Here is a 72,089-nt window from a genome sequence, read left to right on the forward strand (position 1 = left end):
CTAACTAGTAGATTTCTATTCAACAATTGCAAATTAACTTAAGCCTTAGATTATGGATTTGGTTTTGTGATGAATGGCTCTCAAGTTTTCCTTTCAGAGCATATGAAGTTATTTTTGTTCCATCAACATAATTATTTCAACTGTTTTGTAAAAAAATTAGTCAATCAACTATTTTTCCTTTGTTCTGTCACAAACATTTCTTAGTTCTTTCCCTTAAGAATTGAATAAGTTGACAAATTGTTTAGGAAAATCGATTAAAGACATCCCCTAAGAATAAGTGTATGGTAAATCCCATATTGAATTTAGTATAAATTCATTTGCTGGGAATTCTTAATTCTAAACATAGTGCCAGATTTACATATTGCTTTAATGATTTATGACAAAAGTCTACTTATTAGTGAATTTACAGAAACTTTATGCAAACTTATAGAACTCAAATGCAAAAGCACATAACTACATATTTTTTCTAAGGATGAATTTTGTTCCTTAAAGAGCAAGAGCCTTTTTGAAGCCTGTGGTTTATTTTTCTGTGTGTGTGTGTGTGTGTGTGTGTGTGTGTGTGTGTGTGTGTGTGAAACCTTCGAAAATATTGCCGGGTTACATATGGAATGACAAACCCTGTAGGACTGTTTGCGCACCCTGTGATTTCATATTAACTCCTTGCTGTTTTGTTTAACGAGTTAATTTTCCACCATGGCTTGATGTCTAGAATCCATTGCACATTTCCCTAGCATATTTCGCATGACACTGTGGCATGTTTATATTTATTATTTTCCCATTTATTAAAGTTTTTTCTTCATCAATTATTTTTTTCCTGGATTTTCTTAATTTTACAAATAGTTGTTTAGGAAAGTTCTGTGATAAAGAATACTGTGTGATGATCTAATGGGTAAGTAAACAATTTAGGATTGAGACCTTTAATTCTAGATGATAAGAGCCAAATTGACACAAGACATTCATGCATAGTGACCAAATAGCTATTAAGGAAATAATATTTCTATTTTTTAAGTTTAGTTATTTATTTTGAGAAACAGAGAGAGCAAGCATGTGAACAGGGAAGGAAGGGGTGGGGGGGGAGAGAGAGAGAGAGAGAGAGAGAGAGAGAGAGAGAGAGAAAGAGAATCCAAAGCAGGCTCTGCACTGTCAGCAGAGACCAACACGGGCTAATGAGATCATGACCTGTGCCAAAATCAAGAGTCAGAAAATTAATTAACTGAGCCACCCAAGAGTCTCCATTTTCACTGTTTAATGGGTGATTCTACTCCAATAAAATTTCCACTTTTTGGTAGGTTACTCATTTATTTTTATTTTTTTATTTAAAAGTTTTTTAAATGTTTATTTCTAAGCAAGAGAGAGAGACAGACAGACAGAGTGCGAGCTGGGGAGGGGCAGAGAGAGGAGACACAAAATATGAAGCAGGCTCCAGGCTCTGAACTGTCAGCACAGAGCCTGACTCAGGGCTCGAACTCGTGAAATCATGACCTGAGCTGAAGTCGGTCGCTCAACTGACTGAGCCACCCAGGCACCCCAGTATAGCAAGAAGTTTAGTTTAGAATTGCCAGGAACTGCTCTATTGTATGGTTCCCCCTTCCGTATGGTATGCCTTATGTTCTCGTGATGAAAGGTAACTCACCTATGCCAAGTTGCACTGGCCAGAAATCCTATGTATAATCATACCTGAGTGCAAGGAAACTAGAAAATGCAGACTGTATTCCAGTGTGGCTATCGAACAATGAAAAGCAAAAAGGATCAAGTTTCTATGATGATCACAGAACTACCAGTCTCAGACTCTGCCATAAGCTCAATCATCTGAACTTTCAGTTGTCCCCTGAAAAAATTGTAGCTTAAACTTTATCAGTATTTTGCTCCAGTGGTGATCAGTCAACACTGCATGGATTTCCACTTTTTGATGGTGATTCATTTTTCATGTACCTCTTTTCTATTCAGTGAAGGTGGTCTGTACATTAAGTCTTTGAACTTCTTGAGAATGCATTATGACCTAATTTAAGATTAGTTTTCATAAACACTTCCTTTATATAAGAGAAAAAAATGTATTCTTTAATTATGTGATACAGAAATGCACATTAGGTCAAGATTGTTAATGGGCATGCAGTAATATCTCTGTCATTTTTCTTGTTTGATTACACAATGAACAATAGAGAATAAAGTCTTCTGTTAAGTCAAGGATGACTCAATATCTCCCTATAACTTCATTAATTTTTGTGGTACATCTTTTGGGCTGTTTGTTAGGCACATACACCCTTAAAATTTCTGTATATTTCTGTCCATTTTTACATACTTCCTTGAGCCAAATATAGCTCTTTAAATTAAAGAACTATTTGTCTTCTGGGTATTTGCCTGAATTATCATTTCCCATTGTTTTTCTTTCCTAAATTTCATGAGGATGGGGCTGCATTTAGGAATATGCTGTGTTTTCTCCTGTTTCCTTTCTCCCTGTCACCACTAGGGCCTGGCCGAGGCTGACCAGCTTAAAATTTCTACCCCTCACCTTTTCATATTTGAGTACCCCCCCCCCTTCGTGTTTCGGACTCAGTTCAAGCTGCCTCTTGCTGGTGCCAAAGATTTCCTCCTTCTCCTCTTTTGGCCAAGAGTCCAAGCCTCTTTTCTGAGCACAGGTGAGTGGCCAGAGTAGCAGTGAGACAGGTTGTCCCTCAGTTTCCAGTTTTGCCTGTTCCATTTTGTGTTGTGAGGATTTCCTGAAATTTCTTGTGAATTGGTTTTACAAACAGATTTATCCCGAGTTTCTAAGTCTCTTTAAATTTTCACTTCCAAGGTGTCTGGTCCTTTTTCATGTCATAAACAGGGAATCTCTTTGGATTTTTCAGTACTTTTACTTCTCTGTGATAATAGCAAACTATATGCTACATTTAGAACAATGACTCCTACAGGGGTGCCTGGGTGGCTCAGTTGGTTAAGCTTCCAACTCTTGGTTTTGGCTCAGGTCATGATCTCATGGTTCGTGTGTTCAAACACCACATCAGGCTCTCTGCTGGGCAGTGTGGAGCCTGCTTGGGATTTTCTCTCTCTCTCCTCTCTCTGCTCTACCCCCCACCCAAATAAATACATAAAATAAACTTTAAAGAAAAGAATAATTACTGCTACATGTATGATACATAATTTTGTTTTATGTCAGTCTAAATATGTCTGGTCTGTGTCCTTACTAAATTCAGAAATAAACCTAGCATAGGTTTTGACATAGAATGGCATCGCATTTAATCTACATAACTCCAGCTGTATACCCATGGCCTCTACCACATATTGGGCCATCTTTTCTCTGTGCTTCAGCCACACTGGCCTGAAAATTGTCACACTTCCTTCCACCATTGTGACTTTGCACATCCCATACAGCAAAATTGTCACACTTCCTTCCACCACAGTGACTTTGCACATCCCATACAGCAAAATTGTCACACTTCCTTCCACCACAGTGACTTTGCACATCCCATACAGCAAAATTGTCACACTTCCTTCCACCACAATGACTTTGCACATCCCTTACAGCAAAATTGTCACACTTCCTTCCACCACAGTGACTTTGACATCCCATACAGCAAAATTGTCACACTTTCTTCTACCACAGTGACTTTGCACATCCCATACAGCTGTACCCTTTGCCTAGAAATGATTTCCCTTCCATGGCACACATTTCTCCAACCTCATTGTGGCTGATACTTTCTCAATAGAAACTTCTCTGACCTCCCTTCCATTATCAAATCACAACTATAATATCTCAGCACAATTGGAGAGATCTCAGAACAGCTGCTAATTCATGTTCATATGTGTGTATGTCTGTGTGCATTTGTTTATTTTGAATGAGTGTTGTGAAGGCATGGGCCCTGTGTGTAAGAGCGATGTGTATCTCCCTGACTCACTACAGTGCTAGTATGCAGTGAATTGTAAATAAGGATTAGTTTTGTAGGTGAAATTCTGTGTGAATCTACTTGAATGGCAAAGTGAGAGAATAGGCCTTGATAATATTTTCATTTTGAATGAACAGCATATTCGAAGATTGCTCTCTCAATGTGTTTGTTTCCAAGAGACTAGCTGTTAACACATATAACATCGCTACCTGAGTACAATTTTACACCAACCTCCCAGTCATTGAATTGAGAGTGGATTGGCCTTATTGTATCACTGTTATAGAACCAACTAATAATTCAGGAAAGACTAGATTATTTTCCCAATGACTACAGTTTCCCTGAACTAGCATAAGTTGTTTTGAGACTGTTTGTTTTAGTGTGCCATACTTTTATGATCAAAAGATAATCCCCCAAATAAACTTTTAACTAATTTTAGCCTGGAAGAAACCAAGATCTACCATGAAATATGTGACAGCAAAGGATATAAAACTAGAAAAAATGTTCGAGTTTTTCATTTGAAAATGGATGGGTGCATTAAATTTCAGATTTGAGCCTAGAGTAAATAAATACTGCACCTGTCCTCATGGAGAAACCAACTCTTTTTGATGACATTTAAAAAAAAAATATTAGTTTCCTCACAAAACTAGTATTTTTGGAAGAGTCGCTTAATGCGATGGTGTTTTTTGTTGATGGTGTTTGATTGTTTCTATTATCAAGAATCACACTGATGGTACAAAGACTTAAATACACCATTTCTTCAATGTCTAGAATATAGATGGGAGATGGTATACAAAAATGACTGGAAATGACTTTGGAGGACATAGTAAATGTGGAAATAAAGGTATAGTCATAGTCACAAGTTAACTATCATTTCAGTAGAGATGTTTTCTTTCCTATTAGTATCGCACAGTGAAATTTCAGAAAAAGAATTTAAAAGAGTTTAATTTGCACAAATAATCACATTAGCACAAAGAATATTAGCCATAAGTCTGTATGTTCAACATGAAAATGGCCCTGCAGAGTTTTAATTGAAGGGATTTATGCATTTTTGGTAGACTTAATGTTGTGTCTTCTTCAGCGATTCCATGTAGTATGGGTGGGGTGTGATTAGGTTGTAATAAGGCCAGTTCATACTGGTGTGCCTCGAGTGAGGTTCCAGAAGTATGACAGGTGTGGATGGGATATTATGGAAGAAAAATGTTGCAGTGGCGGGAAAGACAGACTGCATGTGGACACTTAGATCTAGGAGATACTTCTGAAATGAGCCTGTCATGTTTTTGCTTAAATTCATTTTGTTTTGCAGACACTAATGGGATATTAAATGGGATTTTTTTTCCCTTTCAGAATAGTGGTAAAAAACACTATTCACCAAGGATATAATGAGACCACATATCATAAAGAAATTAAAACCTTGGTTTCTCTGGTTTGATGCCTATGAACAGCATTTAAAATGCCAATAACTTTTGGCTCAATAATTCAAATAGTGGAACTTGAATGTGATGAAAATTTATATGCAGAGATGCTGATTGTAGCAATGTTATTAGTAGCAATATATTCAAAACAAGTGTTTATCCACGGATGAAGGACTAACTAAACTATGATGCATTAAAATAGTTGAACCTTATATACTTTCTAATTGAGATATATAACATTCTTACAATGCATGAAAGAACTTACATTAAGTGAAAAGCTGAAATATTACATGGAACTGTGAATACAAAACTGAAGAAAATAAATCATAGAAAAAATGAATAAGGTGTAAAAATAATATATTGTTTACAGAAGTACCATTTATTATATATGATTTGCTTCCATTCCTTGAACTTTTTAGTTTGTGTATATTTTCTGTAATGACTCTATTACCCTTATAATATGGAATATAAATTATACATTATTAAAATCAGAGTAGATATTTTAAATACTAAAGCTGGAAATATAAATATGCATGTTCTTTTTATTGAAGGTAGTCAAGGGAATAATTATAAGTTAAATCCATTTTATTATTAATAGAAACATTTGAAAATGCTCTATGTATTCATACTTTAAAAGACATAAAGTATGTAGAAATTAAATGGGATGGACATCTGTATCTGCCAGCAAAAACCTACTAATTTAGTTAATGCTTTAGAACTAAGCAGCAAGAGCTAACTGTACTTTATCTCAAAAGAAGTTTCTTTTAGCCAAAGTGCGTTTAAAGCTTTGAGATACCAGTTCTACAGCAGACATTTCCCAGCTATCTGAAGCCTCTCCAAAATTAAATGACATAAATAACATGTGTCATATCAGGTTTATGACAATTATTCAAGGAAAAATGCAAGTAAACCATAATGTGTGGAAATACCTTTCCATTTACCTTATTATAGCGTTTTGATAAAGTATACCATTAGGATAGGAAAAAGATGATGCAGAAGAAGTTTTCATAATTTTTTAGTCTTATTAACAAACACATAAAAGTAATGATTAAATACCAAACAATGTGGTGATGTTTACTTTTTCCGTTTTATTATATGTCTTTATCCCTCTGTGCATATTAAAAAGGAAAAAAGTAATTATCATCTCTCTTGGTGGCATACATCGCCGTATTTTTTCAGCTGTGCCATTTATTGAATTTAAGGAGTGCTCTCTATTTTTCCCTTCCCCAAATACTTTAATATTGAAAGTGTTTTAATAATTCCCATTTTGAGGGACAGCTGGGTGGCTCTGTCTGTTGAGTGTCCTACTTCAGCTCAGGTCATGATCTCGTGGTTTGTGAGTTTGAGCCCCACATCAGGCTTGCTGCTGTCAGCACAGACCACTTCGGATTCTGTGTCTCCCTCTCCCTCTGTCCCCTCCCACGCTCATGTGTGCCCTCTCTCTCTCTCTCTCTCTCAAAAATATATAAAAATTAAAAAAAAATTCCTATTTTGAGTTACACAAAAAGAGAAATATATATGTGTGTTAGTGTGTGTGTGTGTGTGTGTGTACCAGTACCAGTAATTTAAAAAAAAATTAACATGTATTGATATGAGAAAGAGAGAGAGAAAGAGGCAGAGCATAAGCAGGAGAGGGGCAAAGAGAGAGGGAGACACAGAATCCAAAGGAGGCTCCAGGCTCTGAGGTGTCAGCACAGAACCTGACGCAGGTTTGAACTCATGAACTGTGAGATCATGACCCGAGCCAAAGTCGGACGCTTAACCGACTGAGCCACCCAGATGCCCCGGTAATTTTTTTTTAATGTAACCTTTTTTTCCCCTTCAGAAAGATTGCTTTGAATTTGTGTTGTGAAATGGAAGCTAGAGAGTTTATATTGCTATCAATTTCTCATAGAATCTGACGCTGAGAGCTAAATGACATGATTTTGGATTTGTTATAGAAAAGCAGTGTATTTTACCGACCTTGTTAATATCCTTGCTGGTCAACAATTCTTTAACATTGTAGCCCTGAGCAGGTATTTTTAAACTTTATGCATCTCAGTTCCTTCTGTACTTTGGATAAATATAAATATAAATTACTACCTCAGAGAACTGATGTAAAGGAGACTGTGTGTGTGTGTGTGTGTGTGTGTGTGTGTGTATCTGTGTGTGTATACACACAGACACAGTTATGTGTGTGTGTGTGTATATATATATATATGTAATTATATGTATATATGTGTGTGTGTATACAGACAAAATTATATATATATACTATAATATATAATATATACTATATACGGTATATATATACACTATAATATATAATGTATATATAATACATATAATATATAGCAGATCCATACAGTATACAAAGAAGAGTAATAATTTATTCAATTATATTTTTTGTATAAATCAAAGAGAAGACCCATAACCTATCTTTATTTCTGACATTATATTGTTCATACATGGTATAAACAAAATGAAATTTTAAGAACCCAACCTGCACTATGTGAGGCAAAAGAAAACTGGTGAATGCATCAGAAAATTCAGCTCTCCAAAAGTTGAAAGTCACAGTATATATCACTCATATTATAATGTGGTTTCAACATCTACCTCAAAATATTTGGATTTGTAATACTCTGAAGAAACATAAAGGGTGTTGACCACCTTATCACTAGTGATAAAATATAATAAATACCTTGTTCCATGGGGCGCCTGGGTGGCGCAGTCGGTTAAGCGTCCGACTTCAGCCAGGTCACGATCTCGCAGTCCGTGGGTTCGAGCCCCGCGTCAGGCTCTGGGCTGATGGCTCAGAGCCTGGAGCCTGCTTCCGATTCTGTGTTTCCCTCTCTCTCTGCCCCTCCCCCGTTCATGCTCTGTCTCTCTCTGTCCCAAAAATAAATAAACGTTGAAAAAAAAATAAAAAATAAATAAATACCTTGTTCCAGAATACTGAATATATTGTAGTCTCTCCCCATGAGTTTCGGTGATACTGAATTTCCTATTATATTATAAACATTCTAACTTTTTTGGTAATCTACCATATGTACCAATATTAGTTGTACAAAATCCAGCCTTAAAGTTAAGGTTTACACCTTTCCAGTTTCTTACCTGTGAATTTCTTGCTGGACCTTTGGAACTTCAACAACATAACCCTAATAATGTGTGTGATTTCCCTAGGGAGTATTTCAAAATAGATCTGCCTTAGCTGGAAACACTTTTGATTGCAAATAACAGAAAGTACCTTGAACTAGATTAAGCAAATGGATTTTATTACAAGTGGACAGGGTTATGTTACAGTCTTCAGGGGCTGTAGCACTCTGTAGCTAGGTATTAACTCTCCTCATTTCTTAGCATATCACTGGTAGCATTGTCTCTTAGTAACCTGTCTTTCTAATGGTTATACCACCTTTCCATATACATAGGGGAAGAGGACCACAGAGTTTCCAAGTTTAGAATTCCTCAGTTGCAACACTATTGGAATCTAATTGTGAGAAATACTGTCAAAATTCCAGTGGAAAATGTTTAAATCAAAAAATTAAAACCCCCGTCAGTGAGGTGGAGAGCAAGTGGCATAAGGAAAACAATTCTTAGGGGTGCCTGGACGGCTCAGATGGTTAAGCGTCCAACTCTTGATTTTGACTCAGGTCGTGATCTCAACAGTTTGTGAGTTTGAACCCCACATCAGGCTCTGTACTGACAGTGTGGAGCCTGCTTGGGATTCTCGTTCCCTCTCTATGTGCCCCTCCCCCACTCGCTCGTGTGTGCTCTCTCTCAATATAAATACACTAAAAAAAAAATTAAAAAAACATTTCAGAATTTACTAGATCCCTCTTTTTGGTGAGAGGACAGTTTTCAAGGAAAGGAGGTTGTGTCATGCTGAAGAGCCACTCCAGTATATTTATGCTGAATTAACCTTAACTATTTGTCCATGAGTATTAATAAAAACAGCATATATACATATTGCACTGATTTTATTTTCTTTGTGAAGAGCCACTACAAAGACAAGACATTTAGGATAGAAAACCAGTTCCAACTTTTCTTATAAAAATTACCCTTATTAAAATATCATTGTCTTTTCTGTGATTCTCAGTCCTATCATTTCTCTATCTATCTATCTATCTATCTATCTATCTATCTATCTATCTACCTATCTATATCTCTATATCTCTAAATCTCTATATCTATACCTATATCATATATATCTGTATCTATATCTATATCTGTATCCGTATTTTGACTCAATGAGGTACAGTGAGAATACCAAATTAACCCTGTAAAGGCGGGGAGTATAAAGATGAAGCTTAAAGGATGCTGAGAATACTTAAATTTTTTTTTGCCACAGTTTTCTTAGGTCTGACTATCATTTGGGGGATAGCACTTTTTATTCAGCATTGTGTTTCACAACTACAGGGGTTTGATTTAACTTTTCACTTAGACACTCATTCTGTGAAAAATTAATTTTACTCTTTTAGGAGAAAAAATGTACTAAGTATTGTAAAATATCATTTTAAAATAGTTTTCTATTAACAAGGAGTCAAAAAATTCTGGTGAAGGACTGTTATCACAGTATAATGTCATACAGATACTGTAAGATGTTACAAATCAAATCAAATTCAGAGTACAAATCAAATTCAGAGAAAAGGGAAATCGTGCAAGGCTATAATGCTTAGAAAGGGAGGGGTGACCTTTCAAGCTGGGAGTTTGGATAGATAAGGATAATGTGGTATCCGAGTTGGGGAAAAGATTATCTGAAGACACACACAAAAAGCCCAGTGTGTATTCCTTTGAAGCAGATCCCTTTGACTCTAACACAGGTGCTTAGATACAAACTGAGGAAAGAAAAGCTGGAAATGTTAGTAAGGATTAGAGTGTGTGTAGGTATGTGGTTTTAAATGACAAAGATGTGGGAAGTTATCCTGTAAGAAATGGAAAGCCACTGAAAATTTGGGAGCAAGGGAGTGAAATCATAGGAGAGACACAGTAAAATTCATCTTTGTTCTTTGGCAAGTTGGGTTGAATCAGGGAAAGGGAAATGAGAAGAAACATTGTTGCAGAAAATTGGTTTATACATTTAACAAAGTTGTTTATTATTACTGCAATAGAGATGATAAGATTTTAGGTAAAAGATGGTGAAGTTTAGAGCACTATTGGATATTATTATGTCAAGGGACCAGAAGTTCTTAACCCAACCTGGGTGAGGTTCAGATTGCCCCAAGAATTTCCACAAGGAATATACACAGCAGAAAAATTAGAAGAGGAAAGTTTGCTTTTTACTGTTGTAAAGCTTGCGTCCTGATCTTCAGGATAAAGAACTTGATACGTTGGGCTGGGAAATAGGACCAAATCAGAGGAAAAAGAAAAATGTTTTCTTACTCCATAGCCCATCCTCATATATGGAAAGGTATCACATTCCCACCAGGTCTACAAAAAAAAAGGTCTATGAGAGAGAGATTGATTGACTCTCAGAGAGGGAGAATTCTTAGGCCATTGCACCCTTTAGTTCTCTTGAATGTAAAGGAAAGAAAAATCAGCAGAAAAGTCAGTGGTGAGCAGTAGAACTTGACCATATTAAGGCAGGAATTATGATTTGGGCCATGGAAAATTATCTGAATTCGCTTCGAATCAGTTCCTAGGAATGCATGGATGCAAGAGATATTCCTAAATACCTCTCTTGTCATCGTCCGTGGGTACAGGCCTATGCTGGGTAAAAGATAGGATTAGTAACACTCAAGATAACCTTGAGAGGTTGGTGTGTGCTGCGCACTGGTCTAATGATGGCTCATTCAGTTGTTATTGTTACCATTAGTTGCATGGGAAAATTGAGGAACTCAACAGTTAAAGAACTTTCCGTAGATCACAGAGATAGTGGAAGAGGCAGAATTCGAGGGCAGGCCTTCTAGCCCCACAATGCTCACTTAACCATGATGTTTTATTACATAACCAAGGACGTACTGGGGAAAAACACACCCCAAAACAAACTCTAAATCATCTAAGCAAAACTGAGTCAAACACGAGCTTCCACGGTCAAATGACTATCAAAGAAATTAATTATTCACACATACCTACATTCATGATGCTTATTATATGCCAGGCAGTTGTCTTTAAACTGAAGATAATACAGTGATTTAGACAAGGCAGTTCTTTATTCTGAAAGTGTTTATTCCCTAAGGGAGAAGTCCAAAAGTAAATAAGTTAACAAAGTTATTTCAGAGTGTTAAGTACTATGAATAAAATGAGAATTTTGTTGATTTATCTGAAAATATTTGTGGATCACCAGTTATGTTTTCAATGCACCTGGACAGTGGTAATACAACAGTGAACAAACAACCACAAAATCTAGCCCTCGAGTAGCTTAAAGTGTTGTGTGAGGAGGTCCACAGGGAACATGTAATAAATGTTACATGAGACATCAGTAATAAAATGTCAAAAAATAAAAGAGGGAGATTTTAGGAGAGATGGGAATGCAGTGAACGGTTGATATTTTAAATGGCATTGCCCATCAAGCCTGCACTAAAAACATAACATTTGCCTGGTAACCTGGAACGTTTGGAGCATTTTACGAATTTGTAGGAGTGATGTTATAGAGAGTACTGGAAACAGATACTGTTTTAGGTTGGGTAGTGAAGGGAAAACTTTTCAGAAGATAATGTTTGAACCGAAATTGAAGTGAAAACTCCTGGTAAGATCTGCAAGTAAAGTTTCTTCCCAGATTGATAAAGAACTAGCAAAAATAGGCAAGGCTTTGGGACATGACTGATACTAAGAATCTAGAGAAAATCTAGAGTGGTTGGATTTTACATAGGTAGGATGAATGTAGTTTTAGTTGGGGTCAGAGAGAGAGGCAAAGTCAGCTTTACGTAGGATTCTCCACGATACTGTAAAAATCGGTTTTATTTTTGGACAACGAGAAGTCATTGTCAGTGTTAAGCTGGGGGTTACAATCTGATTTGGTTTTGTTTTTAAAAACTCCGTTGCCTTAGAATAAGGATAAGATGGTGGTGCTTAAGACAAAGACTGTAGTTTTCAAGATTGTGAGTTTGGAGAGCATTAGGAGAACTCAGGTTATGTTTGGAGATAGTGGTCTTCATCACTTGTGGTTAATCACTAGTGGTCACTAGAGATGTTATCACTATTAATTATAAATCAAGGAGGTTATCACTAATAAGGCACACTGGGGGAGAACTTGGAGAAAAAGTTTAGATATATTGTATATGACCACTTTGAGATGATACAAATGGCTGTGTCAACTGGGAAGTTGTTATGGGAGTCAGGAGCCTTTAGAGGTCTGGTTGGAGAAATGTATCTAGAAGTTTTGGTCATATGGATAGAATTAAATCCATGGGATCTAATCAGGTCAACTATAGAAAGAGTGGTTACAGGAAAAGTTAATAGGTTAATGACTAAACCCTAAAAAAAATGATAAAAGGGAAGAAAGAAACAGTATTCCAAGGAAAGATTCTTCAATTTGCGCTGTTTCTCCCCCTTAAGTAGAAACAAGAAAATGCAAAAAGAGAAATGTCCTGAGAATATTTTACAAATTTCTTTTCCTTAAAAAGTGTTTTCAGCTGGAGCATCAGGGAGGCTCAGTCAGCTAAGATCCAAGTCTTGATTTCGGCTCAGGTCATGATCTCACAGTTCATGAGGTTGAGCCCCACATCTGGCTCTGTGCTGAGAGTGTGGAGCCTGATTCAGATTCTCTCTCTGCCCCACCCCAGCTCTCTCTCTCATGCACACACACTCTCTCTTTCAAAATAGACAACCTTAAAAAACAGAAAAGTATTTTCAGCTATAATATGAATACAGCTTTAAATGGCTCACAGTTAATGGCAGGCTTTATTCAAATGTAGGCTTACTAGATTCAATAGGTCAATGACATCATCAACCATCTACCTTATTTTTATGTCTTTGCTTGTTACTACCAATATTGGCTGTATCCTTAGGGTAGTAAAAAAAGATGGTTTGTCTGACAATAGCTGTAGCCATTCTATCTGTGATATCCAGATTCCATAATACTCAGGGAGAGAAAGCCCTTCTCTTTTGGTTTCCACTTAAGAGATAAGAAATTTGCCAGAAGTTACTCGACCTATTTCACTATGCATTTCATAAATCAGAGTTAATAACATAAACACGTTGGAACTAATCCCTGGCAGTAGGTAAGGTAATACACTGAAAACAAGTCCTATTTTAGGTGGGACTGCAGTCAGCCACCCTGAATACATTCTCATGTACAGGGGAGGATTCCTAAACAAAATCAGAGTTCTTTTTTTTTTTTTTTTTTTAAGTAGGTCCATGCCTAACGTGGGGCTTGAACTCATGACCCGGAGTTTAAGAAATGCATGCTCTACCAACTGAGCCACCCAGGCGCCCTCAAAATCAGAGTTCTAACAGGAAATAAGAGTGTGGAAAAGGATGCTGAGTAGGCAACTGGTAACATTCAATGCAAACGATTAGTCTACTGATGTTTGAAGGACAAGAAAAAAAGAAACATGTTAATAGGGGAAGAGCCACGAGGACATCGGGTAGAAAGTTTTAATTTGTCAGCATGTAATTAGCACTCCCAGATAAAAGCATATACCAATATCTTACGGTATTCTAGTTCATATAGATGCATGAGATTAGCATAATACAATGACAATAGACACTAATATGATTCACCATTTTCTCCCTACTTTGACTTTTATTTAAAGCTCATTGGGCAATCTTCTGGTTGTGATGTGGCTTTTCATATGAATGTATCTATAGAAAGGGAATATTCTTTCCAAAACAACAGTATTTTTATCTCTTATAAAACCTTCTGTTTTCTTCTACCTGTATTGATACTTGTGAGTTTGACTGCGTGTATTAACCCTCCTGTGATTGATGATATTTGTATTATTTTGGCAAAAGAGTTTTGGCACCCTTCTCAGGACCAGATCTTAGGCCCTGAACCAAATGCTCCCTGGAGGTCTTCATGAGGTACCACCGTCCTCCTGTTTGGTTGAGTTTTCTTTCTGTTTGTTTTCTGTTTTTTTTTTTTTTTTCTTAATGCTATAATTCACATGTACTTTAGAGATTTTGTATGGCAAAGCTTTTTCAATATTTTAATACATCAGTAAATCTTAGATTAGGACCCATGGGGAACCCTTTCACACTAAATTCTGCTTTCTAGTGAATTGTATTAACACAGATTTCTTCGTATCACATCTAAATAATTGTTCTAAGCTGAACCCTCTGTGAAAAAGATAACCACAACTTGAAAGATATATTTTCAATTGTTAAATCACTAATGAGTAGTAGAATCTGGAAGATAGATACAAGTGGGCGATTTTAGAACTGTTTTGTTACAGGAAAAAAAAACACTGGATGTATAAATAGGTCTAAATCGTCTTCTTTTACTGCTCTTTTTAGCTTTTGATGCACATGAGAAGAAATATGTAAGTGCTTACAGCCTTTTATTTCTTTCTTGTTCGCATCACTGCTTTAGAGGCAATACACCACATTATTTTTCAGATCAGTACACTCATGCATTCTTTTCACAGCATACACAACTTACTTTCCATCTTAATGAGAAAGGCATATCAAACACCAAGAAATACAGGTGTCACAGATACAATGACCTGACAGTCTTGGGTCATTATTTCTTTTCTCTCAACTATTTTATCTGCACTTTTTATATTCTCAAAATAGAGAGGAGCTATATCTAATATAAATGGATAAAACCCCTCTTCCTTTTTCCACCATAAAGCTTGTATACCAAAATTATTTGTTAGAATTGTCTAATTCTCTCTCCCCCTCTCTCTCTGTCTGTCTCTGTCTCTCTGTCACACACACACACACACACACACACACACACACACACACACACTATACATCTCTATATCTGGGGATTGCATCCAACTAGATATTATGCTTTTCAGTAACACTTCATCAATGAGAATGGCAATGATTAGAACTTCTGTGATTGACATGCTTGGATTCATTCTTTTAGTCATCCATGAAAAAGGCATGCTTATGATTGTTCATATGAATATCACAATTATCTTCATGCTCTAGTAAGCTGCCATGAATAAGAGAGCCTAGAATTACATAAGTCAGTAAACCTCTGTTTTCTTGGTAAAATGCCTTCATTTATGTGGACATTAAGTACGTGTGACCTATGTGATAGTTTCCAAAATAGAAATTGAGTTCGATTGTATTAGTCTGCTCCCCTGCCATAACAAAATGCCACAGACTGTGTGGCCTAAATAACAGAAATTCATTTTCTCACAGTTCTAGAGCCTAGAAGTCCAAGATCAAGGTACCATCTAGATTAACTTCTGCTGAGACCTCTCCTCCTGGCTTGTAAATGGTGGCTTCTCTCTTGGTGCTCACATGGCCTCTTCTTCTTTGTGTATGGACATCAGTCCTATTGGATTAGAGTCTCACTGTGCTCGCTTCGGCAGCACATATACTAAAATTGGATTAGAGTCTCACCTTTATGATATAATTATCTCCTTAAAGACCTTATCTCCGATTACATTCACATTGAAGATTAGTGCTTCAGCATATGAATTTGGGCAGTGGGGGCATTATTCAGTCCTTAATACCAATGTTTTACCAAAGCAATTGGGACCTGTTTAAAAGTGAGTAGTTGAATAGATGGAAACGTGCTCCTCAGGGTATGTTTCCTCTTACATAAAGCAGTATCTAGCTCTGAACTTAACCTGCAATATCTCTGCATCAAAGCCCTTTACACTGTCACCCGGAATCATCTCTTCTCTGTAATTTAGTATAATTTGCTTTAAGTGTTCCATGTGAAAAAACACAATAAGTCTACAGCAGTATGATGTGTCATCAAATGACAGTTTTTAGAATAGCACCCTAAAAAAATTCCCTAGCTGAACTGCCACGTAGCTCTAACTCTGGGCTCAATATCAGTAGTCCAGGTCTAATGGAAAGTGGTTTCTAAAATACTTCAATCTGTTATAAGATGGGAATTATTATCTTGATACTGTTTTTCTTGAAAGTTACATACTCCGTTTGAGTGCCAGAAAGTCTGGGGTTCTGATATAGACTTTCTGGTAGTTTCTTTCAACAGCAGTGGAATTCCTGGCATCTCAACCTTGTAATATTATGGAGAATATTGCAGAAAACACTGCATGCATAACTATTTTAAAAACACTAGCATGAGTTACTGATACCATGGAAATGTGAACTGAAAGATTTATTGGGGTGACAGAAAGGACAAGAGGAGAAATCATTCTAGCAGATACAAGGCTACACCTTAAAAAGAAGCTTATTTTCTTTTAAGGAACATATTGTTATTAAGTTACCTGTGGTTATGTGAGTAGAAAATATGTAGTGATCTGTATTGTGATGAATATAAAAATAAAAATGAAGATGTTGAAAAAATATATATCAGCCTATGAAAAGGACTGAATAAGAAAAACATGTATGAACACAAAATAAATGTAAAGGGTACTTGACAGAACTTAGTATGTATTCCTGACAAGAATAGAGAATTTCTGTTCTCTCAGTGAAATCAATAGGCTCTTTTACTTTGATGCAAAAGGAAATAGTAGTGAAATTAAGGGAAAAAAATATGTTTTAAAGGACTAACACTGAAATCAATTTTTTGATAGGGGTTAGAAACAAATAGTATTTACAGATAAATTTACGTAATTTAAGGGGAGCCTGGGTGGCTCAGTTGGTTGAGTGTCCGACTATTTCAGCTCAGGTCATGATCTTGTGGTGCGTGAGTTTGAGCCCTGTGTCGGGCTCTACACTGACACCCAGAGGCTTCTTGGGATTCTCTCTCTCTTCTTCTCTCGTTGCCCCTCCCCTGCTCTCTTTCTTAAAATAAATAAATTTAAAAAAAATTATATCATTTAAAAAACAACTAAAGGAACCAGTGTGGACTAAGTTTGTTGGATACAAAATTAATATTCATAAAATTATGGTCAATTAAAATAGTGAATGGACAAATATAATTCATAAAGTCCTTTTGGGGAGAATAGGGAGAAATAAAACTTTACTAAGGAATATATAGAGCATATAGGAAAAAAGGTAAAACCTTCCTAAATATTAATGATGAAAACTTGAATATATGGATACTAAGTTTTTAGATGTTTAGATGTCACTTAAAATTATCCAAATTGTAAGTATTGCAGATTTAATCTCTAAATTATAAGTGATTTCCATTAAGTGTCAATAAAAATTCTTATTAAAAAGAATAAACAGAAATTGTTAAGAAATACATATAAACCTTTGAATAGCAAAGAATTCTGTATTATAATTTAAAAATACATGATAATATTCTATAGTAATGAAAGATATTAATAATGGAGAATTGAGTAAGGGGCATGAAGGGTTTAGGAAACTATACTGTCTTTGCAAATATAAAATCATGCCCTAAGAGGTTTATTTGAAAATGTGTTATAATTCTTCAATAAGCTCAGTGAATAAGTACTGAAATAGAAATACTGTGGTGGCAAAAAAAAAAATAATAAGTCACAAGTTCTAGAATACAGAAGACATGATTACATAATAAGTATACCATCTAAACAAGTAAGGAGACAACAGAGTAGTAATTGTGTTAAGCAATTAATCACTTGGAATTAATTGGAGAAATATTCTCTTAACATGTCAAAATTAACTTTAAAAGAAATTTAAAATTCTAGTATATAAATGAGGCCATATCAACAGCATAATCAAATGTAGGTAATATTTTATTACGTTTTAGGATGTAGGAGATTTTCTAAGGAGAAAGTCAGGAATGGAGGTTGTAAGGAAAAGACAGTCATTATCAGAAGCATTTTGTCATTTTGTGTCCAAGCTTTGACAGTATTTCTTCTAATTTATCTGGTAATTTTAATTTCGCAATTTATCCTCAGTAAAAATATCCATCATATACTTATTTTATACTGAAATAGCTAAGCATTCTAGAATAGAGGAATAGATAAGTAAGTCATGAAACAGTAGACTGTTATACAGCCATCAAATTAGTAGTCTAAAAATATATTTCATAACAAAGCAAATATATAAAATTTGTATATGTGTACATAATATATATATACATATATACTATGTAATGTCAATAAATATATTTTTTGATAAATTATATGGCATAAAGCTTGTGTTTTACTTAATAGTGTATCATATTAAGTAAAACAGTTGCCCTATTTATATAACATATATACCTATAATTTTATAGACATATTGCATGTGTGTATGTACATAAAATTTTTGAATCAAACCTTTATTGAGTTGATGAATGTTTTATGAATAATGTTTATTCTTTTTGGTCAAATTTTCTATATATTTGTTATTTTTAAAAGAAAAGAACACAAAATGATGTGTTTACTTGAAAGAGATAGTATAAAACCTCAATCTGAGTCTTCTCCTCCTTTACTTCCTTTTATTATCCCCACAGCCTGTATTGTGGCTGGGTGACTGTCATCCCCTGCCAATCTAACACGCGCGTGCGCACACACACACACACACACACACACACTGGCAGGGTAAGGTGCTTTTTTGTCCAGTGGTTTGTAGGTTTCTAGTCTAGTGCTTTCTACCTCATTCATACCATACTGCACATGACTTGTGAAAGGTGCTATGTATAAGAATTTGAACAATGAGTGAGTGAAAGCAAAGTTACTTCCCATATGTCAATTACATAGAATCATCCTAGGATGTTTTTAAAAGGCAGAACAAACTTTGCAAAGAAATCAAAGCATGAGTAAATCCAAAGAGCAGAGAAGTATTCAGTGTTTAATGTAAATTCAGATCTCAAGCTCACTTTAATTAACTATCTATGGTTGAGTATCCATTATTAATCTTTAAAAATCAATAAAAGAACATCAGAAATAGCAGAGTGGCGCCCGGGTGGCTCAGTCAGTTAAGCATCTGACTCTGGGTTTTGGCTCAGGTCATGATCTCTTGGTTCTTGGGATGGAGTCCCACATCAGTCTCTGTCCTGACAGCAGGCAGCCTGCTTGGAATTGTCTTTCTCTCCCTCTCTCTCTCCCCCTTCCACTTCCTGCCGTATCTTTCTCTCTTTCTCAAAAATAAATAAATAAACCTAAAAGAAAAGAAATAGCAGAAAATGTGCTGGACAGGATGCAATAACTTAAGAAAAAATGGGAAGTTTAACCCTAGTTTTTATTAAAATTTTACAAATATAATATTGAAACACATTGTGAAACAGCAAGAAAAACCTGAAGCAATTGTTAGAGTCACATAAGTGTTTTCTAATAAATCCGTTTATTTTTTCATAAAATTATTAGACCACAACATCCAAAGGAGCATTCCTATCGTGGTACAGGATGTAGTGACAATTGCTATCCTATCTGTTACCCCTGACATGCCATTTGGGATTCATGGAAATCATCAACTAATTGTGTTTGAAATCCTTCTAGATGAGCATACAGACCCTGTTCTTTTTTTCTTTTCCTTTTTTTTTTTTTAAGCTGGCGTATAAAATATTTGCTATCTCTTAGGCTTATTGCATTTTTTCCAAAATCTTTTTAAAAAAAAATTTTAACGTTTATTATTGAGAGACAGACACAGAGCGTGAGCAGGGTAGGGGTAGAGAGAGGGGGAGACACGGAATCTGAAGTAGGCTCCAGGCTCTGAGCTGTCAGCACAGAGCCCGATGCGAGGCTGGAACTTACAAACTGTGAGATCATGACCTGAGCTGAAGTCGGACACCCAACCGACTGAGACACTCAGGTGCCCCTCCAAAACCTTTTTAATATCCTACACCTGACATTCCCCTGTGTTGGGTTGACAAGGTTAAATTAAACAGAAGTCTCACCTTCAGTGGCCTCAGCATCTGTTCAGGAGCCAAGGAAACAATTAGCTGAAATGTGTTTCAAAGAATATGTTATTATGATAAAGTGAAAGGGAAAAACAACATTTATTTTCTCCTTTCTTCATTCCTTCTCTTTTTTTAATCATTTGTCTGTATTCCACTTTGATTCTATTTTTAGTTTCTACTAACATTTAATTAACTATAGTGTCATGAACTATACTGTATTTTACAAGAAAGGAGACCCTCTATGCTGAGAGTGGGGGGAGGGAAACAAAGAAGTGATGTTTCAACTTTAAGGGAAAAAAATGAATCACAGAAGATCTCAAATGAAGATTTCTGAGATGCTGTTATATTCTGTTGTAATGGAAACCATTACATTCAAAGTTTAAAATGTTTTTGTTCTATAATCAAAACAAATCTTTCAATTAGGTATTATGATACTCTTTTTTTAACAGAAGTAATCCAGGATTCAAAGAAGTTATATTTGAAATTGTAATGAAATAAATTGTATTACTACTCGTGCATATCATGGGTAGTGAATGGCCGAGTCCAAAGTTTAGGATTTCCCCATGAAATCACAGCTGCTGTGAAAATCTATGCTGTTATACTTGGGAGGGGGACTTCTCATCATATCCTGGTGAAAAGATACTGAAATGTGAGCTAGACAATATTGCTGTGAGCTAACATGGTATCTAGTGGATTTAGCAGAGACTAAACACAGATCCATGTAAAAATGAAGAACGTGCAACTGAATCATATTTTTTTCTGTCCTAGTCAAAAACTGCATATGTGGATGTTTTTGTATTTACATTTAAAATGTTATATGTTTAGCTACACAAGTGTAATTTATTTTTTTTAGTTTTTAAAGTTTATTTATTTTCAGAGAGGGAAAGAGAGAGAGCTAGCGAGCACGGGAGGGACAGAGAGAGAGAGAGAGAGAGAGAGAGAGAGAATATCTCAACCAGGCTCAATGCTGTCAGTGCAGATCCCAACACACGGCTAGATCCCCCAGACCCACCCATGAGATCATGACCTGAGCTGAAATCAAGTGTTGGACATTTAACCGTCTAAGCCACCCAGGCACCTACACACATGTAATTTTAAAACATTTCAGGACCTTATTGACTTTCCTGTAAGTTATACATGAGCTGTTGCTAAGAAAAACAACAAATAAACAAAATCTAAGTCAGTCCTAAAAGGTTTTTTTTTTTTTTTTTTTTATTTAAAAAAAAATTTTTTTTTTCAACGTTTATTTATTTTTGGGACAGAGAGAGACAGAGCATGAACGGGGGAGGGGCAGAGAGAGAGAGGGAGACACAGAATCGGAAACAGGCTCCAGGCTCCGAGCCATCAGCCCAGAGCCTGACGCGGGGCTCGAACTCACGGACCGCGAGATCGTGACCTGGCTGAAGTCGGACGCTTAACCGACTGCGCCACCCAGGCGCCCCTAAAAGGTTTTAATAAATACCATGTCTAGTTAAAATAAGATGGAACTCATTGCAGTGATCAGTCTACCCATTGTATTGAGTTTAGGTCTAGGCATCACAGCTTGAACGGCATGAACAGTTTTGTCCAGTGGAGAACCAGAAGGATGTTTTGTGATCTGGAAACTGTCTCTGAGAAATGGTGGGGAGACTGAAACCATGGAACAGGAAGGAACAGTGTAATGGGGAAAAAGTGCACAGAGAGAAGAGACAAATCTTACATTTTGACAATGACTAAAAAATATTAGCCAATGGTTTTTAAGAACCTTATAATGCCCCCAGAGGTAAATATCATGCTCAGAGGGATTAAATAATTTTCCGGAGTGTCACAAAAAAAGTTAAATGACTTTTTTAATCTTACAAAAAGGTTTTTCAGATTGTGTATCTTTGGACTTTCAGACCACCCCTCTTTCCACCATACTGTTGTGGTTCTTGTGATACATTCTTCTTTTTTCCCTGAATATGTATATATACATATATGTGTGTGTATAGTCATATGATATAGATGAGGTAAAATAATTTCCTGCAAGTATATGCATATAATATATATATATTTGAAGTTGAATATATATGCATATATATATGTGTATATATGAGAAAGAGAGAGAGAACAGGGGAGAGAGGCGGGGGGGAAGAGAGAGAGAGGGAGGGGAAGGGAGAGAGGGAGAGGGGGAGAGAGAGAGAGAGAGAGAGAGAGAGAGAGAGAGAGAGAGAGAGAAAGAATATCTCAAGCAGGCTCCCCGTGTGGAGCCCAATACAGGACTTGATCCCACAATCCTGGGATCATGACCTGAGCTGAAATCAAGAGTTGGATACTCAACCAACTGAGCCACCCAGGTGGCCCATATAATTTACTATATTATACACATTAAGTATATAATGAAGTATAAAAATATATAATAGACTATATTATCCACCTTTATACACCGTAGTTTTTGTTCCTCAGGAGAACTCTGTATATATAAAGATGAAATATATCTGTTTATATATAGAGAGAGAGTAAGAGGGAGAGAAAAATTGTAAGGACCTGACTCATATGATTATCGTGGCTGAGTCCCGTGATCTGCTATCTATAAACTGGAGACCCATGAAAGCTAGTGATGTACTTTCAGTTTGAGTCCGAAGGCCTGACAACAGGAGTACCAATAGTGTATGTGATATTCTGAGAGCAAGGAGAGACTGTTGTCCCAGATTAAGCCATCAAAGAGAGATAATTTTCTCTTCCTCTGCTTTTTTACTTTCTTTAGGCTTTCAATGGATTGGATGGTGGTCCTAAGAATTAGAGAGACAACCTACTTAACTGCTTTACCCAGTGTATTGATTTAAATGCTAATCTCTTCTGGAAACATTTTCACAGATACACTCAGAAATACTATTTAACCAGATATCTGAGTATCTCATGGCCAAGTCAAGTTGACATGTAAAATTAACCATCACATTGTAGAATTTAATGAAATATATTTTATTATATTTATTTGTACCCATGAATTTGCTCATAGTCTGTGTGTCATTGACGAATCAAAATCATGTTGTATTTCTGCTCTGATGCAAACTCCCAAACCCTATCACTTCCAAGTTAGCTCCTGATATATGGACAGTATTTTTAATTAAATATTATCTGAATAGAACTGAGTATTTGCAAGCTAAGTAAGATTTTTGGCATGTACCTGTCCAGTTTGAATCTCATGTGTTATTCTAATTAATTCAGTCTTGTTTTGAGTGCAGGGTTCTTGCAATTTATACAAGTAATCCCTGTGGAGCCAAAAATATGGACAGTGTTCTTTGTTATGTATTTCCATTTAATGTGAGAAAGTGTCTTCCAATTTTAATCATTTTTATATTGCTGTCCATAATTACTTTGTTTTAATATTGGAAAAGGACATCGAAGATATACTCTGAATGGACTGTGTACCTGTAACATGTATATCATCTTTGTAAGGGTTCTGCAAAGAAGTATTTTCCTGGTACATTAAACATAATGTAGCTTGCCACATATCCACAGTAAGCTGAGGACCACAGGTACTGTGATGGCCATATGGATACTGCTTAAGCCCAGCATTTTCCACCACACAAGTCTTTATCCAAGTGTTCTCGTTCCACCTTATGCGCCCATTCCAGAACCTCTGTAATTCCGAATGTTTGAAACCAGGTCATGGTGAAGGTTCTCTTAGGATATTGCTTAATATTCTAAAGGGAAGATACATATTAGTCATATATACTAGAATACTAGAGATCGTCTGTGGCATTAATGTAATTGTGTATAGGGTTATTTTTACTGGACTACCCCCTCCTTTCTTTTTAAAAATATTTCTTTTAATTTAGGTTGTGAATATTTTTCACAGCTCTGGTTCCAAAGCAGACTATATTATTGCACTTTGAAATCAATCATTTAACACCTGCTCCAAAAGTAAATAAATGGTAATTGGCAGTTTTGTTATCATTCAAAACACCCACTTCCTAATTAATTCAGGGTGAGATTCTCAGTTATCATTGAATACTAACCCAAGTGCCAACAGCCTTAAAAATATGAGATTTTCAGCAGTTAATAGCATAGAGCATTCTGCCTTCATTGACAGTATTTGTGTTTATGTGTTATGGTTTTATATAAAGTTATGCAACATCCTATCATTCTTGGCACTCTTTTTTCATCCAGTGCAAGAAGAAAATGTTTCTTCCATTTGCTTTTCTTGAGAAATTCCCTTTCAGTGGGATAATTACACACTCCTCTGATTTCCAGTGATGAGAAAAACACTCAGGTTGACAGATGGTATTATTGGTTATTGAGAAAAGAATATAATAGAAATGTTCCATTCCTGCAGGATCCACTATTAGTTGGCCCATGGATTCAAAAATCTACACAAGATGAGTTAAAAGTGGAGGTAAAAAGAGTTCCTAGTCCAAATTATTTACTACTATTTTTATTTGAAAGCTGGGAGAATAATTTACATATGCATGCAATTCTACAATCAGTTTTATAAATTATTTTATATCCTTATACCCAGATAAGTTATTTGGATATTTTATAGTATTTATATAGAGCTTTATATCTTGACAGCATTTCCATATCTACTACCTCACTTAATTCTCATGAAATTCCTTACAGCTTTTGGTACTCCCATGCAACAAACTGGGCAAGTGTATGTAGGAGTGAACAATTCAGTCAATGTCACATAGCTGGAAACCTCAAGGGTTACCTGTACCTTTGATTGAGTCGCCTATACTTAAAAAAAGATAATGTGTATTTATTTTTGAGAGAGAGACAGAGTGAGAGCGGGGAAAGGACACACACACACACACACACACACACACACACACATACACACAGAATCTGGAACAGGCTTCAGGCTCTAAGCTGCCAGCACAGAGCCCCATGTGGGGCTCAAACCCACAAACTGTGAGGGCATGACCCCATCCAAATTCTGAGTCTCAACAAACTGAGCTACCCACTTGCCCTAATTGCCTGTACTTCTGATTGAGGGACTGCATATCAGGTTCTCAAGACCAACTCTTTAAGTTTGATAACTTGCTAGAATACCTCACAGAACTGAGGAAAGTGCTTTATTTATTGTTTCCAGTTTATTAAAAAGGATACAACTCACGAACAAAAAAATACATAGGGCAAGATATATAGGGCAAGCTGGGGTGGGGAGCTTCCATTCACTTTCATCCTAGAAGCTCTATGAATCTAGTTGTTTAGGGGGCTTTATGGAGATTTAATTACATAGACATATTGATTAAATCATTGGCCATTGGTGATCAACTCCATCTCTAGCCTTTTCCTTCTTCACAGAGGCTAATGAAGACATTGAGGCTTAGAAGAGGCAAGTATCTTATTCTTAGTTAACTAGCTAGACTCTTCAATAAATGGTACTGGATATTTATGTGCAACACACATATCTGTACCCTTCCTCAAAACTCCCCCCAAAATAACTCAAAATGGATCATAGACCAAAATATCAGAGCTGAAAATTATAAAATTCTTAGGAGGCAACATAGGAGTAAATCTTCATGAGCTTTTAGGTAGGCAAAGACTTCATAGACATGATACCAAAAGAAAAAAAAAAACAAAAGAAAAAAATAGGCAAATTGTGTTTCAGAAGAATAAAAATATTAATGCATCAAAGGACACTAACAGGAAAGTGAACAGACAACTGCTGGTATCAGAAAAAAATATTTTCAAATCAGGTGTATGAGAAGTATATGCAGGATGTAAAAATTCTTTAAACTCGGGGACGCCTGGGTGGCTTAGTCGGTTAAGCATTCAACTCTTGATTTCAGCTCAGTTCACGATCTCATGGTTCATGGGATTGATCCCTGTGTTGGGATCCATGCTGACAGTGTGGAGCCTGCTTGGGATTTTCTCTCTCTCTCTCTCTCTCTCTCTCTCTCTCTCTCTCTCTGTCTCTCCCCAGCTAGCATGCTCTCTGTCTCTCTCTCAGTCTCTCAAAATAAATAAATGAACTTAAATAAAAACAATAAAAATATTTCTTACAACTCAATAATATAAAAACAATCCTATTTAAACATGGACAAATAATCCAAAGATATTAAAATGTCCAAGAATCACATGAAAATATTCAATATCATTACTTGTTAAGGAAATTCAAATCGAAACCATAACAAGATACTACTTTTCACCCACTAGGAATGGCTGTTATCAAAAAAAGAAGGAAATAACAAGCATTGTGAGTATTTGGAAAAATTTGAATTCTCCTACATTGCTCATAGGAATGCAAAATAATACATCTGCTTTGGAAACAGTTACATAGCTCCTTGAAATGTGAAATACAGTGATACCTTATGACCAAGCAGTTCTAGTCTTATACATGTCTAATAGAAATGCAAATATATACACAAAAACTAGATCATAATTGTTTGTAACAGCATTATTGCTAATAGTGAAGAAGCAGAAACAGTCCAGATGCACCCAGATTGATGAATAGATCAACGAAATGTGTTATAGTCACACAATGGAATATTATTTGACACTGTAAAAAAAAGTACTGATGCATGCTACATAAAGGGTGAAACTTGAACACATGGTAAATCAGTCAATCACTCATTTGATTTATATGAAATATCTAAAGTAGGTAAATTTACAGTAACAAAATAAATAGTTTCTTAGTAACTACGGGTGGAGCATAAGCATAGGAGTGACTACTAATGAGGATGGGGGTTCATCTGGGTGATGAAAATGTTCTACAATTGTATTGTGCTGATTGCTTCACAGCTCTGAATATATTAAAACCTTAGAATTTTGCATTTTTTAAAAGCCATAGAATTTTACATTTTAAATGAGAGGATTGTATGTTTTGCAAACTGTATTTAATAAAATTTAATAAAGCGATCATGAAAATTATAGGATCTGAAGCCAAGTTTTCACTTCAGATAACCACATAAAATATGTGTGTAGAGGGACCACAAAATACCCATACTTATTATCAAAGGTAGAAACTTTCCCCTTGGCAAAATTAACTTTGCATTCGATATTTGAGCCTATTGGAGAAAAAACTCATGTGTTATGCCTACTATTATTCACTGAGAAACCCTGTTTGGCATCGATTTGATAGAAGGTTAAGATGTAGTTTGGTATTGATTCTTTTTTTTTTTTTTTTTTTTTTTTTTTTTTTTTAAATTTTTTTTTTTCAACGTTTATTTATCTTTGGGACAGAGAGAGACAGAGCATGAACGGGGGAGGGGCAGAGAGAGAGGGAGACACAGAATCGGAAACAGGCTCCAGGCTCCGAGCCATCAGCCCAGAGCCCGACGCGGGGCTCGAACTCGCGGACCGCGAGATCGTGACCTGGCTGAAGTCGGACGCTTAACCGACTGCGCCACCCAGGCGCCCCAGTTTGGTATTGATTCTGATTGAAGGTTAAAAGCCATTGACTCAAGGTATGTATATATTTAGGCACACACCCGTGTGTGAGCTGTATAGTTTATACAGAAGTTTAAACTGAATGAAAGCTCAATTTAATTCTTTGTTTTTTTTTGTTTTTTTTTAAGTTCATTTATTTATTTTTGAGAGAGAGAGAGAGAGAGAGAGAGAGGCAAAGAGAGGAGAGAGAGAACCCTGAGCAGGCTCTACACTGCCAGCATAAGCCCGACACAGGGCTGTAACCCACGGACAGTGAGATCATGACCTGAGCCAAAAGTCAAGAGGTGGAGACTTTAATCTATTGAGCTACCCAGGTGCCCCTCAGACATAATTCTTAAGAGCCTAATACCAATTGTTGTAGCCCTTTCATATGCAGCCCTCAGTTACAGGACAGGGGGAAAGTTTTCCTATTATAAATGCATTAACTTTTTTTCTTTTTAAGATTCTTAGATAAATCCAGATTCTTCCAGATTTTTGAAACCAAACAATAAGTTTCAATCCATATTTTGTGTTTAACCTGGAATTGTATCTTTTTTTAAATGTTTATTTATTTTTGAGAGAGCAACCGAGCGAGGAGCGAGGGACAGAGAGAGAGGGAGACACAGAATCCGAAGCAGGCTTCAGGCTCTGAGCTGTCAGCACAGAGCCTGATGGAGGGCTCGAACTCACGAACTGTGAGATCATGACCTGAGCCAAAGTTGGACGCTTAACCAATTGAGCCACCCATGCACCCCTACCTGGAATTACATTGTTTAGCTAAGTAAAAGTAACAGCAGTTTTCATTTTGGCTTCTTGATTGCTATGACAGTGCTCATGTTAATGAGTATATGTCTAGACCCTCAGGTGTTCACTCACAAGGATCTCCTCTTTCTCTTACTATGTTATTTAGACACAGTGCTTATTCATCAGTTTTGTTAGTTCAGAAGCCAGGGACCTCAGACAAACAATATGTAGCAGAATGTTTGTAGCTGTTTCCTTGCTTTCTGTTTAGAAATCATTGGAACCGTGGGAAGCAGGACTGTTAGTGAAATACAAGTTGGAAGATGCACATTGACATTCGCAACCTTGTCTTTGACTGCAGTTCTATCACTACCTTTTATTGATATTGGCCTCATGTTAACAAAGAAGGATCCAGTTGAGTGACTAGAGAGTGCTGATGCTATGCATTAGGCATGTAGCCCTTAAGGCAGAGAGATCTCAAGGTTACTTCCTCTGGCTAGATGCTCAGCCTTGTTTCAGGTGAAGGTGAGATCCCCAGGGGTTGGGTAGAATGTCTAACGTTGGAACTCTGGATTTGTGGGTTATTATCCTAAAGGAAACCTTTCCCCTAGTTTCAGTCTGTCTTGCACAAGTTTCCAAGTTGTTCATCCAATTTCTTCTTTAGCAGGGAAGGTGAAAGAAACTAAAGAAGGGAGGGAAAAGATGCTGATTTATTTTAGGCACTTAGCTCAATTTGCTTTTACTTGTTTGGGAAATTGCTTTTTCAATGCAGAAATATGTGTTGCAGTGAAGTAATTCCGTGGGTTTGATGACACTGCAATGTGTTTCTTCCCTGTATCTGTTATAAGTGTAAATGAAATGCGCGGACAGCAGGATTACCATTATTTACTTCCTTTTATTGCCTCTCTCTTTCTTACCTTCTAGATTACATGTGTGTTAACTGAAGTTACTGTTCACACTTATTTAACAGTATTGACTGAAATAACCCTGAATCTCCTTCAGTGAGGACTGATTTAGCTACAAATCACTGTTCCAGCTTTAAAATCATTAATCAGCCTTAGGCAAGATCCATTATGTGGGATTTCAGCATAGAAGAAATATTAACAGCTCCCTGGAAGAAACGTTACCTTCACATTGGCTGCGACTCCCTGCTGGAGGAGCAAATTACCCTCAAGTAATAATTATAATACATTAGTAGAGGTTTAATTTCCAATAAGTGCTGTCTGTTTAAGAAATGGCAGTCTCACCATGGCTCAGAGAACAATAGATCATGTTATCAGCAAGAATAAACCTACATGGAATTAAATGAACGATAATAAAAAATTCATTACAGTTTGAAAACTGTGGAAAAAGAGAAGCCGATGTGAGCTTCTCAGTTGCATTTTTATAGAAAAACTTCATGTTTATAGATCATCTCACTGGACGATACTAAGTATGGCTGGGAATTTTTCTTCTTTAGTTGACAGCACAATTTTTAATTTACTAGTTAACATCTAGTATGACAAGTGAGCGATAGCTTTGTTTGGAGGGACAGAGGCTATTGAAAAGACTAACACAACGTGAGGGAAAATTCATTCTTGAGCTAACTGTGCACAGTGATCTACTTTTTGCATCCAAATTAATATTTCAGTAAAATTTTCCAAAAGTATAAAAAATTGGAATTTTATAGGAGAAATTCTTGCGGAGAGAATTTAAACAGACAGGAGACTATTTCTATGAAGTTAGGTCTGTAAATGGTTCCTGTGAGGTTTTAACAATAATCTGTGTCCCAGGAAGCTATAAATCTTCATTTAAAATTTTGAATAGAACCTCTCTTGTATACAGAATTGGGGCTTGTATACCAAATTGGGGCTTAATTTTTTTTTAATGTTTATTTATTCTGAGAGAGAGAGCAAGTGGGGGGAAGGGAAGAGAGAGAGGGAGAGAGAGGGAGAGAGAGAATCTCAAGCAGGCTCAGTGCTGTTAGTGCCGAGCCTGACGTGGGACTCAATCTCATGAATCATGAGATCATGACCTAGCCGAAATCAAGAGTTGGATGCTTAACCTACTGAGCCCCCCAGGTGTCCCTAGAGATTTTTACAGTGTATGTTGCATTTCATATATTAATGTGAATTGTAAAACAAGCATACATATATTAAAGAGACTTGCTAACATTAAGTGAAGTGAGTTTTATTGGCCATGCTGTTTAAGTTTCACCAGACTCCCTGTTTCTTCCCAAATTATGAATTATCTAGGCAATGTCTATTAATATTGATGTAATAATAGGGATAGCTGAAATTTCTTGTGCTGAAGGAGTCTGTATTGTAAAGGCATTTTTATTTTAACAGCTGCACTCAGTTCTCATATTGAACAAGTTCTAGCACACTGCATAAACCAGATTATGTATGTGCCGGTGCATGAAAATTGTTCCTCAGGTTCAGTGAACTATTGATTTAAGGAATTCAAGGTGATTCCATTACTGGGTAAAGAGATTCATATTTTCTTAACACTGTAGAGTTTGTAGTTTGATTTATGTGTCCATGAATGTATATGTTTGGAGAATTTACCTTTTTTTCCTTCTGTTTTGCTGTTTGATGGATTTCATGTCATGCCATCAGATACGGAAACCGATATAAAAGAAAACTGTCCTAAGTAAGCTCTGCCCCCCCATTCTATAGTAAATAATGCATTAAGATTGATTTGTACAAAATTTATCAAAAACAAGTGAGAAAAATGCCTCCTCCTGATTCTATCTATAAATCAGATTAGAAACCCACCATACGAATTATCATCTATGTCAAAATCTGACACAATTCCAATGTTTCAAAACCTATTAGATTTAGAGACGTTTTTGAAAAACATACTGTGTGCCTTGAGTTATAGTTATCTTTGGAAGGAGGAGTGTACAGAATTATTTAGATAATTTAAAAAGTTGAAGTCAGTCTTTGGCTCTCAAACACCCACAGATTGACCCTTTTATTGTTAAATTTGCATGATCCCCCCCCAAATGACTCCCTAAATCCATTAAACTAAGGTGATGTGACAGATCACAATTTTGCAGCCCCTGTTTCAACCAGCATGTTATGACCCCCACTTAATTACCTCAGAAAATATGAGTTAGGCATGCAACTTATCAAAATGCTTTTTACACTATGAAAGTTTTTCCTTAGGTTAAAAGGAGATGAAGCACAATTAAAAATGAACTTTACTGCTTCATGCTCAATTTTAAACTATGCCATTCAGTAATAAGAAGGAAATATCTATGTGACATTTTATAAATAAATATGTATCATTTTATAAATAAATATATGTTATATATTTATATATGTTTATATATTATATAAATGTGTAATATATATTAAAAAACTATATGTATATATAGTATATATATGTGTATATATAGTGTGTGTATATATATATGTGTGTGTGTGTGTGTGTGTGTGTGTATATATATATATATAGTTTTTAACATAAGTAGATCCCTAAGGGCTTAACCACTTTGCCTAACAGTTATTGCTGTTGTAACACAGAGTAGTACAGAAATGTATAATTTCATAGCACTCCTGCATTAAAGTGTAATTTTAGATGTTGTCTATTTAGAAATAATTCAAGTGGTTTAATCATGGATTTCTCAGACACTTTTTACTTGAGTGCACAGCCCATAAGCATATATTTGCACGTGAGTAACAAAATATCAACCTCAAAAATTTTAAATTTATATTTTAAAAACGTAACGGATGTGAAGGAATCATGCTTCTCCTAGAGGAGTGTTAGAATACCATGGATCACAGAAGGTATGCAACATTTGGTGTATATTAAATGTATAGCGATGGGATCTCAATCTGAAACTCTACAAGAGTACAGAGGGTAAGGATTAGTGAGGGTCCATTCCAAAAAGTATAGAAAGAGATGAGATTTGAATAAGCATGTAGCTCATCAGTGAGAGGTGCCCTATTTAACTCCAAAAGTGGCTGTTGAAAGTGTGTTTTGGAGGAATAACTGAGTCAGCCAGTGTCCTAACACAGAATGTTCTCAAGGACTCACATTGTCATGTGGTCCAGTTATACTTGTTGAAATAATGGTAAACATAGAATTAAATAACTGGATTTCATTCTAGACCCTGCCATTTTCCATCTTTGTATCTTCAGGCAAGTCATTGAAGTCTCTGAGCTTGTTTCTTTACTTTTTACGTAGAATAATAATGCCTGACCTCACAGCTGTTATTTTCCTACATCAAAAGAGAAGAAACAGTGAATAATAACATGAATAATATCAAAAACAGTGGTGAATGATAATTACAGCAATAATGATCACCATCATTGAGTCAACATGCTAATGGCTATGCACACATTTCACTTATTACATTACGAAAACTATGGGAGATACTTAATGTTATCGTCTTTACAGCAGAGTTAAGGAAATAGATGAAGATGAAATGATTTGCCCAGGTCATTTGCTTAGTGAGTGAGGCAAGAGACATTCAGGTCTGTCCAAGTCCATAGTCTAAGCTGGTTGCTAAATGGTCTTTGTTGTTCTGTCCTCTCCCTGTTGGTTGGGGATTGTTTACATACTTTTAAGATAGACCTTATAGAACAATATTATTACCTGTTCACTGTCTACTCTTGAAGGAGCTTGCCTTCTAGTTCACTGTTCAGTCAAAATCAAGTGGAGTAAATGTTAGGTGGTGAATGCTTAGAACCTATGCAAACATGGGTTCTGGTATTGTATTGAACCTCTACATGCCAAATTCAGGAAAAAAAATATTTTGTTTTAAATGTAAATAGTTTATTTGACAGAAATGGTTATTCTTATTTTAATTTTATATGTTAAGTGGGTGGATCTTCATAATTTTACCTATATCATCATCTTAATACATTATCTTCCAGGCAGTAACATCTAGAAAATGTATTACCATCTGGAATAATTAGGTAATAGAGGGACAAATGATTATGCTTCATATATGTCCATGATTTTAAGTTATTATAATGATCAATTAAACAAAATTTGAGTTACATGATATATTCTATGGATGATTTTTTTATTGAAATATTTTGCTCAAGAGATCTGCCTTATGCCTAAAGTAATACAATCACTATGATTAGAAAAAGCCAATATTAGCAGCCAATATATTAAAAGAATTTAATGTGGTAGACAATCTACATATAGACTGACCCCTCAGTCACATATCTTTATTACTGTACTTGAGAATCTTGGAAAAGAAAAATCCAAGGTTTAATTTTTTTAGTGTTAAAACTGTCTGGGGTGAGAATATAACATTAAATTTCCTCAAAATTAATTTTATTTTAGAGGAAGAAAAGAAGCAGAAGGTGTTTTTGTCATATTTGAAATTCCTAATTTATTTTAAATAAATGAATGATTTTATTCTGGTAAGAATGTCCGTGCATAATAATTCCAATTCACCAATGTTCCGATTTTATTTACCAATAAACATATTCTAGTTTCCTAAAAGTATACATAGTGGTTTTGGTTAAAAGAATGATGACATCATTGTATTCATTTAGGGAATGAATTATTGCTATATGCTTTTATAATGCCTGGAGGCATATATTTTAAGACACTGTAGTTATGGATTTTCATTGTAACACATGGCTAGCTATTACTGTGAATATGCCTTGTGTGATTGCCCTATGGATAACCTCAAATATAATTCCATAAACTTGGAAGTTTAACAGAGAGATATATTGATTTCTTAATTTAATGGAAAATGTCCATGTAACATAAAATAATGGATTCATTTAATGTAGTTACATCTAAGAATACAGATCTCTAAAACTCATGCCTTACACGCACTTAAAGTGATTAATATTCAGAAAAGAGGTAGAGAGAACCTCCCAGTTTACACCACATGGTAAGGCTAAAAGAATTAGCTCTTAACATTTGGAATTCTTAACTACTGAAACTATGCACTTTTCTTGTCTTTTCCTTCTTCATTTGCAAATATCTAGTTCTAAACAAGTTCAGATATTAGAAAAATATGTTTTTTACTTTTGGATTACCTTCTTTTATTACTAAGCAATAAAAGTAGATGTTTTTAAGGTCACTGCAAAGTGCATTTTCTGGTTTAACTTTAGAGCTTTCTTTCAACACCACTTCGAATGGCATGTTTTGAGTGACTTCAGAGGATAGCACTAATGTTCTCATTATACGTCATCAATTCCTTCTTTATGAATCATTGCTACATGTGATCTATAAAAATGGGGAAGGAAGAGGATTAATTTGTTTTAATCTTTAAAAAACAAAGCAAAATACTTTTAATTTTACACAATGTTATCCTTTTATTAGTTATATAATATCATTAAGGTTATTACTTTTTGACAGGAACACTAACAGCTTTATTAAACTATTTGGTAACATTTCATTGCTAAAGGCAATCCCAAGAAAATGTGCATAAAATTTGCTTCTATCAACTTCTTTTTTAAAAAGTTTATTTATTTATTTTGAGGGAGACAGAGACAGTGTGGGTGGGGAGGGGCAGAGAGAGAGGGAGAGGGACAGAATCCTAAGTAGGCTCTGCACCATCAGCACAAAGCCAGATACTGGGCTCAAACCCAGGTGGCTGCGAGATCATGACCTGAAATGAAACCAAGAGTCGGAGGCTTAAGTGACTTAGCCACCCTGGCGCCCCACTTCTATCAACCTCTATGCACATGAAACATATTTAGTATTGTTTTTTGTACAATAAATGCTGTTCTGTTGAGGATTTTCTAAGCCAGATGTATCCATTAAGATTGGTTCAGGATTAAAGACTAACACCCAGTAGTTATGGCTCACAGAAGAAACAGTGATGCAGAGGTGTTTCTAGAAATGAAGGGAGAGTTTTACAGGAGACTCTGGGAGGAATGGGTCAGGCCCTACATCAGCAGGTGCTATTGGGGACCTCTTCATATTACTCTCTCTTCTTGTCTGTGGCTCCACTGAAGTTTCCAGAGTTTCTGATTTGCCTACCTTGGGACAGGGGTCTGAACATTTTCCTCAGGCATCTGTGGTTAGGGCGCATAGTCAGGAGTATCAGTAAAACCAATCCACAAATCAATATAAATATGTCACCCAATATAATTTATGTTTGCATCTGCCATCAGCATTCAACTCATATGCCATGTAGGGATTTTTTTGGTCATAGTTTCTATTTTTAGTCAGAATACAGAGCTACTTCAGAATTACTAAGATGGAAGAAACTTTTGATTCTCTAATCTCTAATCTACATCAAGATATCTGATAGGTTGCATAGGTGCACATATTATGGATGATTCTTGTCTCTCAATGATAGCGTAGTTGTTACTATTTATAGTTAAAAGGAAGTAAAATATACACCTACTACTAGTAGAATTTTTTGAAGGGGTTTTTTCCCTCCCTGCAAATATTAAATCTAACAAAGTACCCTCATGAATGCAACTAGCTATTATGGAACTTACAATGCTGTGGATGTTTATGTGGCCCACTTACCATCTAGAGTCTAGAAGTAGGTCTAAATTTGAAGACAGTTTGTATTACTTCTTTATATTTCTAGTACTTGGCAGAGTGCTTGACAATATGTTAGAATTCAATCCTTTGTTAAAAGGTTGATGTTCAGAATGTTTTTTTTATCTGGCTGGAATCATTGACTAGGATTGTTGTCTACTTAGTAAGCGTATTCTGGATGTCAAATCTATAAAAGGCCCTGTGGTAGGGATACAGTGATATGGGTATGGCCCATGCCCTTAAGTCTGGGGATGGAGAGATACAGACAAATCACAAATGGCTACAAAGAAGTGGAAAATCAGAGTTATGTGTTCTCTGATGAAAAGTTACATCATGATCTGAACATTCATTGCAGGGTCTTCATAGTCCATATCTAATGATTCCCGACAATGGTAATAATATTGCTTATAGTACTTTAATTTTCTGGTGACTTTTGCCTCAGTAAGGTTTACTTACTATTTCCCAGTCTTATTTATCCCCTATTATGGATATTGCACACCTTATGTTTCAACAACAAAAACAACCGTATTGGGGACATATTATGAGTGTGTGAATTGAGGGGGAATGACTACGAATTTAAAAGTTGGTATATAATATAATTTATGAAAATAGTGTTATCTCTAAATATATTTTATTCGCTGGTTGTGATATCTTATACTGCTTTGCTGCTTTCTATGTCCTTTAATGGATATGAAGATCCTGCTTTATAATAAAACAGTAAAATGTAAAATTTAGTAATATTATACTAATTTAGTCTTACTGTCCCTAAAGCACATAAAGTTTCTTGCTTGAGCTTTAGCATTAATATTGCTTAGTTACAAGGAAATGAACTTTTGATAGTCTACTGGTATTTACATATCTATGTTCAAGGAATCACAAAAATTTTTCTTTTATTTTGCTAATGCCTCTACAAGAGAAAACTAGCCAAAGCAGTTTTCTGCTACTTACACATAGTCTCATAAATCTGATATTATTGAATAAGGAGATACTGGTCTAAAGGATCTTAAATTTTTCTTTATTTTATATGAACTTGCTTACTCAAGTGCATTGTTTAGAAGCATCCCTTCAATAATCTTTTCGATATCAGTTTCACAGTGTGAGTATGGGATAACTCTTTTTACTTATTAACATTAATCTTTAAAAGGATCTTTATTTTGATAGCCAAATTATGGAAAGAGCCTAAATGTCCATCAACTGATGAATGGATAAAGAAATTGTGGTTTATATACACAATGGAATACTACGTGGCAATGAGAAAAAATGAAATATGGCCTTTTGTAGCAAAGTGGATGGAACTGGAGAGTGTAATGCTAAGTGAAATAAGCCATACAGAGAAAGACAGATACCATATGGTTTCACTCTTATGTGGATCCTGAGAAACTCAACAGGAACCCATGGGGGAGGGGAAGGAAAAAAAAAAAAGAGGTTAGAGTGGGAGAGAGCCAAAGCATAAGAGACTGTTAAAAACTGAGAACAAACTGAGGGTTGATGGGGGGTGGGAGGGAGGGGAGGGTGGGTGATGGGTATTGAGGAGGGCACCTTTTGGGATGAGCACTGGGTGTTGTATGGAAACCAATTTGTCAATAAATTTCATATACATAAAAAAAAAAAGGATCTTTATAGCAAGTGCTCAAGTTCATTGATGGAGAAGTGATGAAAGAACTCAGGAGACTGAGTTCATATTCACTTACATAAATAATTTCTAAAGGCACCATTAATAAGTACACTTAATTATCTGTGGTTTGGGGGCATCTGGTGAACTTAGGTAAATTAGATATGCAGGTAATCTACACATCTCATTTTTCCTTATAGTTAGAAGTAAGCTCCTTAGCAAAAACTCTGCAAGGCCTATTATTTGCAGTAAAACCCATTGCATCAAAAGTACATTAATATGAAATCTCTGTTAAAATGGCTCCTGGATACAAAATTTACCATTACTCAATGAAGAAATAAAAATGATACAAAGTTCATATTAATCAAGTAAGTAATAGTGCAGGAAGCATATTAACCAGGGGCAGCCTTTTTAAGACTGTAGTCTTTTACAAGCCAACAAGACAAAAATAAAATGTAAGTACTTTATATTCATTAAGTATTCCAGCAAGAACCTTTATTTTGCCAAAAATTGGAACTGTACTTAAAATTACCATAGGTGTGTGGGAACGATATAATTGTATTTGTTTAAAAAGAAATGGGGGCGCCTGGGTGGCGCAGTCGGTTAAGCGTCCGACTTCAGCCAGGTCACGATCTCGCGGTCCGTGAGTTCGAGCCCCGCGTCGGGCTCTGGGCTGATGGCTCAGAGCCTGGAGCCTGTTTCTGATTCTGTGTCTCCCTCTCTCTCTGCCCCTCCCCCGTTCATGCTCTGTCTCTCTCTGTCCCAAAAATAAATAAAAAATGTTGAAAAAAAATTTTTAATAAAAAGAAATGATTTTGTTTGTAGTGAAACCACTATGAAATGTTCTTAAGAAGGAATTATCCAATTGACAGAATAAAATCGAATTATGTGTTGCATAATTTACACTGTAAGTACAGTTATGATCACAGAAGAACTGGAGGCAGCACAGTAAGAGCTGGACTATTGATAATTGGCTTCTGGTACAAGGAGTCTATGAAATATGAAAGACTGGTTTATAAAGAAAGTTGTATTAGTCCAAGGAGGAAAGGGAAACAAAGTCCAGAGCCAGAAGTATGAAGATTTCAGCTATTTTGGAGAGAAATTGGTGGTAGGAGTGGGTTTTAGGCAGTGTTCAAAATGACATTAGGTATGGAATATGATGCAATGTTTTGGAATACCTTGAGAACTAGGGAAATAGATGTAGACTTTATTCATGAGTTTAAAATTGTGATTTTAGTAAGCAGCAACGGAATATGGCAAAATTCAGACCCCCACAGGTTGAAATTGGACAGTGCTCCAGTCATTTTCAATCTAATATGTCTGCCCTGCAGCATGTGATTGAGAAGATTTCCCTGTCTTTATTGACTAAAGATGGTTTTTGGTTATGATAACAGATAGACAATGATAGATAGCAAAACAAATTAAAAATCTAGGAAGTAATTGTCTAGCTTCACTTGTTGCAGAAAGAAGAGATGGGTCTTCTACATATATAACGTAAAAAATGTTTTAAGGAAGGTATAAGATAGAGGAAGCTTACTAGCTGAAACCTCTAAAGTGAACAGAGGCAGTCACTATGGCAAAATAGGCACAGAGCATACATTATGACTTTTTTTCCTACAAAAGGCCAGTATGTCCCCCAAAAAGAAAAATGGGGAAAGTGATACAGTATGTAACCAGTCACAGAGACCTATTGTTACTGACCAAACACTTTTTCTCTGCTTCCTTGACTCACTTTTAGCTTGCCTTTCTTTGTATGTCTTTCTGAGAACGTGGTCTCAGAGCTGAATTTTAGCCAGTGGAACGTGAGATGAGTAAGCACTATTTCTGAGCTTTGCCCATAAACATCTTCTTCTATTTAAGCACTTCTACACCTGAGGAAATTTTGCTCCCTAGGGCACATTTGGCAATAGCCAGGCTATATATGGATATCTATATCTATATCTAATCTATATCTATATATGGATATCTATATCTAATCTATATCTAATATATCTATATCTATATCTATATCTATATCTATATCTGTATATCTCCATAGAGGCTAAGGATGCTGCTAAGGGACAGTCCTCACAACGGAGGTGATCTCATCCAAATGCCAGGAGTCCTGAGGCTGCAAAACCCTGCTGTTTGCCCTATGGCTTCCTGTATATTCTACGTTTAGAACAAACCTGAAAACCAGATATTAAGAAGTTGGTGATAAAAAAGTAAATTTCTGTCATTATACTTCTTAAAATAATTTAATTGCAGTAGTAGCCCTAACTTAATTAAAAGAGAAATAGATTAATTTATATATATATATATATATATATATATATATATATATACATGCACAAAAGTATCACAAGGGACTATCACCAGTGAAAGGTGGCTGAAGAAAGAATTTTGAAAGAAAAAAAAATATGAACCTACAATGCAAAATAAAGATTTTACTGGATTTAAAACATTGATAATTTTAATTTTGATTGATATTTAGAGTATTGTAATGAGAAATGGATGGAAATAAGCACCCACATTACTGAGGTGAGTACAAATTAAAGTAAAAAGTCTATAGTTTATTTTAAAAATATGTCAAAACTTGAAAAGATATGGATTCTAGTTGGAATTCATATCAAGGAAAGATTTATGATCTATATCTTAGTAATAGTTATCATAGGGGATACCTGTAAAACACCACAGTTTCTGAAAATAAGATAGTTTAATAACCCTATGTGGAACTTATCATTGTGATGAAATATTGTCAGCCATTTAATATCATTGGTATTTAAAAATGGCCTATCATATTATATAGAAATATATACATGTCAACTGAAAAGGATTTATAACCCAGAAGGAAAGTGGTGGTTATGTCTAGGAGATAGAATAGTGAAGGCTTTTTTTTTTCTGTATTGTAAATGTAGGGTAAATTGTTACTTTGGTAACCATAAAATCTTATTCTAAAAAACAGCCCTTAAAAAGCTGCTGAGTCTACATCCTGCTCCAACTATGAAACCTCTGAAAAGTACTGTAGGACTTACCTTGCAACACTACCCACCAGTAGTTACTTATTTTTGGAACTTTTTCATGCATTTTACCTTTGCTTAACTCGCGTCACAAACATTATGGCTGATGGTCACATTAACATGCCAAGAAAATAGCTTCATAGTGAAAATCAATGCAAGAAAATACTGGAGAGGTGATATAACCAAATATATAATGTACAGTCTCCTACACAACTTCATAATTCTGACCTCTTTCTGCACCATTATAAAATTACCGTGTGTTAGGAATAGGCTTAGCTCTTCCTAATGCAAGACCTAAATCACAGCGGCTCACATAATAGAGAATGTATTTTGCTCACATAAGAAGAAATTTTGTTCATCAATGTTGTCACAAATGGCAGAATGTCCTTTTATAAAGCTAAATAATATTCCATCGCACTATTCTACAATTTCTTTATCCATTCATCTGTTAATGGACTCTTGGATTGTTTCCATATCTTGGCTAGTGTAAGTAATGCTGCAATCAACATAGGAGTGCATATATAGTTTTAAAATATATTTAGGATATATTTTGGAGATATACCCAGAAAGTAGAATTGTTGGATCATATGGTCGTTCTATTGACTTTTGTTTTAGGAACCTCTACCCTAATTTTCATAGCTGCTGTACCATTTCACATTCTACCAACAGGGCGCAAGTGTTCCAACTTCTCCATATCCTTGTGAACTTGTTATGCTAAGTAGAATGAGCCAGTCACAGAATGACAAATACTGCCCGATTTCACTGACATGAGATATCTAAAGTAACCAAATGCCTAGAAGCAGAGAATACAATAAAGGTTGTCATGGGTGGGGAAAGTGGAGAGTTGCCATTCCATGGGTATATATAACTTCTGTTATGTTACTTGAAGAAGTTCTAGAGATATCCTATACAGCATGGCATTTACAGTTAGCAATATGGTATTGTGCCCTTCAAACTTTATTAAGAGGGTAAATCTCATCTTCAATGTTCTTACCATACACAAAGAAGAACCCAACAAATCAAGAAATGAAATAATAAATAAAAGGGGGACAGAGAAACTTCGGGAGGTGTTCATAAATTTATTGTGGTGATGGCGTATGTGTTTACATACATCCACACTCATCAATCTGTATGCCTTAAATATGTACAGGTTTTTGAGTATCAATTATATCTCAATAAAGCTATGACAAAAAAGGATGAGAAAGACAATGAAGAAGAGAAGAAGAATAATCTGGAAGGATATGGTGATCCAGTTTTGGTTCTGGGCTACATGGTGAAATGAGAGACTGGCAATGTCCATCATGTTTTTACCCTTATCATTAGAATTCTACAGTGTCAACTCTTCCATTGCATTCAATGTCCAGGTGATTAGGGAAAGACAAAAGACAAAAGGTGCATGCAGAATGAGCCTGTACCATTTCAAAAATCTTTGCTGGGAACCAGTAAGACCCTGTTTACATTTCATTGGTCAGACCTGAGTCACATGGACATCTTTAGTTGCAAGAATGTCCAGGGAATGTAGCTTTTCATTGCATGTATTTCCATCCCTAAGCTTCCTTAGGAAGGAAGAAGGGGGGTATATATTGGGTGGGCAACTAGCTGTGACTGCCACAAACACATACGCCCTGACTCTGTAAGACCTCCTCTTTCTCAGCAGTCTTCTCCCTATCCACCTTTCCCTTTACAGTAACTGGCTCCAGTCTTGAATTTGGATATGTATATAACCATTTAAAACTAGTATAGTTGCCTTTAGTATTGAATGAGAAAGTTCGTCCAGCACCAGTTCCTAAGTTGGGGCTTCATCTTACAGGCTACATAAATAACTATATTTTGACCAATCCATGGATCTGCTTAAGGAGAAAATACATTAGTATGCTGTGTTTGAGAGTGTATTCTTAATGAAAAATGGCTAAAGGGTAAATGTAATTTTATTTTCATCAGCCAGAGGAAAAGAGCAAGTGTTATGATAACGTATTTGAAGACCTGTACAAGTAATGAATCCTGGTGCCTCAAGTTAAACTTTAAATGCTGGCATGATTGAAAAATACTGAAGTACCAAAAAAATCTGAATACAGAATCAAACTGTGAGTGTGTGTGTGTGTGTGTGTGTGTGTGTGTGTGTGAGAGAGAGAGAGAGAGAGAGAGAGAGAGAGAGAGAGAGAGGAAGGGAAAGGGAGGAAGAGGGATTAGAGAAGAGGGGAGGGAGAACAGAGGTGCCACACAGATGACAGAGAGAGAAAAATATAGAAGTAAAGTTTAAAAAAATTATAAAGAGGTTTACTTTTTCTACAATAAAAAGTATCAGCTGATAATAAAATAAATTAGACTAAAAAGCCCAATTGAAATGAGGGGTGAAGGGGGAAATGTTGCATTTTTATGGAAAAAAAGGCAAAAGAGTGTTTCAATATTTGCTGAACCATTATGGATTTTTAAAACCCTGCATGATTTAAGCAATTAGATTTTTTTCTCAATATAGTCTGAATATTCTCTTTTCTTACAATACACAGAATGAAATAATCATTTTGATATTTAGAGCATTTCTTTCTAATTTCTTGGAACAACCTAAAGGTACATTTGAATGGGAAAAGAAGTAAAAGCAAATGAAGTGAATTGGTAGCAGTGTTTATTATCAGTATGTATATAAGCCCTAGACATAGTTATCCTTAGAGCACACCTCAGATCTTCAGAGCTAATAGGTAAATAGGTTCTTAACTTTCTAGGAAGCTTTCAACCATTATGTTGGAGGCACTGGTAAAAGTCAGTTCATTCTGGACATGCTGGGACTCATCCAGCTAAGAAGGTAAGTGTTCATGGTCACCTAATTATAATGTATCACTTAGATCCTTAGAGCAGAAACCATACTAATGCAGACCAGAACAGATCATTCAGAACCCCCACAGCCTTAAGTTTCAGAAAGTGGATGGAAAGAGCCAACAACCCAATGGGGCTACAACATATCATTGTCAGGCTATTTATTCTTAACTATGGGTGGTGAAAAGTATTGCCAAAATATCTCACATTGATCCCACTGTCTAAGGCAACTGACTAGTTAGAATACAATTGCAGTGTATCTTCTTATCGATAATCTTCCAGTGTATCTTCTTATCAACTCACACACATACACAAAGATTAGAATACGGAATGGAAGAAGAAAAGGGTGGGTGATAATTCGTTGAGAATTTATGAAAGGAAATCTGAGTTTACACAGTGGAAACCTCTACTAAAAGTAATTTGTTCCTAAGTAAAATGCCAAGATATAGAAGTATGATTGTTTTCTTTAAAGAGACATAAAATCCCCCTTGAAGTGCTATAGAAAACAGAGAAAGTACATATTATTTAATTCTGAAGTCTCTGTTGAACATCTGTATAGAAGGGCCAATGTGTGCAAGCTTCCTATCTAGGAATGAGCGGAAGAGGGCGTGACATGGCCAGTGGACAGAATGGATAATTAGCTCAAGTGCAGGTTGAGGCAGGGAGTTGGGGAACAGCATCTGCATTGTCTTGTAGGCCATGGTATGCATTTTGTTATTTATCTTTAAGAGCTACAGGAAACCACTAACTTTTTGTAACTTTAATAAAACATTATGTGTTTACTGTGCATGTGTATGTATAATACATATAATTAGCTTTTGTTTTTTTGGCCATTGAAGAGTTTTAGTTTTTATGGCCAACTTTTTGTTATGAAAATATCACACTTGGTGATATTTGTAGAACATAGTGAAGACAAGAAGGAATCAATTTAAAAAGGACACATTAGAGGTGCCTGACTCAGTTAAGTGTCAGACTCTTGATATCAGCTCAGGTCTTGATCTCAGCTCAGGAGTTCAAGCCCCGCAAAGGGCTCTGCACTGGGCATGGGGCCTACTTAAAGAAAAAGAAAAAGAAAAGGAAAGAAAAATCACTTAGGTAACTTTTGCAGTAGCCTAGATAAAACATGTTTGAGCCTAGCCAGGGCTAGGAACAGGAAGAAAGGTGTAGAAAGCAGATAATATACAGAAAAACAAAACAAAACAAAAGAAACAAACAAAACAAAACCCCTAAACCTGACAGAACTTGAATATAGGCTAAACATGATTGGTGATTGAGAAGGAAGTGTTCAGAAGCAGTCCCAAGTGTGTGACCTGTATGATCACATTTGTATTGATTTCTTTTTCTGAGATAAGTAATTAAAGGAATACCAGGTTTGCGAGATTTGATAGGGGGTTAGCTCTTGAGATGCTTATTTGAGTTTCCACTAAGGCATCTGAGTAGAGATGGGGAATATGAACTTGAAGGATGAGTCAGCAGACATCTGGGCAGGAGGGTTAAAATGGAGTCAGTTTCTGATGATGAGATCGTCTAAGGAGATTGCCTATGACAAGAGAAAACTAGCTTAAAGATGAACCTGTCAGCTGTCTCAGCATTTGATACTTACTTGAAAGAAGAAAGGGCAAAGATCAAGAAAGCCTTTCTGAGAGCTAGAGGAAAACAGAAATATTTGGCCAAGAAGAAATACTTTGCAAGAAAAGGAGATGGTCAGATGGTCAACAGCTACTGGAAAGAATGGGAAGATGAATGAGAAAAACAAACCAAAAACAAAAGCAAAACAAACAAACAAAAACCACCAAGTTCGTGTGATTTAGCAAAATGAAATAACTGGTTGTCTTAGTGTGCAGAAGCCTTTCTAAAGTGGAAGGAGTATGTCCAGCTGGTAAAGCCCTGACAATGTGGACGTCCCGTAAGTGATGTTGTTATCCAGGGATGGGAGGAGAGAGAGAGAGACGTATCTGAAAAGCGGATCTTTGTTTAAGGAGTTTTTCACTAAGAGAAGACGAACTAAGCATTAGAAATACAGGAATAAAACTGTGGGAGGAAGAAGTGAAAATGCTTGAGAAAAAGGTGATAATCCCATAGCATAATGTTGCTGAGAAGATGGGAATCCAGGACACAAAAGAATGAGAAACCTCTCCTTCCAAAAACCATTACCTGTATAAACAGAAGATTTCAAATTAAAAACCAAATAAAACACAAAAACAACAGTATTCATAAGATGTGTTTTGAAGATCTTTAGAGTGCCTCAATCCTAAGACTTAGAGTATAACTGAAATTTCTGTGTTAATTTGTGGTTATTGTTATTAAATTAACATGTTTAGAGGATACATAAAGAATTTACACAATTTAGCATAATATGTATAATAGCTATACATATTTAAGATACATAGTTTTTTAAAGGTAACTTTGGGATATTGAATGAGTCACTCAAATAGTATAGAAATCAAGTTAATCAATTTTATTTAATTTTTTTTATTTTTTAATGTTTATTTATTATTGAGAGACAGAGAGAGAGCATGAGCAGGGGAGGGGCAGAGAGAGAGGGAGAGACAGAATCCGAAGCAGGCTCCAGGCTCTGAGCTGTCAGCACAGAGTCTGAGGCGGGACTCAAACCCACAAACCGAAGTCCGCAGCTTAAACTACTGAACCACCCAGCCAGCTGCCCTGAACTTAAATCTATTTAAATTAAATCTAAGACATTCTTACTGAATTCATAGCAGATTGGCTACATTGCTTACTTGAACTACCTAGGTTTGCAACCTGCTTATATAACCCCAGACACATTTGATTGGTCTTGATTTTCTCACAAGTAGAGTGGAGACAAGAATGTTACACAGCTGTTAGCTGTTAATGAAAACAAATACGTGATGAACACAGTAAATACCCAGTTACTGTTGTTATTACTGTTGTTGAGAAGAATATAGTGTATCCACACAAAGAAGGCAATTATTAATAGCAGAAATCAGTGTTAATAAGCAAATGCTGAGATCATGCCGTACGCGTTAGAAAGTAGATGAATTCAGAACTCAAAATTTACTGTTGAAGTATGAGAATCCATTAAGTATTTCAATTATATTTTAATGCCATTAAACACTATGTTAAGTATGCTGATCAACATATTGAAAAGGATTTTAAGTCCTACGTAAATGACAACACAGAAGCTCAAGTCATTTGTGTGGAGAAGTTCACAAAACTGTATGACAAAAATTGCCTAGGTAAAGAAAAGTGTAGCAAGTTTTAAAATGTTGAAATATGACCCAAGTGAGTAATTTCTTGATTACTTTGTGGTTTTATACGTAATTTTGTTACTTGGAAAAAAACATTAAATAATGAAAACACTATACCAAAAAATTGAATATGATAGATTTTTCATTTTTATTTATTCTGGAATTTTGCTATAATAAATAATTCTTAAAAGTGAAAAAAAATAAATAATAGGAACAAATAATAATTCTCTTTTGGTCACATTTTATGTGCCTAGTACGTGCAATGTGTATGCTGTACATGTTATAGCAAATGTGCTCGTCCTCGCTGTTGATACTGAAATTAGTGTCTCTCTCTCTCTCTCTCGCTCTCCTCCACTCCCCTCCTTTTTCTACTAAAATATTACCCATGTCTGTTTTTGCCTCCTTTCAGCCAGGTTCCTGCAAAAATAAAATAAAATAAAAATAAAAATATTTGGACAGATCTGATTGTAATTTGTTTAATGTTAATGTTAAATCTTCACTGAATTAAACACAATTATTCATATAACACACCATCCCTCTTTAGTATGATCCCAAAATCTATATGGATGAAATTAGGACTTCAAAAGAATTACACACTAAAGTCAGAAGAAGCCTACAGAGATTTTATCACATTAAAGTAGGTGATAAACTGTCGTTTTAACCAACTATTCAAATCAGCAAACCAGCGAATGTTATTAACATGAACCAAAGCATTCTTACAGTTATATTATTATACGGAGCACTTGTATGAGGCATTGAACATATTCTCAAAATAAGTACTTGGACTTGGAAAGAGTAATATTGCTTCAGAGAATGTAGATTATTTACGATTCTTCATAGTAGACAATGGCAATGTAAGGGACGGATTTCTGATAAAAAAGCAATATTCAGTGATAAAAAAAGTAAACTAAAAATAATGAAGTATATGATTTGAGGACACACGTGTTTTGTCAGCAGTACTGCTTGCATGGATGGCTTCAGTCATGGTGACAACTAGGCGTCTTATGTGTAAAATGCAAAGGCGAGCCCTCAGGCAATCATTGGGGGCAGTATGAGATTTTTATGCAGGAGGTAGAATGAATGAAAAGTATGGAATGTGTATGGCTCTCTGAGAAATATTTATTTTTCTTCTACCTTGTGTCATTGAACTGGTTTTCATAGTTCAGTTGAACACGCTCAATGTTTTGTTTAGGTCGTCTCCAGTTTTTATTATTGTACAGTTGAAGTGAGCATCTCTGTGCATACATTCTTTTTCCTGTATCTACGATTTTTCTGGCTAGGTTCACAGAATCAAAATGTGAGCCCATGTATATAAATGTACATTTGTAGGATTGTTAATGTAATTATAAATTCCATGTTATTGTTTAATAGGAGAGGAGATTAGAATTGGTAAAACTTTAGACCAAAGACCAAGTTAGTTTTTGCCATGTTTTCTCTGACCTTGTAAACAGTTTTAAAATCTGTGTGTCCCCCTCCCCCCCCAGAGGGATGGGGAGAGTGACTATCTAGTTAGAACTCTGCAAATATTGGCAGCAGTCAGCCTTCTTTCTCCTTTTGTGCCCAGCAGTCTGATTGCAACATATGAACAAACATTTCCCCCTGTGAAAAGATATGGAATCCTGTGCCAGAACTGCATCTTTAGGGAACAGCTGACAACACATTTCATGAACTTTTAAAAAGACATACTGCTAATCAGCAACATTACAATAACCTATTCATATCTTGGCTTTATGCCATCGCTACATAAATGAAATATTAGTGTAGGTCAACTGATATTATTTGTTTTCTCCCTTTCTGACAGTTTGACTTTTTTTAAAAACGAAATGTTGGCTAAAATATGTCATTGTTTCTTTTACAGAAGTCATTTTTTAAAAATTTATTTTAGAGAAAGATAGACTATGAGCAGGGGAGGGGGTCAGAGGGAGAGAGAGACAGTCTTAAGCAGACTCCGTGCTCAGTGCTCAGCCCAGAGCCTGATGTGGGGCTCGATCCCATGACTCTGGGATCACAACCTGAGTGGATGCTTCACTGACTGAGCCACCCAGGTGCGCCTACAGGACCCATGTTACGGTGCTAATGTCTGTCTTCGCTTTTATTTCATCTGTCTCCTTGCTTATATCTTCTATTCTCACAAAAATGAATTCTCCAGTTCCCCTCTATCTGCAGGATTCTAGCACATGAAGTTGTTCAGGCAGACATCCCCTGCCCCTTCCACTTCCTGTCTCTGAACTTACCTCTCCCTCAATTAAACCTTGTTATCACATGCCTTAATCCCTGGGGGCTCTGGTCTTCCCTGACCCCAAATGACAGTTTACTTCCAGACGATGATGGTAAGATATGGGTCGGCATGTCTTAAACATAAGTTTTAGGGGCGCTTGGGTGGCTCAGTGAGTTAAGCATTTGACTCTTGGTTTCCGCTCACGTCATGATCTCACTGTTAGTGAGTTTAAGTCCTGTATGGGGCTCTGCACTGACAGTGTGAAGCCTGCCTGGGATTCTCTGTTTCCCTCTGTCTCTGCACCACCCCCCTCAAGATAAATAAACATTAAAAAAAAAGACTTGACAATATACCACTTAAAAATAAGTTTTAAATTTTAAAGATAATCTCTTTCCTTAAACCAGACAAGTAATATTGACAATTGATTCCATGTTGCTCTTCAGCTTTTTTTTAAATTTTTTAAATTTTTTTTTTAAATTCATCTTAAGAAACAAACTTGTGTGAAAAGAAAAGAATATTAAGGGTTATAGTTGATTCTCTAAATGTGAAAGAATAATTACTAAATATTATTTTATTTAAATGTCCATTTTTTTGTATAAATTGAAACAATTTACTAGTGCTAGTAATTACGTTTCAGGAAAGATACCATGCAGAGTCAGCATGTTGTGGAAATGTGTGTCCTGAGAGCCTAGGAATCTGTTTCTAGCTAGGGTTCTTACACTACGGTAGGGTGACCTGATTTAGTTTTCTGGCTCCTTGATCTATAAACTGAAGAATGTGTTGCATGATTTCTAAAATTATTTCAAGCTTTTAAATCTATAGCTACGGCATATTTAAAAGCAAAGCCGTCTTCACAAGTTTTTAAGGTTAAAAACTCACTCTTGCATAGTTAACAATGAGATACCATCTTGCCTAAAAATAATTTCTGCACCCAGAAAATGTACTTGGAAATTTTCTCAAAATTTTGCATTAGAGCAGCACTGAATAGAATCATCTTTGATGAAACTTTCAAGGAAAACAAAATGGATGATTTTAAAAAAGGGATGGGTACTAATAATGAGGTTCTAACATTCAACCCAGATCATAAAAAGACAAACAGGAAAGAAGCTAATTTCATTCAGGATATTCACTTGGCCGCAGCTAATTCTTTAAAGAATCAGATTAAGTGCTGGAGGTGCAGCTCTGAAATGATCATGTATTCACATTGATTGTACCATCTCATTAGCTTTCGATTTGTATAAACAAGCTTTCTTTGCTTCCTCTAATTGCACATTAGGAGTATCAGGCACTACTGGGAAGCAGAAATCCAAATTCTAATACAAGGTCTACAGAGATATAATGGCAAAGAATTTAGAAAGCTGTCCAATTCAGACTTCTCAATTCCTTGAAGTAATAAAAACTTGAAGCTGGATGTTGTTTGTTTACATTTGTTTTTCCTCCCAGAAAAGCAAAGTGCATTGACTGCATGCATTTTAAAAGGTTATCACTACATCAAAAATCATATTTAATGTTTAAAGGGCCACTGCAACCCAGTGGTATCATTTAAATACTCCAAATGGAAACACTGTATTTAAATCTGTGAGTAAATGAGGTGAAAAATATGTTTAAAAATTAAGGCAATTAATAAAACAATGAATTGGGGCGCCTGGGTGGCGTAGTCAGTTAAGCGTCCGACTTCAGCCAGGTCAGGATCTCGCGGTCCGTGAGTTCGAGCCCCGCGTCAGGCTCTGGGCTGATGGCTCAGAGCCTGGAGCCTGTTTCCGATTCTGTGTCTCCCTCTCTCTCTGCCCCTCGCCCGTTCATGCTCTGTCTCTCTCTGTCCCAAAAATAAATAAACGTTGAAAAAAAATTAAAAAAAAATAAAACAATGAATTAATGTGAAAGTAGTATTGAAGCCTGAAGGAGAAAAATTCCCTCCATACTTTTTTGAGTTAGCAAACAAATTGGCTACATTTTTTTGTTGGCTGTGTGAGTGTGTGTGTGTGTGTGTGTGTGTGCGCGCGTGCGGTTTGTAACATTATTTTCCCAGTGCAGATATGATCTTAGGACTTCTAATGTCTTGGTAGATGTAGTGCAAAACTGGTCAGTATCTATTGTAGCTAATGTATATAATCTCTAACACAGCAGATTGTTGTGAGAGAATTAAAAAGTAATAATTACTGCCAGTCAGGTATCAATCTTTAAATAAGAAACCAGGCTGAAATTTTAATGTAGTGAGGAATATGAATTCTTGTCCTGTTATACATCCTGTTCTGTAATTTAACTGTCAGTGCATAGTAATAAATGATTGGACCTAAGCCCAGCCTTGCAGTTAGAGTAGCCCTGAAATAGAGCAACTTTTCTAAATACACTTTGTGTGTATTTTTATTTGCAGTATGGGTGTATTTGCACATAAATGTGGGCTTACTTTATTTAAAGTTTATTTTTGAGAGAGAAAGAAAGCACAAGTGGGCGAAGGGCAGAGAGGGAGTGAGAGAGAATCCCGAGCAGGCTCCGTACTGTCAGTGCAGAGCCTGACGCAAGGCTCAAACTCACGAACCATGAGATCTTGACCTGAGTCAAAATCAAGAGTCTGATGCTTAACTGACTGAGCCACCCAGGCGCCCCTGTGCTTTTTTTTTTTTTTTTTAATAAAGTGTTTATGTTGGTGATTGTAAAATGAGTTCCAAAGATCTAGTTTTCAGTGCTTATGAGAAATATATATAATATAATAAATTATCTTTTCCCTGAAATCATCAAAGAAATGAACTCATTTAACTCTAGTTCGTTCGTTCTTTCTTTCTTTCTTTCTTTCTTTCTTTCTTTCTTTCTTTCTTTCTTTCTTTCTTTCTTTCCATTTACGCTGGATTAGATCCTGGTCAGCAGTAAATTCCCATAAAGATCATTACTGGAACACATGATAATATTTAATGGTAGAATTTCAGTATTAACTATAACTTAGGTAACAGTGTGATATCATGTTAAAACTTCTGATTTGCACAGCTACACAATTGTAAGGTAATATTTCTATTTTTAGAAAATCACTGAAATATTTAGGAATAAATGTGAATGATGTCTGCAACTTAAATTTTGAACTTTAAAAAAGAACACGAGCTTTTATATACATCTGTAGATATGCATGAGTATATACAAAGATATTATCTACGTGTTTGTGTGCATACATACATATCCATCTATCATCTATCTATCTATCTATCTATCTATCCCTATTATTAAGACAGACAAGAGAAAGAAAGGAGAGACTATGATAAAGAAAACTATACAAAAGTTATCAGTTGGTGAAAATGCAGTAATAAAGTAGTATACAAGTGTTTTTTGTTCCATTCAAGTAATGCTTTTGTTTAGCTTTTAAATTATAAAAAAATACTTATATATTTGGCTCAGGTTTTCAGATAGTGTATGCATAGAGCTGGAAAATCCAACTGGAACTTTTTTCCAAAGTATACAATTTCTTTCCATTAAGCAAATAAAATCCACACTCACAGTATTCTCTAATTTGCTGAATGTCTTTCATACAACACCTTGAGTCAGGTTTTATATCCCCTAATCACATGTACAATCGAGGCTTTGAGATGTAGGAATTTCCCCAACCTAATAAATGACAGAAGTCGACTTGATAGGCAATTGTAGATTCCCCAATCCTGTTTGTGTGTGTGTTTTCCCCATGTGCATACAGTATCAAACTCCCACTTCAAACAGTACAATTAAAACATGGCTGAGGTTTGTTTCATTCAACATATGGGAAAAAATTCTGTTCCATGATGAACACAGAGGAAATTAAACAGATTTAGATCTTTGTTTAAATACCTTATTCTAGTTTAATTCCCATTGATGTTTTAATTCGTGAACCTAATGTGAAAATTGCCCCTTTGGGTACTAAAGAAGCTAGAAAATTCATCTGTTACCCTAATTGATGATTTTATTAATGGAAATATATTTGAACTGTTGAACTCTAAATGAAAAATATAAAATAATCAGCTCTCACAAGACTTTGCTTTGGAGAAAATAATAGTATCAGGGAAGGCCATTTCCTCCAGTGAAATATACCTAATTTATGGAGAACAGCAGCTCTCACTTTTGCTACATAGCAAGATTTTTTTGGTTTATCCCTGAGTCTGACTCATTCAGCAGATCTTGACAGAGCTATGAAGGAGTTTTATTAAGGGGTTGGGCAATAAAGATTCAATAGAACTCTTGAGACATGGTGATTTTTTTCTGATGTGCAAGGATGTCTTCTTTCTTGGAGACTGGGACCAGCTGGGATTACTCCTGTTTGCTGCCTTTGCATTACCTCTAAGACAAGCATAAACTAAAATGAAAGATTGGTGAGGATTGCTTTATTTCTTCCAGAATAAGAACATTTGTTTTATTATAAGTGATTTTTTATCATGTTTTCTTTTAGTCAGACTTGTAAATTCTATTGAATTTAAATAGATATCTATAATATATCAACATTCTACACACATACTACAGAAGCAAACGCATAACTCTTTGCATTAAAACCACAGATTACAATTACATATGCAAAATGATTATATGGATAAGCTATATTTTCTCCATCTCAGTGGTTCAGAACACCTGATTGAGGGACATAAATGCATGAGCAGTGCAAATAACTATTTAGCAAGGGCTCCCTAACTCTTCATTAACCCAAAATAAGCAGCATCATGAAATAGGGTCATGCTCCCTTAGAAGAACTCCTGAACTAAAGGAGTTTCCAGAACATCACTTATTGCTGTGTTTATGTTGTTTTTATGTCGGTGCCTAGCCTTTTTGTAAACCTAATTTGGGTCTCAAGAGTGTAAAGAAACTTGACTTACCAGTCCCTGAAATTCATTATGGAGATAAAGGATATATTTAGTGTTTTTACAAAAAAACAAAAAGAAAATTATATTGAAGATGTGAATAAAGAACATTCAAAGACAAATAAGCAAGGGTTTTCTAATCTAGGCAGGACATTCTGGAAATTTCCTAAGTGTTTTAAATTTTTGTTAGTAGTTCTAAAATTTTATCCAGTAAGCTCTGATACTGAGGATTTCTACTCACAGGACCTCCAAATATGATTAGGATTTTAGGAGATAGAGCCTAAGTCTTTCTCTAGTGAAATAAAAACAATGTAGAGTATATAATAGTGTAATTTTTGTCATTGGAAACAGTATTTATACAAATATTAGAGCATCAACAATGTTCTAATTGATCTTTGGAAATAGTATTTATACCAATGTTAGAGCATCAACAGTGTTCTAATTGAATATCCACAAGATAGATTAAGCAATTTGGATGATTCCATTTTTACATAAGGGGGAAACCCCACTGAGGGTCAGGGATATTATGTAGTGATTCAGAGTCTTTCATTTATTTACTTACTTGAAAACACACCATAACAACCTACTGGGGCAGTTTCCTCAAGGTATACATCACAGACCAGGGACTGGGGTTGAAATTATCCTTCCTAATCCAGTGTTCTTTCTTCCAGAATCACAGCTCCTGTTTTTCCTAACTGATCCATACCATGCTTCTCAACTCCGATTCTTTAATTTTTTGAAATTTTATCAACATTATAGGGAAGTAGCATGAACTGATTCTATTACTTTTGAATTTAAACTGATTTCTCCATTGCTTCCATGCTTATAACACCTATTGTATTAACCCAAAGTAGATGGTGATATTTATTTGCCTCCCTCTGAAGCTTTCATCTTTTAAAGTATGGTACTGAATGGAAAGAAATATACTGACACTTGTGTTCTGGATAATTGTATTTTTGATCATGGCAGTTGAAGATAAGGTTAGCTCTTTTGACAGCCACATCCAGTTCTAAGCATACATCATTCCTACTCTGAACTAAAACATCCAAGTGTGTATAAATGCATGAACACATAGAGGTTGTGTCTCTTCATGTGTATTATGCAATTTTATAAATTTTAGCTGAGCACATGACACTGCCCAGTAATTAACCAGCATTTTTGTGCTGTCTCCTTCTTTCTTGCCAATTGAATCACAACTTCTATATTTTTGTAAAACCCCCAGTTCTTTCTTCCCTATTCTCATTTTCAACTGATTTCCTTCTTTACTATTTTATTATAGAAATTAAATCCACTGGGATGGATGAACATAGCCACCCACTTACCACCATTATGTCCAACTCCTCTGTATTCTCTCTAGTTTCTCTAGGTGAACTTCCTGAACTTTCATCTGAGGCTGACCTCTTCATATATGTTTGAAAAGCCAACACTTAAATACTCAAGGACATTATTTGAACAATTTTCTACTTTCTCAGGATTTTTTTTTCATTTTTTCTGAATGATTTCATTGACATGATTACATGCTATTATCCAATTCTTTGCAAAATAAACTAAAAGTAAAATAAAATAAACTTTTATGTCCCTATCAGATGCCACTACATTTCTTCCAGCTCTGCAGGAAAGTTCCTAAAACAGTTGCTTTTACAGATCACATTTAGTTCCTCTCCTGTCATGTTGTACTTACACTACTTTTAATCCACTTTCTTCTCCCCAGTCTAGTGAAACTGCTTCTTAAAGGATATCATAGTTGTTCACCAAATGCTGTGATCAGTTCTCAGTATTCATCCCACTTGGCCAATGAAATAGTTGACCACTTCTCATCCTCACCCATAGTCTTCACTTAGCTTCTAGATCATCACAGATTCTTGGCTTCACTTCTTCTCCCTTTCTGAGCCCTTTCAGCTCTTGGGCTGCTCTCCTCCTTTCCCTGATCTGCTAGTGTTAGAGTGTCTTAGGACTTGGTCCTTAGTCCTCTTTTCTGTCTATACTTCCTTTATTGGTGATGTCATCCATTCTCCAGGCTTTAAGTACCATCCAAACTATATGATTCTTTTCTAGTATATAAGGGGACGCCTGGATGGCTCAGTGGGTTGAGCATACAACTTTGACTTAGGTCATGATCTCACAGTTTGTGGGTTTGAGCCCCACGTCAGGCTCTGTGCTGACAGCTCAGAGCCTGGAGCCTGTTTTAGATTCTGTGTCCCCCTCTCTCTCTGCCCTTCCCTGCTGGCACTCTGTCTCTGTCTCTCTCTCTCAAAAATGAATAAACATAAAAAAGAACACATTATATTCTTATATATGTATGTATATATATGTATGTATTCTATATATGTATTGTTATTATGTATGTATATATGTATGTTTATATCTCCCCAGCCAAAGTTCTACCCTGAGCTTGAGCTCCATGCATTCAATGGCTTACATATGTTATCACTGAGATGTTGACGAGACAGTGCAAAATTGATATATGTATGGTAGGCAAAACAGTGACTCCCAAAAGGTCTTCATATAGAATCTTTGGATATGTTACCTTACATAGCAATAGGTATTTTGCACATGGGAAAAGCTAAGGACATCGATGGGGAGATTATTCTGGATTATTTAGATGGATTCTACATATAAATTATATGAGTCCTTGAAAGTAGAGAACCTTTCCATGCCTCGCGGAGGTATGGCTATTGATGAATGATCAGAAAGATGCAACTTTGCTTAATTTGAAAATAGAGGAAGGAGCCAGAGGCCAAAAAATGAGCTTTCTTTCTAAAAGTTGGAAAAGGCTGGAAAATGGATTATCCCTTAGAGCCGCCAAAAAAGAAAACAGACCTCCTGACTCCTTGACTTCATCCCACCTAGTCATGAAGGTCTTTTCCCTCCATAACTCTAAGATAGTAAATTCTTATCACTTAAGTCATAAAGTTTGTGGTGATTTTTATGAGTGCCATCAAATAGTAATACAATATATAAAATTAAAACTCTACCTACAAATTGATACTGGGATCACTGGCAGTTAAGAGAACTCATTTGCAAGTCCTATCACTACTTTGAAACATTAGGTAGGTTGCATGTTTATTCTTTTCAGACCATGAGATTTGAATTTATTCAAAGAAGGTGAGTTCTTTTTCAATTCCTGAGCAATTATGAATCTTCATTGCTTATTTTTCTAATTTGACTTGAAGGACAAGTTAAGAGAAATATTAGACATAATGTTTCTTGCTTTCTTTTTTATCAAATGTTGTTATTTTTTATGTTCAAATTATTATTTTATTTCTTCCTTGTCTTTAATTTGCTTTATTTTGAATGAACTTGAGCTTATAATCTTTAAAATTCTGTTATACGGTATTATAGAATAAACTTAGATATATAATTTATTTGTTGGTGATAACTGGCAGAGATATTTTCCTTAAATTAGTTTAAAATATGGACTAGTGAACTAATAATACTGTGAATAATAAGAGTAATAAAAATTCATGTATCTGTGGTAATTAACTGGAAGCCCCAGAGGGATTCAGTAATAAGTGATGTAAAATTGTGTGACAAAAGAAGACCCAATGATTTCTTTGCTTTTAAAGAAGAGCTTCGGGGGTGCCTGGGTGGCTCAGTTGGTTAGGTGACCAACTTTGGCTCAGGTCATGATCTCACAGTTTGTGTGTTCGAGCCCCGCATCAGCACTGTGCTGATGGCTTGGAGTCTGGAGACTGCTTTGGATTCTGTGTCTCCCTCTCTCTCTGCCCCTCCCCAACTTGCGCTGTCTCTCTCTCTCTCAAAAATAAACAGTAAAAAAAAAAAAATTTAAAAAGAGCTTTGTTTTTTGACTACTATAGTAAACTATGAATGTTTACTATTAATTAGGTTTCACTTATATACAATAAAACACACAAGTCCTAAGTGAGGCTTCAGTAATTGTTACATAGGTAAAAACTCTTGCAATTGGTCTCCAGATTATGGTACAGAGCTGCTGCACCCCAAAAGTATCCCACCTGGCCATTTCCAGTCAATACTTGTACACATCCCTCCACTCAATATAATCATTATTCTTAGTCTGTTTTTGTCCAGGTTTTAAAATTTCTTATGGACAAAATCCTAATTACAGCATCTTTTCTCTCTGAAACTTTTAGTTAATAGTTTAATCTGTGTTTCTTCAACTAGAAATAGTTTGTTGTATGGATATATTAATTGCTTAAGAACAGAAAAAATGTTTTCACTCTATTGTTAATGGATATTTTTGGTTATTTCTAGTTTTGTCTACTGTAAATAAGACTTCTATGAACATTTTAATATATTTTGGGGGAGAATATATACAATGAATTCTCTTGAGTTTATATTAAGAGTAGAGTTGCTCATCATATAGTACGTTTATGCTTAGCTTTGGTAGATATGGCGAAACATTTTCTTAAAGTGATTTTTTTTTTTACCAGTTTACACTTCTATTAGCAATGTGTCCAAGTTCCAGTTTTTCCTATATTTCCTAATATTGGAATTTCCAATTTTATTGGAAATATTGGAAATATTGGAAATTCCAATTTCCTGATATTGGAAGTCTTTAAAAAAAAAACCTTTTAGTATCAGCTACTCTTATAGTCATACAGATTAGTCATACAGTCAAGAAGAAATATTCCTCGTGCTTTTTTTCTTGTGCTTTTAATTTGCATTTTCCTGATGATTCAGTGATGTTGGATACATTTACATATGCTCACTGAAAATTTGTTAGTTTCTTTTGTGCATTGCCCATTCATGTGTTTTGCACATTTTTAAATTGAGTAGTTCATCTTGAATACAGTTAAAAAAATAATAATCCAGGGGCACCTGGGTAGTCAGTTGGTTAAGTGGCTGACTCTTGATTTTGGCTTAGGTCATGATCTCACAGTTTGTGAGTTTGATCCTCACACTGGGCTCTGCACTGACCATGTGGGGTCTGCTTGAGATTCTCTCTCTCCCTCTCTCTCTGCCCCTCCCCTGCTCATGCTCTCTCAAAAATAAATAAACATTTAAAAAATAAAATAAAATACAAAATAACATCCAATTTGAACTCTGTTTTTTCCCTCCAAATAGCAGGAGGTAATAAAAATAACCACTATTTTAATTCAGAATTATACAGAACAAATATACAGAACATAGTAATTTGATTAATATAATAAGACTCTTGAAATATAAATATTTTCATACCAAGAAACATAGAATAGATAAGAGTCATGGAATATAAGAAAAAAATCACATATACACACATACACCTATTTATATCATCAGAGGCTTTAACACTAAGCTCCAACATATAAAACAGAAATAAATTATGTTGCTTTGGTTGAGGTCTGAGGTGATACAGATCAGTGTTTGCTTGACTTCTCTTCCACAAGTAACACTTGAATTTCCAAAGCAGTGCTCTGTGCCTTGATGATTGGTATATTCATCATCACTGCAACATCTTGTATAACCAAATGTAATTAAGTCATAAACAAGAAACATACATATGGTTATAATCATTTATGATTCTGGTTCCTATATGTAGACCATCTTCAGGGATCTGTGTGGCTGAAGGAAGGGGATTGTGAGATGAGAGATGATAACTGAGTATAAATAAAGGCAAATGGCAGATCATCTAGATCATGTAATATATGGGGGGGGTGGATTATAAGTGAAGTAATTATGTGCTAAGTAATGAATGTTTTGAATACTATGCTAGGTGTCTTGGTGGGGCACCTGGGTGGCTCAGTCGGTTAGGCAGCTGACTTCGGCTCAGGTCATGATCTCATGGTTCGTGAGTTTGAACCCCGCATCAGGTTCTGTTCTGACAGCTCAGAGCCTGGAGCCTGCTTCAGGTTCTCTTTCTCCCACTCTCTCTCTGTCCCTTCCCTGTTTGTGCTGTGTCCCAAAAATAAATAAATAAAAAATAATTATAAATAAATAAACATTAAAAATAATTTAAATATTTTTAGGGGCGTGGTGAGTATAGAGAAGGACCATTGAAAGTTTCTGTAAGGGAGGGAAGATGGCGGTGTAGGAGGACGCTGGGCTCACCGCACGTCCTGCTGATCACTTAGATTCCACCTACACCTGCCTAAATAACCCAGAAAACCGCCAGAGGATTAGCAGAACGGAGTTGCCGGACCCAAGCGCAGACGAGAGGCCCACGGAAGAGGGTAGGAAGGGCGGCGAGGCGGTGCGCGCTCCACGGACTGGCGGGAGGGAGCCGGGGCGGAGGGGCGGCTCCCAGGCCAAGCAGAGCCCCCGAGTCTGGCTGGCAAAAGCAGAGGGGCCGGACGGAGTGTGTTCCGACAGCAAGCACGACTTAGCCTCTGGGAGGTCATAAGTTAACAGCTCTGCTCAGAAAGCGGGAAGGCTGGAGGACAAAGGGAGGGAGAGCTGCTGAGCCCCTGGACGACAGAGCTCAGTTTGGTGGGGAACAAAGGCGCTCGCCAGCGCCATCTCCCCCGCCCATCCCCCAGCCAAAATCCCAAAGGGAACTAGTTCCTGCCAGGGAACTTGCTCGCTCCGAGCAAACACCCAACTGTGTGCTTCTGCGGAGCCAAACCTCCGGCAGCGGATCTGACTCCCTCCCGCTGCCACAGGGCCCCTCCTGAAGTGGATCACCTAAGGAGAAGCGAGCTAAGCCTGCCCCTCCTGCCGCCTTGCACCTTGCCTACCCACCCCAGCTAATACGCCAGATCCCCAGCATCACAAGCCTGGCAGTGTGCAAGTAGCCCAGACGGGCCACACCACCCCACAGTGAATCCCGCCCCTAGGAGAGGGGAAGAGAAGGCACACACCAGTCTGACTGTGGCCCAGCGGTGGGCTGGGGGCAGACATCAGGGCAGACTGCGGCCCTGCCCACCAACTCCAGTTATACACCACAGCACAGGGGAAGTGCCCTGCAGGTCCTCACCACACCAGGGACTATACAAAATGACCAAGCAGAAGAATTCCCCTCAGAAGAATCTCCAGGAAATAACAACAGCTAATGAACTGATCAAAAATGATTTAAACAATATAACAGAAAGTGAATTTAGAATAATAGTCATAAAATTAATCGCTGGGCTTGAAAACAGTATAGAGGACAGCAGAGAATCTCTTGCTACAGAGATCAAGGGACTAAGGAACAGTCACGAGGAGCTGAAAAACGCTTTAAAGGAAATGCAAAACAAAATGGAAACCACCACGGCTAGGATTGAAGAGGCAGAGGAGAGAATAGGTGAACTAGAAGATAAAGTTATGGAAAAAGAGGAAGCTGAGAGAAAGAGAGATAAAAAAATCTAGGAGTATGAGGGGAAAATTAGAGAACTAAGTGATACACTAAAAAGAAATAATATACGCATAATTGGTATCCCAGAGGAGGAAGAGAGAGGGAAAGGTGCTGAAGGGGTACTTGAAGAAATAATAGCTGAGAACTTCCCTGAACTGGGGAAGGAAAAAGGCATTGAAATCCAAGAGGCACATAGAACTCCCTTCAGACGTAACTTGAATTGATCTTCTGCACGGCATATCATAGTGAAACTGGCAAAATACAAGGATAAAGAGAAAATTCTGAAAGCAACAAAAATTAAACGTGCCCTCACAGATAAAGGGAGACCTATAAGACTCATGACTGATCTCTCTTTTGAAACTTGGCATGCCAGAAAGAATTGGCACGAGATTTTCAGTGTGCTAGACAGCAAAAATATGCAGCCGAGAATCCTTTATCCAGCAAGTCTGTCATTTAGAATAGAAGGAGAGGGGCGCCGGGGTGGCGCAGTCGGTTAAGCGTCCGACTTCACCCAGGTCACGATCTCACGGTCCGTGAGTTCGAGCCCCGCGTCAGGCTCTGGGCTGATGGCTCGGAGCCTGGAGCCTGTTTCCGATTCTGTGTCTCCCTCTCTCTGCCCCTCCCCCGTTCATGCTCTGTCTCTCTCTGTCCCAAAAATAAATAGAATAGAAGGAGAGATAAAGGTCTTCCCAAACAAACAAAAACTGAAGGAATTTGTCACCACTAAACCAGCCCTACAAGAGATCCTAAGGGGGACCCTGTGAGACAAAGTGCCAGAGACATCACTACAAGCATAAAACATACAGACATCACAATGACTCTAAACCCGTATCTTTCTATAATAATGCTGAATGTAAATGGATTAAATGCGCCAACCAAAAGACATAGGGTATCAGAATGGATAAAAAAACAAGACCCATCTATTTGCTGTCTACAAGAGACTCATTTTAGATCTGAGGACACCTTTAGATTAAGAGTGAGGGGATGGAGAACTATTTATCATGCTACTGGAAGCCAAAAGAAAGCTGGAGTAGCCATACTTATATCAGACAAACTAGACTTTAAATTAAAGGCTGTAACAAGAGGTGAAGAAGGACATTATATAATAGTTACAGGGTCTATCCATCAAGAAGAGCTAACAATTATAAATATCTATGTGCCGAATACCGGAGCCCCCAAATATATAAAACAATTACTCATAAACATAAGCAACCTTATTGATAAGAATGTAGTAATTGCAGGGGACTTTAACACCCCACTTAGAGAAATAAATAGATCATCTAGACACATGGTCAATAAAGACACAAGGGCCCTGAATGAGACGTTGGATCAGATGGACTTGACAGATATATTTAGAACTCTGCATCCCAAAGCAACAGAATATACTTTCTTCTCGAGTGCACATGGAACATTCTCCAAGATAGATCATATACTGGGTCACAAAACAGCCCTTCATAAGTTTACAAGAATTGAAATCATACCATGCATACTTTCAGACCACAATGCTATGAAGCTTGAAATCAACCACAGAAAAAAGTCTGGAAAACCTCCAAAAGCATGGAGGTTAAAGAACACCCTACTAAAGAATGAGTGGGTCAACCAGGCAAGTAGAGAAGAAATTAAAAAATATATGGAAACTAATGAAAATGAAAATACAACAATCCAAACTCTTTGGGATGCAGTGAAGGCAGTCCTGAGAGGAAAATACATTGCAATCCAGGCCTATCTCAAGAAACAAGCAAAATCCCAAATACAAAATCTAACAGCACACCTAAAGGAAATAGAAGCAGAACAGCAAAGGCAGCCTAAACCCAGCAGAAGAAGAGAAATAATAAAGATCAGAGCAGAAATAAACAATATAGAATCTAAAAAAACTGTAGCACAGATCAACGAAACCAAGAGTTGGTTTTTTGAAAAAATAAACAAAATTGACAAACCTCTAGCCAGGCTTCTCAAAAAGAAAAGGGAGATGACCCAAATAGATAAAATCATGAATGAAAATGGAATTATTACAACCAATCCCTCAGAGATACAAACAATTATCAGGGAATACTATGAAAAATTATATGCCAACAAATTGGACAACCTGGAAGAAATGGACACATTCCTGAACACCCACACTCTTCCAAAACTCAATCAGGAGGAAATTGAAAGCTTGAACAGGCCCATAACCAGCGAAGAAATTGAATCGGTTATCAAAAATCTCCCAACAAATAAGAGTCCAGGACCAGATGGCTTCCCAGGGGAGTTCTACCAGACGTTTAAAGCAGTGATAATACCTATCCTTCTCAAGCTATTCCAAGAAATAGAAAGGGAAGGAAAACTTCCAGACTCATTCTATGAAGCCAGTATTACTTGGATTCCTAAACCAGACAGAGACCCAGTCAAAAAAGAGAACTACCGGCCAATATCCCTGATGAATATGGATGCAAAAATTCTCAATAAGATACTAGCAAATCGAATTCAACGGCATATAAAAAGAATTATTCACCATGATCAAGTGGGATTCATTCCTGGGATGCAGGGCTGGTTCAACATTCGCAAATCAATCAACGTGATACATCACATTAACAAAAAAAAAGAGAAGAACCATATGATCCTGTCAATCGATGCAGAAAAGGCCTTTGACAAAATCCAGCACCCTTTCTTAATAACAACCCTTGAGAAAGTCGGGATAGAAGGAACATACTTAAAGATCATAAAAGCCATTTATGAAAAGCCCACAGCTAACATCATCCTCAACGGGGAAAAACTGAGAGCTTTTTCCCTGAGATCAGGAACACGACAGGGATGCCCACTCTCACCGCTGTTGTTTAACATAGTGCTGGAAGTTCTAGCATCAGCAATCAGACAACAAAAGGAAATCAAAGGCATCAAAATTTGCAAAGATGAAGTCAAGCTTTCGCTTTTTGCAGATGACATGATATTATACGTGGAAAATCCGATAGACTCCACCAAAAGTCTGCTAGAACTGATACATGAATTCAGCAAAGTTGCAGGATACAAAATCAATGTCTAGAAATCAGTTGCATTCTTATACACTAACAATGAAGCAACAGAAAGACAAATAAAGAAACAGATCCCATTCACAATTGCACCAAGAAGCATAAAATACCTAGGAATAAATCTAACCAAAGATGTAAAGGATCTGTATGCTGAAAACTATAGAAAGCTTATGAAGGTAATTGAAGAAGATTTAAAGAAATGGAAAGACATTCCCTGCTCATGGATTGGAAAAATAACTATTGTCAAAACATCAATACTACCCAAAGCTATCTACACATTCAATGCAATCCCAATCAAAATTGCACCAGCATTCTTCTCGAAACTAGAACAAGCAATCCTAAAATTCATATGGAACCACAAAAGGCCCTGAATAGCCAAAGGAATTTTGAAGAAGAAGACCAAAGCAGGAGGCATCACAATCCCAGACTTTAGTCTCTACTACAAAGCTGTCATCATCAAGACAGCATGGTATTGGCACAAAAACAGACACATAGACCAATGGAATAGAATAGAAACCCCAGAACTAGACCCACAAACGTATGGCCAACTCATCTTTGACAAAGCAGGAAAGAACATCCAATGGAAAAAAAGACAGTCTCTTTAACAAATGGTGCTGGGAGAACTGGACAGCAACATGCAGAAGGTTGAAACTAGACCACTTTCTCACACCATTCACAAAAATAAACTCAAAATGGATAAAGGACCTGAATGTGAGACAGGAAACCATCAAAACCTTAGAGGAGAAAGCAGGAAAAGACCTCTCTGACCTCAGCCGTAGCAATCTCTTACTCGACACATCCCCAAATGCAAGGGAATTAAAAGCAAAAGTGAATTACTGGGATCTTATGAAGGTAAAAAGCTTCTGCACAGCAAAGGAAACAACCAACAAAACTAAAAGGCAACCAACGGAATGGGAACAGATATTTGCAAATGACATATCGGACAAAGGGCTAGTATCTAAAATCTATAAAGAGCTCACCAAACTCCACACCCGAAAAACAAATAACCCAGTGAAGAAATGGGCAGAAAACATGAATAGACACTTCTCTAAAGAAGACATCCGGATGGCCAACAGGCACATGAAAAGATGTTCAGCGTCGCTCCTTATCAGGGAAATACAAATCAAAACCACACTCAGGTATCACCTCACGCCAGTCAGAGTGGCAAAAATGAACAAATCAGGAGACTATAGATGCTGGCGAGGATGTGGAGAAACGGGAACCCTCTTGCACTGTTGGTGGGAATGCAAATTGGTGCAGCCGCTCTGGAAAGCAGTGTGGAGGTTCCTCAGAAAATTAAAAATAGACCTACCCTATGACCCAGCAATAGCACTGCTAGGAATCTACCCAAATGATACAGGAGTACTGATGCATAGGGGCACTTGTACCCCAATGTTCATAGCAGCACTCTCAACAATAGCCAAATTATGGAAAGAGCCTAAATGTCCATCAACTGATGAATGGATAAAGAAATTGTGGTTTATATACACAATGGAATACTACGTGGCAATGAGAAAAAATGAAATATGGCCTTTTGTAGCAACGTGGATGGAACTGGAGAGTGTGATGCTAAGTGAAATAAGCCATACAGAGAAAGACAGATACCATATGGTTTCACTCTTATGTGGATCCTGAGAAACTTAACGGGAACCCATGGGGGAGGGGAAGGAAAAAAAAAAAAAAGAGGTTAGAGTGGGAGAGAGCCAAAGCATAAGAGACTGTTAAAAACTGAGAACAAACTGAGGGTTGATGGGGGGTGGGAGGGAGGGGAGGGTGGGTGATGGGTATTGAGGAGGGCACCTGCTGGGAGGAGCACTGGGTGTTGTATGGAAACCAATTTGACAATAAATTTCATATATTAAAAAAAAAAGAAAGTTTCTGTAAGGAAGCAACAGCCTGTACGTTGCATTTTAGAATAATCACACTGGCATGGCTTGGATGACAGCAGATCTGGACATAGGGATATTGGTGAAGAAGCTATTATTAGAATATAAGGAAGAGAGAATACTGAATTATCCAGAGTGTTGTCAGTCAGGCTGGGAAAAATAAAGCAAATTGAGATATATTCATGAGTTAAAATTGTCTAAATATAATGAACGGTTGGTTGGTTGGTTGGATAAAGCTGACATAAATAGTTAATGATGGTGCTGGTAAATGAAGACAGAGAGTTTTTGGCAAGACAAGGGGAAATGAGAGAATTTAGTTAATTTTAAAAGATTTCCAGTGAAATTTCTTATGAAGAAATTGGATATTGTAATCTGGAGGTTAAAAGAGAAGCATTAGATGGAAATAAAAGCTTAGAAATAATACCTTGATCATATCTCAAGCCACAAGAATAGATGAAAGTATCCAAGAGATTTTATGTTTAAATATATATATATATATAAAATTATAAATTAAATATATATTAAATATATATATTAAATTATAAATTAAATATATATATATGTGTATACGTATATATATGTATATATTTAATTCATAATGACATATATGATGAGAGTAAATACAACATGTTAAAGAAAAAGCAAGACCAGAATGGAGTATAGCAAGTTAGGTGAGCCAAAAACTTGGATAGGTTAAAATACAGACTGATCACATACCTACCGTGTTATAAGTTTTGGATTTTATCTGCGGGATGTTATGAAAACTATTGAAAGATTAAAAGCAGGATTCTGACAATATCTGATTTGCATTTTTATTTTATTTTTTTAATTAATTTTTTCTGATGTTTATTTATTTTTGAGAGAGAGACAGAATGCAAGTGGGTTAGGGGCAGAGAGAGAGGGAGACCCAGAAGCAGAAGCAGGCTCCAGGCTCTGAGCTGTCAACACAGAGACTGACATGGGGCTTGAACTCACGAGCTGTGAGATCATGACCTGAGCCGAAGTCGGATGCTCAACTGACTGAACCACCCAGGCACCCTTGCGTTTTAAAACAGTATTCTGGCTTTCGTCGCTTTGTAGAACATTGGAGGTACTGGCTGCATTATAAGCATTTTAGGAAAGTATCACTGTGTCCCAGGTGAGGGATGATGATAGAGAACAAAAGGATTAGTAATGGGAATGATATGAGATTCTGGATTTATCATAAAGGTAGAGCCAATATAACATGTTGATAGACCTGTTACAGCATTTGTGAATTCTGGGGGTTAATTCTGGGGTTTTGACTTTCTACTCAGAGGTCCTACATAAATGATAGTTGCACTGGAGGGCCTTGAGAAGAGCAGGATTGTTGGGAAAGTGGTATAATTAAAATTTAATTTTTAAATTCCTATTTTTTACCTCAGTGAAGATGTTAAAAAGGTAGTTGAATATATACAAATTTGGAACTTAATCAAGAGCTCTAGGCTGATGGTATTAATTAGAGACTATATTTAGGAGTTTTTTAAAACCATGGGTCTGCAAGGTGACCCATGAATTTGTAATGAATATGTATGAGAATAGGCATACGTGGCTCTGGTGAAGAGAATAATACTGATCATGGTCGCACTATTTATTATTTATAGGACATAGAAAAAAATATCTACCAATCTGACAAATATACCATTTGTTCTAGTATCTAAAAATTTAGCCCTATTTTCTAAACATTTGTGGGTTTACAGGAAGTGAATATATTGCAACGTGTTTAGTGCCCCCTATAAAATCTCCATCTAATATTTGGTTCTACTTTACTTTTTTTTTGCCGGGGGTTGGGGGAGCGAACATACAGCACTCAGCACCCTCCCCCTGACCTTTTCTATCATTAATAACCAGTCTCAATGCTCTCACATACAGAATTTTCTAGGTGGTTCTCAGGAAGATTAAAATTTCTCACTGGTTATTCTGTAGATGATTGTCTTTTATTATCAGTCCCCCTCAGAATTTCTTTTCCCACCTGAAGCAGTTTATCTAATTACTTCTTGAATACGCATACATTTTTTGAGGAATGCCTGTGTATTTGCAGACATATATTTTGACTAATATAAATGTGATTTTCACTCTCATTTGTGCCTGTGAAATCCTGTATTTGATATAGCTGTGCAATTAACATACAAAGTTTAAAAATTAAATCTAATAAAAGTTAATTTCAACTGCTTTTTTTAACACATTTGAGGAGTTACTACATGATGAAATTTTAGAAAACAGTGAGGGAAGAGGAAATAAAAGGCAAAACAGATTTTATGGAATCACTTGAAGTTGTTTAAAAGGAGTTGATCTGAAATGCAGCTACTCAAAATACTGTCTCATAATTCAAGAACCAGTTATAGAGAGCATAATTCAGTTTGACTGATAGTTGTGGTGATATGCCTCACTTACTCTTTGATAACAGTGAGCTAAAGAATGTCAAGAAGGAGGCTCCCTTTTTAATATATCATATGTAATTTTAACTCTGGAACAAACACTAGTGCTGATTACCACTGTGCTCTGTGGTTATATGTTATTACTATATCATCTCTTAAGTGCAGTTCAGGAGAGCATTTACATAATGAACTCACTCATTTACTCCATCTAAATTAAATCCTCACTCTATTGTTACATTGTTACTGTATCTCAGAATATCTGCTACATCTTGTCTTTATTACTTTGACCATACTTCATATTTTAGTCGTTCCCTATTTCATGGTTTCTGTGTATCTGGACTTCATCCTGGAAGTATTCAACAATAATTTGGAGCTTAGATTAATCCTCTGCCATTTTTAGAGTGTATCTTACCTTCAGTGGTATAAGCTAAACTCTACTTGAGTTTAGTTTTTAAAATTGTAATTGCCATTACTATTTTGGACTGATGTTTTTATCACCCAAAATGTATGTGTTGAAACCCCGATTCCCAATGTGATTGTATGTAGAAGGAGGACTTTGGGGGGTAGTTAGATCATGAGAGTGAGGGCCTCATGATGGGATCACTGCCATTATTAGAAGAGACAGTAGAGAGTTTGATACTCTTCTCTCCTTCCACCATATGAGGATACATGGAGAAACCAGGAGGAGTGTTCTCACCAGACCCTAGATCTGCTTGTGATTTGATCTTAGACTTTCCAGACTCCAGAACTGTAAGAAATGTTTGTTGTTTAAGCTACCCATTTAATTATATTTTCTTATAGCAGCGCAGACTGAGACACTGATGCTTCAGCATCACAGAGAGAACTTCCCTATGATCTTCAAAATGTGGAACTTAACCTTGGAAAGATTTATTCCTTCATATTTGTGAAAGTTTTTTTTTTCACATACCATATGATTCATTCAAATTTTAAATGTACTACTTAAAAGTATACTACTCAGTGGTGTTTAGAATATTCACAAATTTGTGCATCTGTGCTCACAACCAGTTTTAGAACATTTCATTTGCTCCCAAAAGGAATCCTGGGCCACACAGCCATTGGGTCTATTAATAGGAGAAAACTAAAGCAGAGAAGTCACAACAAGACTGTGGGTTTTGAGTGTGGAAATGCAGTATGCATTTTTTGATAGAGTTGCCAGGGAAGGCTGAGAAGATAGCTATTAAGTCAAAGTTTGAAAGAGTTAAGCTAGTTGTGGCTTTTACTTAGAGTGAGATGGCTTTCAAAGCCATGGCCTTCTCTATAATCTTTTAAAACCACAGTAAAACCTTGGATTGCGAGTAACTTGTTCTGCGAGTGTTCCACAAGACAAGCAAACAATTCTAATACATTTTTTTTTAACATTTATTTATTTTTGAGACAGAGAGAGACAGAGCATGAACGGGGGAGGGTCAGAGAGAGGGAGACACAGAATCCGAAACAGGCTCCAGGCTCCGAGCTGTCAGCACAGAGCCCGACGTGGGGCTCGAACTCACGGACCGCGAGATCGTGACCTGAGCCGAAGTCGGCCGCTTAACCGACTGAGCCACCCAGGCGCCCCAATTATAATAAATTTTAAGTTGAAAAATGAGCAGTGTCTTGCAATATGAGTAGTACGTGACATCAAATGTCACATGATCACAAATGAACCCATAGTTCTCTCTGTCTCTCTCGCTACGTGATTGTGAGTGATCTTCAATGCAATGTCACGCTCCTCTGAAATCATGAAAAGGAGGCAAAAGCAAGTGTCATTGGATAGGTTCCTTGTTAAACCTGCACAAAAAGCAAAAGATCCCATTGAGCCAACAGATAGCAGTGATTCAGTTAGTGATAGTGAAAGTCGTCCTACACAGTAACCCTCCCCTCTCTTGTCTCCCTCACACCAGCCACGAAGATTTTCAAAGATAAGTGCAGGTGAATTTGTTATTTTTCTTTCTATTTTGTATCTCCTTTATTATTTTGTATTATATTACAGTACTGTCATCATTTTTATATGTGTATTTTTGGGGTGTGGAATGAGTCATTTGAGTTTCCATTATTTCTTATGAGAAAATTTGCATGATATACAAGTGCTTTGGATTACAAGCATGTTTCTGGAACAAATTATGCTCACAAACTAAGGTTTTTCTGTCTTTTGGGTGTGGTGGTACCTGAAGATGTAAAGGGACTAAGTCTCACTATACTCTGAGCAAGGTGTCTTGTAATTACAGTTTTCTGATCTAGAAAGACTTGTTTTGATACTAAATAGGGAAATCTACTAAATACAGGTATCAATTGTAATAATAACAATAAAAGCAGGCAATGTGGATATTAGCAGTGACCTCTTCTTATCTGTTTCCAGGAAAGACCCACCACCTGGTAGAGAGATGCCCACTCAAATAGGCTATCATCACAATTTCAGTTCTGCTTGTAACCTACTTTCAGTGGCTGATAAGGACCTGACATTTCCCTTCTCAGTAACTTCTGATATGGATGTTGAAAGTGGCTCTGTGATGGATAGCATGCAGAGAGGGATGGTTTATGCCCCAGATCATCTCATACTTGTTATCTCTTGTGCATGAGTGGAGGGCACAAGATGAAAGAGGTTAACGTGCATGAACCGTCCTGGTAGAGCTTAATGAGCAGAATCTTTCTTTCCCTCTAACTTCTAAATGCCTGCAGCAATTATGTTATCCTTGTGGTTATTCTTTTAAATATGTATACATATGATTTTGTGTGCAAAGAACAATTCTAAAGGAGTAAGGAACTGATAAGCAGTTGCCCATATAAAGGGCACTATGATTGTTCAAAGTTTCCAGTTTTAAATGTCTGTAGTATTCCCAAGGACTGCTTTCTTGTTTGTTTATACAATGCTATCATGAAATATGCATTAAAAATCTAGACATTGTTGGGGCACCTGGGTGTCTCAGTTGGTTAAGTGCCCAACTCTTGATTTCATCTCAGGTCATGATCTCACAGTTCATGAGTTCAAGCCCCACACTGGGCGCTGTGCTGATGATATGGAGCCTGCTTTGGGTTCTACCCCCCTCCCCCACCCCTCAACTGCTTGTGTTCTCTCTCTCTCTCTCTCTCTCTCTCTCTCTCTCTCTCTCTCTCTCTCAAAAATAAATAAAGTTAAAAAAATACCAGAGGAATGCCTGGATGGCTCAGTTCATTGAGTGTCCAATGGCTCGGGTCATGACCCTTTGGTTTATGAGTTTGAGCCCTGCGTTGGGTTCTGCGCTGGCAGCAGGGAGCCTGGTTGGGATTCTGTCACTCCCTCTCTCTGCCCCTTCCTCACTTGTTCTCTTTCTGTCTCTCAAAACAAATAAAGAGGATATTCATTGATTTAAAACACAAATCAAAACCAAACTACATATTATTATGTATACCTAACAACAACAACAACAAAAACAACAACTTAGTAAAAGGAACAAACATATACCCAGCACCAAGCTTAAGACAGAATATAAACCCTCCCCTTGAAGGCTCCTGGGTGCTACCTTAGAATGACTTTGATTTCCTGTCCCCCTTCAGTGGCAACCATTAATGCTAAATGTTTTATGAATAATTCTCTAGCATTTCTTTATAATTTTTCATGTAGGTGTAAACATCACTATGCAATATATTTTTTATTTTGTTTATTTTTTTACTGGTTTTAATATTTATATAAGTGGCGGCATACTAAGAGTATTTTTTATAATTTAATTTTGTACACATTGCCTTGATACTTATGTACAGACACACACATATATATGTGTATATGTATATATGCACTAAAATGGATCAAAGGAATATAAATATAGCATTTCTACTTGGCGTGTGTATGTATATAACTTTTATTTATACATTAAAACAGTGCTGCGATAAATATTCATGCATGTTCCGGTGAGAATTGAGGTTCTCTTGGAATGGATGTCTGGATTTTATCATGATTCCTCTTTAGTTTGACTAGGCCATGCCAAAAAATGTTTTCCAAAGTAATTTTAGCAAACTTGTACCATCATTAATTTATAAGATATATACTCTTTACATTTTGACATTGTCATATTGTTTTCAAAGAAACTTTAAGGTTTTTTTTTTTTAAATCTGTTTGAGAAAGATAATAACACATTATGCAGAGGTCGAATTACCTAAATGCCATATGGTGGATCTTACCTGTGAGATCGTAAGTTTTCACAATGCGAAATGACACAGAAATAAAACTCAACTCTATATTGCTGCTACTCCTCATCCTTTTTTTCCTGCTGCCCTATTTGGGTTATTATGTAAAGAAATATGACTTTCTTTACTCTTCAACACAGTGCATGGAAAGAA

The sequence above is a fragment of the Lynx canadensis genome, chromosome A1 (assembly GCF_007474595.2).
Source record: "Lynx canadensis isolate LIC74 chromosome A1, mLynCan4.pri.v2, whole genome shotgun sequence".
Classification (NCBI taxonomy): Eukaryota; Metazoa; Chordata; class Mammalia; order Carnivora; family Felidae; genus Lynx; species Lynx canadensis.